The sequence below is a fragment of the Lactuca virosa genome, chromosome 6 (genome assembly GCF_052849685.1).
Source record: "Lactuca virosa cultivar CGN04683 chromosome 6, Lactuca_virosa_CGN04683_v6, whole genome shotgun sequence".
Taxonomy (NCBI): domain Eukaryota; kingdom Viridiplantae; phylum Streptophyta; class Magnoliopsida; order Asterales; family Asteraceae; genus Lactuca; species Lactuca virosa.
The window spans coordinates 20488232-20560320 of NC_136431.1; positions in this window are offsets into that span (position 1 = coordinate 20488232).

A 72089-nucleotide genomic window follows, 5' to 3' on the forward strand; every position below is an offset into this window, starting at 1 on the left:
CCTAACCCACAAGTTCAAAGGTCACTCAATCCCTATTGGCAAGCAAGGTCTATGTGTGATCGCATCTTGGAGATGAAGTCACATATTGACAAGCTGGGAGAGTTGGGTGTCAAAGTCTTAAGAAGGTTGGATGTTCAATCACTTTCTAAGTCACATAGTAAGTTCCTTATGGACTACCATGTAAAGGACTATGACATGACCCTTAATGATCTTATCTATTTGCTTTGGGGTGCTTAATCAGCAATGATTTGGAGCACTGGCAGAACAAATCTAATTAGTAGATCAACTCCCGAAACCTTCAATGGACATTGATAATGGTAACATTGGATACCCATAAAAAGCATTCTCTTCCCAATGGAAAGGGATTGGCCATAGTCAACCCGGTTGACCAGATGGTAAAGAGAAAGGCTAAGTCTGAGATAGTCCCATTACCAAAGATTCCATATGTTTACCTTGCCAAAGGAAGGGGCATTGATTGCGAAGCTGCCTATTTACCTGAAAAATCAAAAGGTTGATCAAGTCAAGAAGTTTGACTCTTCTTCAGGTAAAAGTCCACTATCTAACTATGTTAAGTTTCTGTTATGAGATTCTCATTACATGATGTGACTGGGTCACATGTTGATGCTTTAAGAATCAAAGAAGAGTGAAGAAACTTAAAGGAAGTACATGCTGATTCTGATCACGAAGATGGATTTCGATCGCATCAGAATTTTTGAGCTGTTACTTAGGAGTTATGATATATTGCTTAGGAATAGATAACAACAAGTTTTTCATATGCATTTGCACTGTAAGGATAAGTTTTTTCCGCAAAGTTTTGAAATAAAATAAAAGGTTTTAATTTTATATTTATTTTAAATATCCTTACAAGTGGCATTTGTGAAAAATGGTTGTTTATATGATTCCATTGATAGCAATATTTGAAAAAAATGGACTTGATACTTTCGTTTGTGGTAGTGTCATAATTTACCAAATAAGGAAAGATTCTCATTCCCAAGGCTTCAGTTGGATAGAAACTTGGAATCATGCAAGTTGAATAGTATGATGAATGAGAACTTTCAAGCATTGGAAAATTAAGACTTGTTCACATGGATGTGTGAATCAAGTGAAGGACTAAAGGGATCGAGTACACATTCTTGTGCACTGGTCATGTCCACCACAAAGCTCGTTAAGACTATTCGTCATGATTTACTAAAGTTTAGTAAATATGGTTATACTTATAAGTTTAAGTATAATTCTGAAGCATTGGAAAAGTCTCGATGTATGGCAGAACAAATGAGAAGAATCAAATTAGGCAGAAAGATTAAAGTTTCTCAAATCTGAAAAGATGGGAGAGTACCTTAGTATAGTGTTTTGTGATCATCTTAATGATTAAAGAACCACATCACAATTGGTCTTCTAAGGACATCTTAGTGCATTCTTATGACTAAGAAGGGGAGTCATGAATTGTTGAAATGGTTAAATCAAGAAGATGAGTCATACTTTGTTTCAAAACAAGTCTTAGAGTCATACTCCAAGACTGTAAGTTGAGTGACATATCTTAAAGAAAGGTTCAAAACACTTGTCAAATGTAAGAGTAAAAGTGTCATACTCTTGTACATTTGAAATTGGTAAGTTGTGATGTTTTGGGTTAAACAAAGACCAACTTAGGCCAAGTGTGTGAAGTGTTTGTCTTGATAAAGAATCCGCACTATCTCTTGTATATTTGGCAAGTGAGTCTTATATGTCAATAGGACAGTGGGAGCCCTAAAGCTCTTGAAAGTTTCAAGACCTAATCAAGAATAAAACCTGGAATTCTTCACTAGCACACGACTTGAGGTGTATAACCTATCGTGTTGACATTTCTGTGCCTATTCAAGTTGACTTTGCATAGGAGTTATGAAAGTTCTCAATTGGTTGCACAACTACTTGGAAGCTATGGCAGACCCTTGTGCTGCCAGGTGGCAAGAACTTAAGATTGCACAAGTTCAATCCATATGAGTTTGGATTTGTCACTAACCTTGTCTTGTGATTATGGTTTTGACAAATTCATATGGGTAGGAACTCATACACCATAAAAATCTAAGTGTTATAAGGTTTCTCTCCGATTTATGAAAATGATGGTGAGGAAACACTTTCACTAAGTAGATTTTTAAGTAGATAGTGATCTTTGCATTCTCAAAGTCGTTAGTAGAGCACACTAACATGGACTTATGAGAAATAGCAAAGGTCTAACCAATTGAGACTATGATTACGTCATCCCTTTTCATAGTTCTTAAATTGTTTAGACACTCCAGTGAGCTATTTACAATAAGGTGTATGATTTTGATAAAGTCTTATCAAAGCAATCTAGTATCAGAAATTTGAACTTTGGTAAGAAAGTCAATAAAGTATTGATTTCTAGAAGTCCACTAATTTCTGAATACATGTCAAAGCTAGTGGGAGCATAAGTATTATGTTGATAATCATCATGTTAGTGGGAGCATGATAATTATGATAAGTATTGCAAGTTAGCAATGTTAATTATAGAAAACAAAAGTTCAACTCGTGAGGTTGCAAGGGTTGAAAAAGTTGTTTTACTATAATTAAGGGAGAGGAAATTATATTTCATTTCAATTCTAAAAGGCTTAGATTGAGATTTTAATCATTTTAGTCAAGAATATATATATATATATATATATATATATATATATATATATATATATGAATTTCATGTTGGATTGGTTCAACTTAAGGAAATTCTATATATTGCGTTCTCAAAATTCGGTTATGATTACGACATCCCTCTTCATAGTCAAATTTTGAAAACATGGCAAACAAAAATTATTGTAGCAAAAGACTGGTCTAGAATCATGTCTTTATGTGAGACATCATGAATTGTGTCCCATTTGCTTTGGGTACAGGATCGATTGCATGTGCTATAATATTTTTCCTTTCTAAAATTTTCCGAATGCCTGGGGCATTAAGAAGGGAAAAGGTCTAGAATTGGATATGACTAAAAGGATTAAGCAATTGTCGAGGACAATCTAAGGTTTACCAAAGATTGGTTGCTCAAGGACAGTTGGAAGTATACTGTTAATATTGGAAGGACCATATTGACATATTCTGAAAAGAGGCATCTCTCGTTCAGAAGTGATAGTCAAAATGAGAATATGGAGTTGTCTCCATAGGTGGAAGTTATATGTGTAAGATTAGAAGACTTAATGCAAGAAGGCTATTCAAAGCAATGTGCTTTGAGACTTCGTCTCCATGGAATGGATCTCCATTGGAATAACCTGTAATGACTGATGACAAGTCTTTGTGACTTTGTACATATTCATTACAAGAGGGTCTGTGCATATAAGTTTAAAATCTAAATATATTTTGGTAAATGTTAGGAATTTGGAATTTTTACATTTTTCGATAAGGATTTGGGAGTGTGAAATTAGAATCATTGAAAGTACGTTCAATCGATCTATTCCACAAAGTAAGGATCATAGACAAACATAGAGTGCATACTTGATGTATTGCAAAACTATTGTTTACAAAAACATAGTGTACATGCTTGGAGCATGGGACACCTAGTGTTTTAATTCAAGTATAAAGTCGATAAAACCGAAACAATGAATAATGAGTAATCAGTATGGTGATAAATAAAAGTGGTCTATTTATATTCATAGGGTTTGATACCATATTTGATTCATTTATTCTTGTGTTTCACTTTGCATGTTTTGACTTCCAGAATAACTAATTCGCTCTTCCTGAATGATTAAGTTATTCAAACCATCCATAGTCGGTCATATGTTAGAAGTAGATATGAATCAAGACTGTCATGAGTTGGCTTGTAGAGGTCCAAGTTGGTGGACAAAGTGGTGCTACAACACTCATGAGTGCTCATAAGTTCTGAGTATTGGATTCAACCCGCGCTCATTTGAATCACTTCATGGATTTTATCACGAGTGATCATGAGACGATAATATCTTATATTCTTCAAACCTAGAGATATGAGTTGTTACTAGGAGTTTGTTGTACATTGATTGCATGAAAACGCATTGGTAACTCGATGTTATAAAACGTGCCTTTGTGTATGATTCAACAAGTAGCAGAACAAGCCATATGAGTCGAAGTTTATCCATTCCTTTTACCTTCGGGATAAAAGCGATATATGTGGGCCCCTCGATGATTTAGTGATGACACATGTGAGTGCTTGGCCAAGCCAGGACTGATTTGATTTGTTCAATCAGTCAATCGTCATAAATCGGAAATCGGGAAACAACAAATGGACAGAGAGAATGATTATAAGCCATGTCTCAGTCCATATGATATCTAGAATGGAGGAATATATGATCACTTATCTAATAGACAAGTCATTGACAAAGGTCAGAGATTATCGACAAGGTCAGAGTTCGACGGAGGCTTTTGAGAGCTACGATTGCCAGTTGGTTCTTGAAGTCATACACAATAATAGTTTTAGACTTATCCAAGTGGGAGACTGTTGGATTAGTGTCTAATTCATAACTATATTTGGTATGTACTTGACCCGACCAGGCATGGTCCATTTGGGTTGCATGGCATCATGCACTTGGATAGACTAAATGAGAGAAATAAGACACTTATGGTTATTAATATATTATAAGTTCTAATATATTAATAAGAAGAATAATAATATTTAATTAGTATTGATCAAGAATTAATTTAGAATTAATTATGTGATCAAAAGAAGACTAATTAAATATATGGGTTGATTGTGTAAATCATCCATAACTTATATAGTGGGCCAAAGCTCCATGGATAATCAAGTTGGGTTAAACCCATAGGATACTCCATGGATGCTCCATGGAGGTTACTTAACCCATGGGTCATGGAAATGAAAGGTCATGACAATTAGGGTTTACATGGTGTAACCCTAATTGTAACATACTATATAAGCATCATATTATTCACCAAAATCGGGCACTATGTGTGAAAAAGAAGGGCTAGCTGATTTCTTGAAGTGTGGATTTCTCTCTAAGTTATTCCAAGAGCATTTGATGTTGTGTGAGCCATTTGAGGTGTCACATTTGAGGCACTAGGCACTCAAGCCCCATGGAGTCAAGCTACACTACAAAAGGTATGTATTCTATCTATATTATTACCCAAGTATCTATGATTGTATGCTAGATAAGGTAATACCTTTGAATATTAGCATTTGCATGTATATTAGAGAAAACATAGATCCAAGGTATTTAGGGTTGCATGTACACCATAGGAGTGTTAGAATGCTCAAAACCCAACAGTGGTATCAGAGCCTAGGGCTGTTTTCAATTATACTTGATGCAACTTATTTTTCAAGGCTGAGAATCTGTCCAGACAGAAAACTCGACGAGTTCTAGCCATAAACTCGACGAGTTCATGTGTTAAGGCATGAACTCGACGAGTTTCCTATAAGAACTCGACGAGTTTGTGTCCCAGACAGCATATCTTCGACTGTTTTGGCTGGAATTGGACTAGGAACATTACCATAAGTTGGTTTTGAACTTATAAACTTGTTTTTGATGTGGTAATGTTCATGCTAATCCAATTTCAAAGATAATTGTCAATAGATTCATGTTTTGTATTAGTTTAAGTGTTATGCTAATTACATGAAAAAGTTTGATTCCAATTATCTTGTTCATATAAGTTGCTTAGATTAATAGAAAAGTTTGATTGATTATGTGTTGTTGATCCATTTTAATCTAAGAGTGGATTCTAAAATGTGTTTGTGTAACTTGTCCTCAAGTTACATGAAAAGTCACATTAAAGTTTCTTAAAACTCAAAAAAGTTGGCAAAGGTTACAAAATGAAGAGTCTTGTCTTCATTGAATGGTTTTATGACTCCATAACTTGTCCTCAAGTTATGGAGGTTCAAGAGTCACTTCATTAAGTAATAAAATATGTAACCTTAATTAATTCCATAAGTTACAAAATAAAGAAAAGTTACATTCTTTTATTAGTTTAAAGTCTTCCATAACTTGTCCTCAAGTTATGGAACTTGAAGAGTCTTTTAATTAAAACTACTTTAAACACATAAGTTATGGAATTAATTAGTTTTGAATAGTTTCAAAACTTGCCCTCAAGTTTTGGAATTTGAAAAGTTTTCACTTATGAATACTTTAATTCCAAGTTAGCCCTTAGAATTTTAAAAGTTAAAATTCAACCCTTATACTTTATAATATTATAAGTTAATAATATTTATATATATGTATAAGAGTAAAGTCAGTCTTACCATTAATAGGCCTCATTCACGAAGCCGATCTATAAGGGGGTATAAGGTTACTACCTATAAAATGGCAGTTTAATGGGTGACACTGGAAATCCAGAAAAAGCATTCTCTTCCCAATGGAAAGGGATCGGCCATAGTCAACCCGGTTGACCAAATGGTAAAGAGAAAGGCTAAGTCTGAGATAGTCCCATTACCAAAGGGTCCATATGTTTATTTTTCCAAAGGAAGGGGCGTTGATTGCAAAGCTGCCAAATTTACCTAAGGATGTTAAAGTCAATAAGTTTGACTCTACATCAGGTAGAGCCCATTATCTAACTCTGTTAAGTTCTATTCTGAGATCCTCATTACATGATATGACTGGGTCACATGTTGATGTTTTAAGAATCAAAGAATAGAGAGAAATCTTAAAGGAAGTATATGCTGATTCTGATCGCGAAGGTGGATTTCGATCGCATCAGAATTTTGAGCAGTTGCTTAAGAAGTTATGATATATTGCTAAGGAATAGATAACAACAATTTTCCATGTGGATTGTAAGGATAAGTTTTTCCGAAAAGTTTTAAAATAAAAGAAAATTGTTTAATTTTATTTATTGGAAGTATCCTTACAATGGCATTTGTGGAAAATTGTTGCTTATATGATTCCACTGACAGCAATATTGGAAAATGGATTTGATTCTTTCATTTGTGGTAATGTCTAAATTTACCAAATCAGGAAAGTTCCTCATCACCCAAGTTTCAATTGGACCGAAACTTGGAATCATGCAAGTTGAATAGTATGATGAATGAGAACTTTCAAGCATTGGAAAATCAAGACTAATTACTTGTTCACATGGATGTGTGAGTCAAGTGAAGGACTAAAGGGATCGAGTACACATTCTTGTGCACTGGTCATGTCCACCACAAAGCTTGTTAAGACTATTTGATTTACTAAAGTTTAGTAAATATGGTTATACTTACAAGTTTAAGTATAATTCTGAAACATTGGAAAAGTCTCAATGTATGGCAGAACGAATGGGAAGAATCAAATTAGGCAGAAAGATAAAAGTTTCTCAAATCTGAAAAGATGGGAGAGTACTTTAGTATCATGTTTGTGATCATCTTAATGATTTAGAAATCATATCACAATTAGTCCTCTAAAGGTCATCTTAGTGCATTCTTATGACTAAGAAGAGGAGTCATGAATTGTTCAAATGGTTAGATCAGGAAGATGAGTCATACTTCGTTCCAAAACAGTTCTTAGAGTCATACTCCAAGATTGTAACTTGAGTAACATATCTTAAAGAAAGGTTTAAAACACTTGTCAAATGTAAGAGTAAGAGTGTCCTACTCTAGTACATTTGAAATTGGTAAGTTGTGATGTTTTGGATAAAACAAAGACCAACTAAGGCCAATTGTGTGAAGTGTTTGTCTTGATAAAGAATCCGCACTATCTCTTGAATATTTGGCAAGATAGTCTTATATGTCAAGAGGATAGTGGGAGTCTTAAAGATCCTAAAAAGAATTTCAAGAACTAATCAAGAATAAAACCTGAGGTTCTTCACTAGCACAGGACTTGAGGTTTATAACCTATCGTGTTGATATATTTTGTGCCCATTCGAGTTAAAGTTGGCTTTGCATAGGAGTTCTAAAAGTTCTCAATTGGTTGCATAACAACTTGGAAGCAATGGCAGGCCCTGTACTGCCAGGTGGCAAGAAGTTAAGATTGCATAAGTTCAGTCCATATGAGTTTGGATTTGTCATTATCCTTGTCTTGTGACTATGGTTTTGACGATTCACATGGATAAGAACACATACACCATAAAATCTAAGGGTCATAAGGTTTCTCTCCGATTCATGAAAATGATGGTAAGGAAACACTTCCACCAAGTAGATTTGAAGCAGATGGCAAAAGGTCTAAACAATTGAGACTATGATTACGGCATCCCTTTTCATAGTTCTGAAATTGTTTAGACACACATGCATGCTATCTAAGGAAAGGTGTATGATTTTTATAAAGTTTTATCAAAGCATCTCGTATCAGAAATCTGAACTTTGGTAAGAAAGTCAATAAAGTATTGATGTCTAGAAGTCCAGCTGATTTCTGAGTACATGTCAAAGCTAGTGGGAGCATAAGTGTTATGCTAATAATCATCATGTTAGTGGGAGCATGATAATTATTGTTAGTGTTGCAAGTTAGCAATGTTAATTATAGAAAACAAAAGTTTCAATTCGTGAGGCTGCAGGGATTGAAAAAGTTGTTTTGCTATAATTAAGGGAGAGGATATACTTCATTTCAGTTCTAAAGGCTTAGATTGAGACCTTAATCATCTTTAGTCAAGAATATATATATGAATTTCATGTTGGATTGGTTCAACTTAAGGAAATTCTATATATTGCGTTCTCAAAATTCGATTATGATTACGGCATACCTCTTCATAGTCAAATTTTGAAAACATGGCAAATAAAAATATTGTAGCAAAAGACTGGTCTAGAATCATGTCTTTATGTGAGACATCATGAATCGTGTACCATTTGCTTTGGATACAGGATCGATTGCATGTGCTATAATATTTGTCATTTCTAAATTTTTCCAAATGCCCAGAGGCATTAAGAAGGGAAAAGTTCTAGAATTGGATATGACTAAAATGATTAAGCAATTGTCGAGGACAATCTGAGGTTTACCAAAGATTGGTTGCTCAGGGACAGTTGGAAGTATAGTGCTAATTTTGGAAGGACCATATTGACATATTCTGAAAAGAGGCATCTCTTATTCAGAAGTGATAGTCAAAATGAGAATATGGAGTTGTCTCCATAGGTGGAAGTTATTTGTGTAAGATTAGAAAACTTAATGCAAGAAGCATGTCCAAAGCAATGTACTTTGAATATGAGACTTAGTTTCCATGGAGTTGATCTCCATTGGAATACCTTATAATGACTGTTGACAAGTCTTTGTGACTTTGTACATATTCATTACAGGAGGGTCAGTGCATATAAGTTTAAAATCTAAACAGATTTCGATAAATGATAGGAATTTGAAATTCTCACATTTTTCGATAAGGATTTGGGAGTGTGAAATTAGAATCATTGAAATTATGTTCAATTGGTTTATTTCACAAAGTAAGGATCATAGACAAACATAGAGTGCATACTTGGTGTATGGCGAAGCTATTGTTTAAGAAAAACATAGTGTACATGCTTGGAGCATGGGACAACTAGTGTTTTTAATTCAAGTATAAAGTTGATAAAATCGAAACAATGAATAATGAGTAATCAGTATGGTGATAAATAAAAGTGTTTATTTATATTCATAGGGTTTGATACCATATTTGATTCATTTATTCTTGTGTTTCACTTTGCACGTTTTGACTTCCAGAATAACTAAGTCGCTCTTCCTGAATGATTAAGTTATTCAAACCATCCACAGTCGGTCATATGTTGGAAGTAGATATGAATCAAGACTGTCATGGGTTGGTTTGTAGAGGTCCAAGTTGTTGGACAAAGTGGTGCTACAACACTCATGAGTGCTCATAAGTTCTGAGTATTGGATTCAACCCGCGCTCATTTGAATCACTTCATGGATTTTATCACGAGTGATCATGAGACGATAATATCTTATATTCTTCAAACCTAGAGATATGAGTTGTTACTATGAGTTGGTTATACATTGATTGCACGAAAACGCATTTGGTAACTCGATGTTATAAAACATGCCTTTGTGTATGATTCAACAAGTAGTAGAACAAGCCATCTGACTCGAAGTTTATCTATTCCTTTTACCTTCGGGATAAAAGCGTTATATGTGGGCCCCTCGATGATTTAGCGATGACACATGTGAGTGCTTGGCCAAGCCAGGACTGATTTGATTTGTTCAATCAGTCAGTCATCATAAATCAAAAATCAGGAAACAACAAATGGACAGAGAGAATGATTATAATCCATGTCTCAGTCCATATGATATCTAGAATGGAGGAATATATGATCCCTTATCTAATGGACAAGTCATTGACAAGGTCAGAGTTCGACAGCGGCTTTAAGAGCTACGATTGCCAGTTAGGTTTTGAAGTCATACTCAATAATAGTTTTAGACTTATCCAAGTGGGAGACTATTGGATTAATGTCTAAGTCCATAACTATATTTGATATGTACTTGACCCGACCCGGCATGGTCCATTTGGGTTGCACTTCACCGGCACAATTTATATGGATAGTCTTTTGAGAATAGTATATTTATGATTTATATTAATATATTATAAGTTCTAATATATTAATATGGAATCATATTATTTAATTAGTATTGATCAAGAATTAATTTAGAATTAATTAAGTGATAAAAAAGAACTAATTAAATATGGACTTTTATATATATGGAATGGGCCAAGTTCATTTAGGTTGGGCTAAGCTTTCATGGATGGTCCATGGAGCTTTTAACCCATGGATCCTATGTAAATGAAAGGTCATGGGTATTAGGGTTTACATGGATGTAACCCTAATCCTCCATAATATATAAAGGGGTCCTTGGCTCACAAAATTGACACAAGTGTGTGAAAATAAGAGTGGGCCAATTTTAGTGTGCATACATATTCTCTCAAGTTCTTCCAAGGTGTTTTGGTGATTTGTGATTCCATTTGAGGCTTCCACACTATTGGGGCTAAGCTCTTAAAGCTTGAAGACATCAAGCTACATCAAAAGGTATGTCATCTAACTAGAACTTTGTAGTATAGGTGCTTCATAATATGCTAGTTAGGATGAAACCTTGGAATAGTTAATATTTGCATGTATAATAGAGAAAACATAGATCCAAGGTTTATAGGGTTGCATGTACACCATAGGAGTGTTAGAATGCTCAAAACCCAACAAAACATGCCTTGGGAAGCTGGATCTACAATTTGGAGCCTTAGCATGGCTTAAAAAGTGTCACACCCCCAAACCGGAACGACGGAAACGTTCGGGGGCGGAGGACGTCATGTTTAGTATCACAACACATGCATCATAGTAATCAAAGTAGCAAACAACCATAGCACTAATATGAAAGTGTTTACAAAGTATGTGATTCACAAAAGTTAGACTCCAAAAGTAAATAACAAACAAGACATTAAGCTACTATGCTCCATCTTCTGAATCCCAGTGCGCGTACCTGTCTACTAGTCTCTTGAGAATACAAGTTATTTTGAAAGAGTAGATCAACATTTAAGCTGGTGAGTTCATAAGTATTTTAGTGATGTATAGTAAGTTGAAAGTTCTTTTAGAGAAGTTCGCCTGTTCCTCCAGAAAATCCTGTATTTTCTTATATGATGAAAGATAAGTAAAAATGGCTCTACAATCCCTTCTATGAGTACTAAATGAATACAAGTTATATAAAACCCAGAGTAAACAGACAATCGATTGTGTGAATCTGCCCTAAGCCCACAACCAAACAAGGAACAGGAAATGAGGCGGAAGTCACACATCCCATTATTTGTTAGATCTTCGTTGTATAGAACCATGGCGTATTCATTTGGTACTCACGGAGTTAACTGTAATAGTTCCTTTATATTTGATGAACACATTCTTTAAGAAAAACCCTTATTTCCTTTAGTAAAAATGGTAACCACAATAGTTCCTTCTATAATCACTTAGTTTATACTAGCTATATATAATCTAATATCGAACGGATAGTTAATTGTGTGAATCTGCCCTAAGCCCACAACCAAACAAGGAATAGGAAGTAAGGCGGAAAGCACACATCCAACTACCTATCAGATATTAATTATATATAACCCTGATGTATAAACTGAGGTATTATAGAATTAACCACTAAAGGTCCTTTAAGTTATACTGGTTTAATAAAATGGATTAAACCCTTTTACTGAAAAGTTTCTAGTTTAACCTACTAAATGTTCTATCTAAAAGTAGGTTTTTGTACTAGAAAACGGTGTATTGAATTTGTATACTATGTGTTGGGTCTAATTGTGTTGCGTCATGGGCTTGTGTTTTGTATCCGGATTGGGCCTGTCCATCCGTGATTATCTAGTAGGGTTATACTATAAATAATGCATGCATGTATGCATTAGAGATTGATCTTGATTATTACATTTTATTGTTTTTGTAACCCTAAACACCTCTACAGTCGAAGTTCTTAATCGAGCTCTTCTGAGGTGTTAAAGCATTAATCATACGACACATTCAAAGCCATTCTTGTGTTCATAATTACGTTCTTAATTGTTTACCTGCATAGAATCTAACGATCCTAATTGAACTTTGTTTCAACAATTGGTATCAGAGCAGGAGACTGTATGATCAATACACATTCCTTCTGTATTCAGAATTCTTTAGGGTTTCCGCTTTTATCGTAAAAATAGAAGTCGTCTTCTTCATATCGACGGCAACTCTATTTCTGATAAAACCCTAATCTCAAGTTTACAGGTATGATTCTAGCAGCTCACCATGTATCAAGAAGATTCGCAAACAAATCCCATCAACATCTCAAACAGCATTGGATCCACTACCAGGATTCCCATTCTTTACACTCAAGACTATGAAGTATGGGCGCATCACTTTGAAGATTACGTGGTTGGATCTGAAAACAATGGCTATCTCATCTGGGAAGCTATCACGCTTGGGCCGTTTGTTCACTCAGGAACGAACACAACAGTTAAGTCCCAAAAGGAATATAACAAGCTGGTGGCGGATGTAGAGAAGATGCCACAGGATGAGAAAGACAAGTTGCTGTGTAATGTGAAGGCCATGAGAATGATCAGATTCGCCTTGCAATCTGACACTTTTCGGTTGGTTGGTTCATGCATGACGGCCAAAGAAATCTGGGATAGGTTGAAAGAACTTTATTCAATCGATGAAGATCTAGAACACTCCATTCAAACCTTGCTGCTGTCAGAATTTGGAGTTTTCGAACAGAAACCAGAAGAAAAACTCATACAAACTTTCGATCGGTTCAATCATCTCCTAAGTAAGATGATCAAGCATGGAATAGAAAGAAAGTTGATCGAGCAGAAGGTGACCTTCATGAACGGTCTGAGACCAGAATGGATGGTTGTGGTTTCAACCGTGAAAGCACATGAACAGTTTAAATCTTACTCACTAGCGAAACTTGTGGGAATACTTAAGTCCCATGAGAGTGTAGTAACCAAAGAAGTGAAGGTAGTTTCTGGTGTGGGATCGCTGGCCCTTGTCTCAAAAGGAAAAAGCATTGTAGAAGAAGAAGAAGAGTCCGATATGTCTAAGTGTGACCTTACAAGCGAGGAGTATGCTATGATGGTCACCAATCCAAAGAAGTTTGCACGAAGAAAATTTCCTGTCAACAAGAGCCGAAACTGGCAGGGAAGTTACAGTTCTGAGAAGGTGAAGGATGAAGCGAAAAATTCTTCTCAAAGGGATGAAGATAAGAAGGAGAACAAGCTTGCAGGAGACTCTGGGTTCGACTGCAATTACTGTCACGGCAAGAACCACTTTGCCAAAGATTGCATGCTGAGGAAAATGGCTGAGAAAAGAGATGGTGAAGATGATGAGACGTACTACATGCGCAAGTTGGAAGAGATCAAGAAAAAGAAGGCGACTAACAGTTCTATGAATGCCTTGATTGTGCAGGAGAATACAGATGAAGATGAGTTCGGTGACGTTGAAGTTTGGTCAACCGATTCTGAAGATGAAGAGGTGAGAAAGCCCACTCATGGAAGAGCTTATGTGGCAAAGGATGTAGGTTCGGCTGGAAGATGTTTGATGGTCAAAGTTGGTGCATCAACCGAAAGTGCAAGTGAGGAACCAAACCTGATTGAGGACAAATGTTTTGCAGCCAAGCCCGTGAGTGAGAAGATCAACGACTGCGATCGGCTGATGAAAAAGGTACAATCCATCCTTGAATCACTTAAAGTTCCAGTAATAGATTATGAAGAAGAATTAAAAGAATTAAAATTTAAATTTTCTAACTTAAGTGGTAGTCTCATGCAAACTCGCTTAGCGAATTCTAACCTAACTGGCCAACTCAGCAGGGTGTCTTCAAAAAGTGAGGAGAGAAGGATGTGGATTGAGCTGAAGGAGGCGGAATTAAATAGAGGTAGGGATGAAAGTATTTATTTGCAAAGAGACAATTTAAAGTTTTTAAAACAAAGGAATGTTTTTTGTTTGATTGTTAAGCGCTTATATACTAATATTGCTCAATTGCATTTAAGTTGTGAGATAGGGAAGAAGATTCATAAGATGATCTTGCCCTTCCTTGAATTTAAGGAGGATGAGGTCATCGCTGAGTGTGAATCAATAGTGTCCTCAGAAGAGACATCCATGTCTTACAAAATTGGACTGGACAAGATAGAGACCTTCATTGACTCTAAGGAACATAAATGTATGCTCAAAAATCTTTTGGATGAAAATGATAGGTTAAAAATTAAGTCTGAAACTATTCAATCTTTTGACTCTTCAAACGACAAATTAATTTCTGAAAATAAAATGAACTTAGATAATACGTCTGAATTTGATGAGGAAAGTGAGATGAGCGAAATCTCAGTAGAAGACGTAGTTGATTGCTCTGAGTTTATGAAGAGCGAAACCGAAAACGAGAATCCCCTCATATCTGAAAATTCGGTTGAATTCGCTCGCCTGTCAAAAGAAAAGCCACTGAAACTCAAAGAAAAAGCTATGGTCTATCAAAAAGTTCAAACAGTGCCGAATCAGGTCTATGCAGTTACTGGGGTCACTGCAAAACAAACGGCAGAGTTAAAAATCCTGGTCGACAAAGACAACGCTGAAGGGTGTGACGATTACTTATGGTCAGCCCCTATTGACAACGTGGTTGAAACCGTAGGCTTATCTGAGCAAACTTCATGGAGGGTTAAAGGACGAAACTGTAGGCTTATCCCAAGTCAAGTTTCGGTCCTAAGTCATGTTTCAGTCCCAAGTCTACTTTCGGTCCTTCCAACTCACAAAGCAAATCAAATTCAGTGAAAGATATCAAAGGAAAGGGAAAGCTTGATACTGAGTTCCATAATAAGAAAAAGTCAGCTAACCCTAGGATTCAAAAGAAAACACCAAAACCATCTAACAACACACCATCTCATACACCAAAGTTTAAACAAGATAAAACTAAAATCAAGGTGTATACCATCAAAAGAAAAGATCAAACCACTCTAGTAAAACGACCATATTTGGTTGATATTTCTACTGCAATTCCTTTTTCTGTGAAAAACTCACCAGGACCCAAGAAACTTTGGGTTCCTAAATCTGCTTGAATTTGCAGGTGATACGTGACGAGCAGTTCGATGATGAATGGTATATAGACAGTGGCTGCTCGCGTCACGTGACAGGAAGGAAGGAAGAGCTGAGGGAGTTTCGGTCCCTAAAGGATGGTGGATGTGTGAAATATGGCAATAACTTGTATGGAACAATCAAAGGATATGGGATGATAACCAACAAAGATTTCTCGATTCGAAAAGTAGCGTATGTGGAAGGATTGCAGCATAACCTCATCAGTGTATCACAATTAGTTGTGGGAACAGGCTTGAAAGTTTCATTTGATGATGAGGGCTCTGAGATAATTGAGAAGCAATCCAAAAAGGTTCTGTTGAAGTCTGAACGCAAGGGAGAGATGTATCCTTTAAATCTCAACTCAATTCGAGGAAAACCAGCTATATGTCTGCTATCAAAGGCGAACACTGATGAAAGCTGGTTGTGGCATCGACGGCTATCGTACCTGAACTTCAAAGACATTAATAAGTTGGTGCTTGGTGATCATGTTCGAGGCCTTCCTCTTCTCAAGTTTGATAAGGAACATCTGTGTGCAGCGTGTGAGATGGGCAAACAAAGCAGAAAGAGCCATCCTACACGAATCAATACAAAGATTGTTGAAGCTCTTGAACTTCTGCATATTGACTTATGTGGACCTTCGGCTATCGAAAGCTTCGGTGGTAGTAAGTTTATTCTTGTCATTGTAGATGATTTTTCACGCTTCACCTGGGTTTTCTTTCTTAAACAGAAATCAGATGCTACTCCCAAGTTGAAGACATTTATCAAGCAAGTGGAAGTGCAGCTGCGAAAGACGGTGAGGAATATCAGAAGCGACAATGGGCTGGAATTCAAGAATAAAGAATTTGAGGACTTTTTGGCTGACAAGGGAATATCTCACAACTTTTCGGCCCCTTATACACCACAACAGAATGGGATTGTTGAAAGACGAAACCGTTCTTTGTGTGAGGCTGCCAGAACCATGCTAAGCTTCGCTTCCCTTCCGTTATACTTCTGGGCTGATGCAGTTGCAACCGCGTGCTACACTCAGAACCGATCCTTGCTCAACAAAAGATTCTCAATCACTCCATATGAGATTCTGAACAATCGAAAGCCCAATGTCAAATTTTTCCACGTATTCGGTTCACGGTGCTTTATTTTCAATTCTAAAGAGAACCGAAACAAGTTTGACGTCAAAGCCGATGAGGGAATCTTTCTGGGTTATTCGCTAACATCAAAGGCATACAGAGTGTTGAACAAACGCTCCAAACGAATTGAAGAAACATATTATGTAACCTTTGACGATCAGTACATGAAGAAAGTTCAAAGAAGCGAAAGTGACTTAGGGGAAATCTTTCCTGAATCAGGACAAGTCTCGGTTCCAATATCCAACTTGTTTGAAGAGTACATTCGGTTATTCGATGAACCAGAGAAAGCAGCACACTCAGAAGCGAAAGCAGCAGACAACAAAATCGACAATCTCAAAAAGATCATATATGAAGCTGCCAAAGAAATGGAAACTGAACCTCCTAAATCAACAGGTGGTCAACCCTCCACTGACTCTCCAAACAGCGGCTCAATGCTCAAGGGGGAGAGTTCATCAGCACCAAAGACAACCGAAATGTCTTTCGAAGGGGAGAATCCAATTCCTTCCCCAACTCATAAAGGTCCAGGCGAGGGGGACCATACAACTCCAAAACCACCCAATAATAGTCCATTCGAGGGGGAGAATCCGACTCCCACAGAGGATGCAAACTCTGATCCTGACACAGGTTACACTTCGCCAGTCGAGGGGGAGAAAGAGAATGCAACTGACGAAGGTGATCAATCAGAACTTGAAGAGGAAGTAAATGCAGAGTTGGATCCAGCCTATGACCCAAATTATCCTCCATTAGTGAAATGGACCAAGGATCATCCCAAAGCACAAATAATTGGTGAATCATCTGAGAAAGTTCTCACTCGTTCTCAATTGAAAGCGAAACAAACTGCATTATTCTCTAAAGCTGAATTCTGTATGTTTAATTCGTTTATCTCCAAAGTCGAACCGAAAACAGTTAATGCTGCACTTGATCATTCTGATTGGGTTCAAGCAATGCAAGACGAGCTTCATGAGTTCGAACGCAATCGAGTTTGGAGGCTAATTCCCACACCAAAGGATGCTTCAGTGGTTGGCTTGAAATGGGTCTTCAGGAATAAATTGGACAAAGAGGGGAATGTTATTAGAAACAAGGCTCGGTTGGTAGTAAAAGGATATTGCCAAGAGGAAGGGATAGATTATGAGGAAACCTTCGCTCCTGTAGCAAGGCTGGAATTCGTTAGAATCTTTCTGGCATATGTTGCTCATAAAAACTTCGAAGTTTTCCAAATGGATGTAAAATGCGCTTTCCTGAATGGAGAACTGGAAGAAATGGTGTATGTTGAGCAACCTCCCGGGTTCGTAAACGAGAAATTCCCTGATCATTGCTATGTGTTGGATAAAGTTGTATATGGTTTAAAGCAAGCACCAAGGGCCTGGTATGAAACTTTAACTCGCTTTCTAAAAATGTCGAAATTTAAGCAAGGTTCGGTTGACCCAACCTTCTTCCGAAAGAAAGAAGGCGAACATCTAATGATAGTTCAGATTTATGTCGATGACATCATCTTCGGCTCCACGAATCCTAGCTTAACGGCTGAATTCAGGAAGTTGATGGAGACTAAATTTGAAATGAGCGCAATGGGTCCGATTAACTTTTTCCTTGGTTTGAATATTAGACAGGGACCAGAAGGTATCTTTATCAACCAGGAGGCCTACACAAAGAACTTGCTGACGAAATTCGGTATGACGGGAGATTCGAAAGTGAAGGTTCCTATGGCATTTGGAACTAAGTTAACACCTTCTCTGGAAAAACCTGCTGTTGACATAACACTATATCGACAAATGATAGGGTCTCTTATGTATCTAACAGCTAGTAGACCGGACATTATGTTTTTTGTTTGTTATTGTGCCAGGTCTCAAGCTAATCCAAGAGAACCTCACATGGTGGCGGTGAAAAATATTTTCCATTACCTGAAGCGAACCTCATCTCTAGGTCTCTGGTACCCTGCTAGATCTGGATTCTTCATTCAAGCTTTTTCTGATGCTGATCTTGGAGGATGTGGTCTAGACCGAAAGAGCACTACAGGTGGATGCCAATTCCTTGACGGTAAACTTGTTAGCTGGCAGTCCAAGAAGCAAACATGTGTGTCACTTTCAACAGCCGAAGCTGAGTATATAGCTGCAGCATCTTGTACTTCTCAAGTGATATGGATTCAAAGTCAACTAAGAGATTACGGGCTGAGTATGAAGAAGATTCCTCTCTATTGTGACCCCGAAAGTGCCATAAGAATATGTCACAATCCAGTGCAACACTCAAAGACAAAGCATATTGCACTGAGATATCATTTTATCAAGGACCATGTAGAAGATGGGAACGTGGAAGTACATTTCGTTCGGTCATCTGATCAACTGGCTGACATATTCACTAAAGCCTTACCTGAAGCGAACTTCAATAAAATATTACAAGGCCTGGGTATGATGGAAGCAGAGTCGGTACCGAATCCTCAAATCTCTCACTAAAAATTAGACAAGCGATATAGAGCGAACGCTCGGTCTATTTCGGTTCCGGATTTTTCGGGAACCGAAATGAACCGAACGCTCGGTCTATCTCGGTTCCATAATTTTCGGAAACCGAAATGGACCGAACGCTCGGTCTATTTCGGCTCTAGAATTTTAAGGAACCGAAATGAACCGAACGCTCGGCTTATTTCGCTTCATTCTTTTAAGATAAGGTTTCGGTTGTACATTTTGTTTATTCTTTTAACTCCATTTTTTTTTATTTTTTTTAAGAGTGTTTTGTGCTACTTTATTTTTATCTTTCTGTTTTTATTATTTTTCAGAAAACCTCAAAAATCCAAAAATATTTTATCTTTCTGTTTTTATTATTTTTCAGAAAACCTCAAAAATCCAAAAATATTTTATCTTTCTGTTTTTATTATTTTTCAGAAAACTTCAAAAATCCAAAAATATTTTCTCTTTCTGTTTTTATTATTTTTCAGAAAATCTCAAAACTTCAAAAATATTTTTAAATTATTTTTTTTTGGTTTGTTTGTTTGTTCTGTTTGTATGGTGTGTTTGTTTGCTTGTTCTTTTACATAGGTCCCAAGTATGTCAGTACAACAAAATTTGGAGCTAAGGCAGTTATGATTCTTTCCATTTGAACTAGTTAAGGGTCCCTAGAAGCATGCTGCTGCATGTTGACCAAAGCCTCTATGACTAAGAGCAAGGCCTTAATGATTCGATGTATACCTATCGTTTCTTCCCAATCAGGCTGTTACATTCAACTCAAGTCAAGAGCTACCTTACTCTTCTCATATGAGTTAAGAGTTTTCTGCTTTGTCATATTTATATAGCAGAGGTACTTTCAGTTCTTTAAACCATCCTCCTTTTATTCTCCGTCAACTTTCGGTTCACCACTGTAACCCTTGAGACTCTCGGTTTTTACCACTGAGGTTTATGGTTGCATAAAATCTGTGTTTGTGATCTTAGATACGTATACCACGTGCTGAGTGAAACCCAAAATCCAACACCAACAATGAATTGACGGTGAATCCTTGTATTCAAGATCTTACTGGTTACCTACTGAAATCTCATTTTTATTTTTGAGTGATCTTTTCTGAAATTGTCTACCACCAAGGCTTTTCTTCCCCAAAAGATCCAGTTTGTTTTTGTTTTTGAGATTTCTATTACTTCTTTAGTCACTATAAATTTTGTCCAACCTACTTGTTCAACAGACCACATCGGTCTCACAAGTACTTCTACCAACGATCGATCTTATGTTAAGTATTGATGTTCGGTTGAAGATAAGCTACCCTTAGCCTACAAATTAAAAGAAGCCTTTCAATGTTTCTCTATAAACAGTTGATCGTATTTTCTCGGGAAACCACACAAGCTCTTCAAGTCTCTCTTGACTTTGAAGGAAGCGATTCTTGCCCGGAATCATCTGCTTTATGTCTTCTAATAGACATCACTCACATCCCATACACATTTTTCTTTATTTCTTTATCTTTTGTCACCTATTGCACGAAAATTTTTATTTTCCAACATTCTGGTTGCTATTGGTTCGCTTTTTAGAGCAACAGGGGTTATCCTAAATCTTGGAGCGAAGCTGAATTTCAAACAACGAATTGAGGATAAGATTTTAAGTGCGTGAATTTGAACGGTTACTAAACCACGCGTGCTGACGTATACCTGGGAGAAACCAACCTGTCACATCGCGCTTTTTAAGGCGACGTTTCAGTGATCTCATCATTATGATGACGATTCTTTCTCTCTCTTGGCAACGGTATATAAAGGGGTTCCAATTACATTTGTCTCTTTCACAAACTCTCTATATCTACACGACGATTTCCAACTATTCATCTTCTTCATTCAATCAACAATGGCGACTTCTTCATCGACTTAAGATCAAACTGCTTCGTCCACATTGCTCTCAATCAAGCCAAATCAGAACATGATCATAGAACTCAATCCGTTTCTGTACGATTCGTATATGCTACAAGTGGTTGAGTGTTTGAAATATTCACCTCTGGTTCTAGCCCTAACACAGGTGGAAGTCGTTCCTATGTCACTCCTATCACAGGTTTACTCTACTGCCTCATATGACAGGAACAAGGAAAGAATCTACTTTCAAATCCATTCTCATAAGGCTTCTATTTCGAAAGGGAGATTTTGTTCCCTATTGCACCTTGATGTGGATTCGTCTGTGATTTCACCAGACTTCATCACCACTACTCAACTGTTCTCGATGCTCTATGAAATGGGATACACTGACGTGCTTACCACGGTTATGAAGGTTAAGAAGTCATGCTTACCGTCTCAATGGAATGGATTGCTTACTCTTCTCATCAAGAGTTTGGCGGAGAGAAGTGGTGGATCTGATGGCACCAGCAAGGGTTTTCTAACCCTTCTATACGGTCTTTACAATGGTATCAATCTCGACTATGGGTCGATTATCTGGTCCCAAGTGGTGCAAAGCCTCAATACTTCTACGAGGCATTCTGAAATTTCGTGTGGTCGATTCTGGACTCTCATTACACGAAGGGCGATTAATTCTTTGGAAATTTCGGTAATGAAGGATGCCCTAGTCGCGTCTATTGCTATGTTTCACACCAAGAAAATCATAATTTCTGATCCTAAGAAGTTCCCTCACATTGGCTCTATACCAGAGACAATGTACAAGTGTGTCACAACCGAGAGTAAAGTCATGGCTGATTATCGCAAGCTTCCTCCCAAGGAACCGAGAGTCTTATCTCCTGAACAGCAGGCTGCCTTGGATGCTGTGGACAAGCCTGGAAACCGAGGGAAACGGACTACTACCAAGAAAGAGCCAACAGAGGAGGATAAGTCTAAGTCTGCCAAGTCCAAGAAGCGAAAGTCTGAGAAAGGGGATTCTTCTAAACCAAAGAAGATTAAGAAGATGGCGAAAAGATCCAAGAGTCCCACTCCTCCCAGTTCCGAAAATGAGGAGGAGGATGAAGAAGAGGAAATTCATCATGAATCACCGAGAGGTAACACCCCTCCCCGGTCCCCATCTCCAACAGAATCTCTTCATGACAAACTTCCAACACCACCTCCATCACCGAAACAGATAGTTCCAATTTCGGTTGCTTTTGTTCCCCCACCTACCACATCTCAAACAACAACTTCTTTAACACCACCACCTCCAGTTACTTCTATTCCTATTTCTACTACTCCCTTACCACCTCCCATTATTTCTCAATCAACTACCACTACTATTCCTGAACCGACAGTAAGAGTCAACGTATATGATACGGGGGCGACTACTGAAACAGAACCTCCAGTTACTTCCAAACCACTTTCACCCTCACCTTCAACCGATTCCGGTGCCACTCTCGGTGGTGCTAATGATGAGTTTGATTCTACATACTACAGTCCCTATAGGCTTCCTACCGATGAGGATGATGATGCTCCAGTCACACGTCAACACTTGCAGAGCATTAATGAGAAACTGGATAAATTGCTTGATGACAACAAGTCCTACAGTGGTGTTGTGCTCAAAGCCTTTTTGGACACAGCTCTTGAGCAATACACTGACTCCATTGACAAATCCACTAAGGCTGTTAATGAGTCTACTTCCTCTTGCAAAAAGGCCACTGCTGATGTTGCTGATATTGTTCATATTACTCAGATCTTTCTCGAGTCACTCAAAGGGCATGCTGATACAAGTGCAGCCAAGGTGCAAGCCTCTGTGGATTCATTCTCCAAGTCCCTTCAAGAGGAGCAAACAAAGTTTGAGGCTGTTCGTTCTTCCATCCAAGCAGAGAACACTTCACTTATCAGTTCTGTGTCTTCTCGGCTGGAATCTCTTCACGCTGATTTAGCAAAAGAAAGTGCTCTGAAGGAAGATCTTGCCCGCCAAGCATCCACAATTGAAGTTCAGAAGGTTCAGCTTGCTCAAGCTGAAAAGGAAATTACTTTGTTGAAGACAGCGAGAGCTGTTTTTCGAAGTTGTGCATGGGATGTCAAGGATATGTTGACCAACATTCTTGGTGCTCATGATCCTATCCTTACTTTGACCATAAGGAATCATCTCACTACAAAACTTCTTCCTTCCCTTGCATTGTTACACGAGATGAAGGGTGTTTCGGAGAGATTCATACCTCCAAAACAAGGGGGAGAAGGTGCTCAACTGAAGGTTCCTGTGAAAACTAAAACCGAATCTGCTCAACCGAAAGTCAAAGTTACAACCGAACCGAAGGTTAATGAAGCTTCGGGTTCTGGTTCTCAAGCCAAGCAGAAGGAGATTGATGATGACAGTGATGACGATGTTGAAGAAACTATTGCTGAGGCTCTTAAAAGAAAGAAGAGGGACAGAGAGTTGGATGAAACTTTAAAGGTTGTGAAGGAGGCTGAGGAAAGGGAAAGGAGAAACAAGGAAGAAGAAGAAGCCTTAAACTGCAAGAAGGCCTTGTTTCCCCTATGGACAAAAGAGACACTTATCAATCAGGCTATAGAGTTTCCAAGTGTTTACTGGTTGGAACCTGTTGCTTCATTTGATTGTGACAATTCTAAGGACTCTCAGTTCGACATGCCAATAACACGAAAGGCATTCACCTTTCATTGTTTCGATTCGACTGTTGAAGTTCCTTTCCCTCATCCAAAAGTTGATCGTGAGCTTATAGACTTTTATCTGAAGTATGGTCAACCGCAGTACTTGACATGGAGCGCATAGAAGATAGTTACTGTCAAGGTACTCAAACCTTCGCCTGCTGGGAAATTCATAAACGTTAATTTCAAAATCACACGAGGATCAACAAACTCGGTGTCGATTATTTCCCTGGCAGACCTTCCGAATTTAAATCCTCATGACTGGATTCTTTTGTTTAATATTCTGCTCACTAATCCGAAAGAATATGAGCCGATACTGGATCACTTGAAGAGGATGTTGGCTTCCTACATCCATGAGGTTGCTGCTATGGATCAGGAGATAGCGAAGGTAATGAACAAGAAACCAACTGTCAAGCCAACACCGAAACCAGGAGATGTGAACAAAATGAAGATGGGCCAAATCTATTCTACACATCTTACTGTGATGTTTACAAGAGGCGAAGCTCACAGATTTCTATTCGCTCTTGTTGATAAACATCTATTTTCAACAGATTGCTTGGGGCACATCATCAACATTATTCATCGGTGCAAGCAGAACTCAGAAGCAGATAAGAAGAACTTCACGGACATGCTTCGGTGGTACATAACGTTCCGTCATCATCTATTGGCCATCATACCGAAGGTGTTCAAAACAATAAAGAAGTCTTCTGCAGCTCAACCGAAGTGAGCTTTCGGCTCCATTGACGCAAAGGGGGAGATTGTTGGGTCTAATTGTGTTGCGTCATGGGCTTGTGTTATGTATCCGGATTGGGCCTGTCCATCCGTGATTATCTAGTAGGGTTATACTATAAATAATGCATGCATGTATGCATTAGAGATTGATCTTGATTATTACGTTTTATTGTTTTTGTAACCCTAAACACCTCTACAGTCGAAGTTCTTAATCGAGCTCTTCTGAGGTGTTAAAGCATTAATAATACGACATAGTCAAAGCCATTCTTGTGTTCATAATTACGTTCTTAATTGTTTGCCTGCATAGAATCTAACGATCCTAATTGAACTTTATTTCAACACTATGACTTGACCCATACCTGGTACTCCTTATGATTACTTGGTGTATACGTAATATATATATATATATATATATATATATATATATATATATATATATATAGCTAAGATCGAATAGATATTAGGTTGGGTGAATCTGCTCTAAGCCCACAACCAAACAAGGAACAGGAAATGAAGCGGAAAGCACACATCTTACTGTCTGTCGGACCCGATTAATATATATCCCTGATGTATCTAGCCAGGAATCATAAACTTAGCATTATAGCCCCCCTTCTAACTGAATGTCCATGTTACTAGTAAGTTATGTAGCGTTGTTCTATTGTTTGGACGATTACTAGAAGTAATGAAATCCGACACTCTTAATGCCTCAGGCGATACTGTTGTGAGTTTTGTATATATTTGTGTTTTATTTATTATTGTCGGGTACTTTGTAGATGTACCCTTTATAAATAAATCTAATACTTTGTAGATGTACCCCATATATATATATATATATATATATATATATATATATATATATATATATATATATATATATAAATCCTGGCATTTTGTAGATCCACCATATATATATATATAACCTTATACCATGTTTATTATCATCTTTTGTTTAGAACAATGAGTTAATGATACGTTCCCTTCTTAGGTTACTGGGAATATATAGTATAAGTATGTAAATCATGATTTGTTCTTCTGTTATAGTATGTTCCTCCCTGTACTAGCCGTAGTATGTTCCTCCCTGTACTAGTTATAGTATGAACTGAACCCCTAAACTATAGCTATTATAGTTACTAGTATGTTTACTTGAACTGACCCTGATTTGTAGAAAAGACTCAATTATCTACTGTGTTATGATTGTACTTTAAAAACAGAGTTTTATAAACAACAAAGTAACATAACTTTAAAAGAGTTTTTTAAATGATTTGATCACTTATAGAAGTATAAGAAATCCTTTAAAATGATATTTATCACAGATAACATTTACACAGTTATCATTGTGTTCAACTTGTATCCCCCCCCCCCTAAAAGCATTTAAAACATTTAAAAGATTGATTATAGGGGTATGAACTCACCTTATGTGGGTGATTCAATTGATGATTCGTATAAGGAAGAGAAGTTCCACGAATGGAGTCCCGAGACTCAAGCGAGTCCTAAATGACATATAATGGCATATATAGGCATGTAATTAGTGTTTAAAACAACTAACATGCAACAACCTTAGGGACTAGGAAACACTTGAAATGAAGTGTTACAATCACATGTGATTGACTAAAGGGAGTTTACGGCCAAAGGAAAGTGTGTTCACGGCCACACTTGAGTTTACGACCATGGAAGATGAGTTTACGGCCAAGGGAGGTGAGTTTACGGCCAAGGGAGATTGTATGGCCGTAAACACTCCAAAATGATGTAATTTGGGTCTTGATTCATGCTTATAAGGTGTTGGTCTTATGAGGATACAATAGTTTCTAATGACTAACAAGATGATAGAAGAAATACTCACCTTTGGAAGGCTTTAGGGTGTTCACGGCCCAAGAACAAGTGGGTGTTCTTGGTGTTCTTGGTGAAAAGGTTGATGATTTGAAGATCTTGAAGCAAAAGTGATGAATTCAAGGCTAGAACAAAGGGGTTGTTAAACATGAACAAGTAAAGGATGAGATGTTTACGTTTTGGGAGTGAAATGAAAGCTTTCACTTGATGATATGCAACAACCCAAAACACGACCCAAAAATTTTTGTTTTAATATTACTAAAAATCACATCATCCAATGTCATATATAATAAGAACCATGGAATGAGTACTCAAAAGTCATAGTAACTGTGTCAAAACAAAACTGTATCAATCATACAAGATATCTGAATAAAACTCCCAGGATAAAACTGAAGCTGTGGTGGGTGCGATGCCATCAACCCGAGCTCTTCCCTTTGCTAGCGGAAGTACCTGAAACCAAAACTGAAACTGTAAGCACGAAGCTTAGTGAGCTCCCCCAAAACTACCACATACCATACAACAACATATAAACACATATTGGGCCTTGCCCACTACATCAGACCGAAGTCCGGAAACTGCATCGGACCGGAGTCCGGAACTAACTAGGGCCTTGCCCTCTGCATCGGACCGAAGTCCGGAAACTGCATCGGACTGAAGTCTGGAACTAACCAGGGCCTTGCCCTCTGCATCGGACCGAAGTCTGGAAACTGCATCGGACCGAAGTCCGGAACTAACCAGGGCCTTGCCCTCTACATCGGACCGAAGTCCGGAATCTGACTGAACATAGCATAGCATAATCATAACTACTAGCATCAACACATTTACTGCATACTGCATCGGACCCAAGCCCGGAAGACATAACACAAAGACAGGCTTGAATCACAAAGACATCAAGCACACTGAACTACTACATCGGACCGAAGTCCGGAACTACTGCTAACTAGACGGGTCGGCATTGTGGCCGTAGACCCGTTCCTACTAGAAGGAAACTCACCTCGTAACGCTGGCTGCCGAGATGCTAAATCTGAAACTGCCTGACTGCTGCTCCGGAACTCCCCGGCTACAAATCCCATAAACACTAAATCAAATACTGATAACTAATCTCAGGGTAAAATGACTATTTACCCCTGGTCAAGTCAACTTCCTGGTCAAAGTCAACTTCCAGTTGACCGGACTCGCCGAGTCCCTATCATCCATTCTAATCATCTACCCGCTTCTACTCGTCGAGTTTGGCAAAGACTCGACGAGTTCTTCTTCGATAATAACATCGAGTCTAACTTCATCCGACTCGCCGAGTTGTATGAACAACTCGTCGAGTTCTCCTTCATCATATGAACACGTCCAGTCTGTGACTCGCCGAGTCGTAAGAACAACTCGTCGAGTCTGAAGAACAACTCGCCGAGTTGAAGAACAACTCGCCGAGTCCCAAGCATGCTATTACTATACAGTCGATTCTAATCGATTTCAGTGCTTCCAAATCATAGATCTGAGCTTCTAGGACTGGTTTTACACGTAAAGTTTCCAACTTTACGTGCATGCACAAGAGTATGAGGCTAAAATACCAAAATCATCAAATACTAAGCACTTAGGGTTTGGAACAAGGCCATGCTTGCATAAAGGTGGCTATAATGAGCTCCTAGAGTTCAATAACGTCCAGATCTAAGGTTTCCATCCAAAGGAGAGTCCATATCTCAAGTTTTGAATAATAAAAGGCTCCAAATAAGACATAACAAGCATAAAAGAGGGTTTAATGGAGGAATACACAAGGTAATAACTTTATTACCTGAATGAGAAACAGATGGAAGCTAACTCTTGGATCTCCTTTCTCTTCTATGGACCTTCTTCCCTTCGTTCTCTTCCAAAGCTTCCAAACTAGCACAAACACACTCAAGCTCAACAATGGGGGCTAGGGTTTACAAGGGAAATGCTCTAAAGGTGCTGGAGGCTGGGGTAGGAGGCTATAATGACGTTTAAATAGGGTACAAACCCTGGGATTTAGGGTTTCATCCACACAGGCAGACTCGTCGAGTCCCAACATATGGACTCGCCGAGTAGCCAACTTAAATCGCGTGGTCATCCCGCTTCTACTCGACGAGTCGGGCTACAGACTCGTCGAGTACCCCTTAAGAAAAGAAGGTACTTTAATTAAATTTACATACCAGAAAGGGGGCGTTACAACTCTCCCCCACTTGTCTTAGACTTCGTCCTCGAAGTCTGCTGCCGCTGATTCCGAAAATAACTCAGGATAATGCTCCCTCATCTCCCCCTCGGTCTCCCACGTCCACTCTGAACCCTTTCGATGCTGCCACTGCACCTTCACTAACTGAACCACCTTGTTCCTCAAGGTCTTCGTCTTCCGATCTAATATCGCAACTGGTCTCTCAATATAATTCAAGCTGCTATCAACCTGAATATCCTCTAAGGGTACAACCGCTGACTCGTCCACCAAACACTTCCTCAACTGAGAAACATGGAAAGTGTTGTGGATCTGGCTAAGCTCTGCTGGAAGGTCCAATCGATAAGCAACCCGACCCACCCGGGCCAAAACCCTAAAAGGACTAATAAACCTGGGGACCAGCTTGCCCCTCTTTCGGAACCTGATAACACCCTTCTAGGGTGATACCTTCAGGAGGACCATATCGCCCACCTGAAACTCCAAGTCCGAACGCCTCCTGTCGGCATAACTCTTCTGCCGACTCTGTGCAGTCTGCAATCTGCCACGGACCTGCTGGATCAACTCTGTGGTCTTTAGCACCACCTCGGTACTCCCGATGACTCGCTGACCGACCTCGCCCCAACAAATCGGGGTCCTACACTTTCTCCTGTAGAGCATCTCGAAAGGAAGGCGGTCAATACTAGCGTGGTAACTGTTGTTATACGAAAATTCCGCTAATGGAAGATACGTATCCCAACTGCCACCAAAATCTAGAACACATGCCCGTAGCATGTCCTCGAGAGTCTGAATCGTCCTCTCGCACTGCCCGTCCATCTGGGGGTGGAAAGCGGTGCTAAAATGAAGACGAGTCCCCATCTCGTCATGAAACCGCTTCCAAAACCTGGAAGTAAAACGGACGTCTCGGTCTGATACTACTTATACAGGCACCCCATGCCGTGCCACTACCTCGCGCACATAGATATCGGCTAGCTTCTCGGCCGATATGCTCTCCTGAATCGGTATGAAATGCGCGCTCTTGGTCAGCCAATCCACTATGACCCAAATCGAGTCATCTCCACGTGCGGTCCTGGGAAGCTTAGTGATGAAATCCATAGTGATATCCTCCCATTTCCACACAGGGATGTCTAACGGCTGCATCTTGCCGTGGGGTCTCTGGTGTTCTGCCTTGACCTTCCTGCAGGTCAGGCATCTCTCTACGTACCAGGCTACGTCCCGCTTCATGCAAGGCCACCAATAATCGGGTCGAAGATCTCTATACATCTTCGTCGCCCCTGGATGGATGGAGAACCGGGACTTGTGGGCCTTATCCATCAACACCTGCCGTACTCCTCCCCAATACGGCACCCAGACTCTCCCATGAAGGGTCAACAATCCTCGACTGTCATAATCGAAAGAAGCTACTCGTCCCATAATCCTCTCACACTTCTGCCTCTCCTCCTTCAGGCCCTCGACCTGTGCCTCTCTAATCTGCTCCAATAATGGAGTAATCACTGTCATCCTCAGACATATATCTCTAATCGGTGCCGCCATCGCCTTGCGGCTCAGGGCGTCGGCCACAACGTTGGCCTTGCCCGGATGATAAAGGATCTCACAATCGTAGTCCTTCACCACATCTAACCATCGACGCTGCCTCATGTTCAAATTCGGCTGGTCCATGAGGTACATCAGACTCTTGTGATCCGTGTAAATGGTACAGCGGACCCCATAGAGGTAATGTCTCCAAATCTTGAGGGCAAACACCACTGCCCCCAGATCTAAATCGTGCGTCAGATAGTTAGCCTCGTGAGGCTTCAACTGTCTAGAGGCATATGCTATTACATGCCCTAGCTGCATCAGCACTGCTCCCATCCCTGTAATCGAAGCATCACAATAGACCACAAAGTCATCCACTCGTTCTGGCAGGGTAAGAATCGGTGCCTCGAACAATCGCTGTCTAAGGGTCTCAAATGTTGTCTGCTGCTCAGGCCCCCAGCAAAACACCACCGACTTCCTAGTCGGTCGGGTAAGTGGAACTGCTATCTTGGAGAAGTCCTGGATGAATCTCCTGTAGTACCCTGCCAACCCTAGGAAGCTCCGAATCTCAGATGGAGACCTCGGGACCTCCCACTGCATCACGACCTCTATCTTTGCCGGATCCACCAATATCCCCTTCTGGTTGACGAGGTGTCCAAGGAACTGCATCTCGCGTAACCAGAACTCGCACTTGGAGAACTTCGCGAAAAGTCTCTCCCTCCTCAAAGTCTCTAGCACCTCCCTCAGGTGCTCCTCATGCTGCTCCTGAGTCTTGGAATAAACCAAGATATCTTCAATGAACACTATCATAGACCGATCCAGCATCGGCCTGCATATGCGGTTCATGAGATCCATGAACGCGGCTGGAGCGTTGGTGAGCCCAAACGGCATCACCACAAACTCATAACGACCATAACGGATCCTAAAAGCTGTCTTCTGAACATCCTCACCTCTGACCCGCATCTGATGATAACCGGAGAGCAGATAAATCTTGGAAAACCAAGATGCTCCCTGAAGCTGATCGAACAAGTCATCTATCCTCAGGAGTGGGTAACGGTTCTTCACCGTTACCTTGTTCAACTCCCGATAATCTATACACATACGGTGCGACCCATCTTTCTTCTTCACAAACAGGATCGGGGCTCCCCATGATGAACTGCTCGGTCTGATGAAACCCTTGTCTAGCAGCTTCTGCAGCTGCGTAGATAACTCCTGCATCTCTGGAGGAGCCAACCGATACGGCGCCTTGGCTATCGGAGCCGCACCCGGAACTAGGTTAATCCGAAACTCAACCTGCCTCTCCAGAGGTATCCCAGGCAGATCCTCTGGAAATACATCCGGGTACTCACGTACCACCGGTACATCGTCAACAGTCGCCTTGCCCTTCTCCCGGGCATCCAAAACATAGGCGACGCACCCCACGCAACCCTGCTGGAAATAGCGTCGAGCTCTCGCTGCCGAGCAAAGAATCGGTCCACGTTGTGGCCTCTCGCCCTGAATCACTAACTCTCCCCCACCAGGGGTGTGGACCCTCACTAACTATAGCTCACAATCAATCACTGCCCCATTGGGGCTCAGCCAATCCATACCCACTATGACCTTATTCCCTCGCAGAGGAATAGGAACCAAGTCCACTGAAAACTGCTCATCAAATAACTGCAGCGAACAAGCCCTATGTACTCTCGCAACCCTGACGGTCCTGTCATCAGCTATCTCAACCTCAAGTGGACAGTCCAGCTCCCTCGGAGCTCTGTTGAACCTCTTGCTAAGCGCAAGTGAAACAAATGATCGGGTAGCCCCCGAATCAAACAATATTGTAGCTGATATGTCGTTCACTAAGAACGACCCTATATAAAAACATATAACCATAAGAAACAATCAAAATTAATAAAGAGATGAAGGGAAGATACATACCCGTCACCACATCAGGAGTCGCTCGCGCCTCCTCTCCTGTCATCTGAAAAGCTCTACTCTTCGCCGCTGGCGCCTCACTTCGGCCCTGTCGGCCGTCTGTAATCCTCAATGTTGCAGGGGCAGGTGCTGCCACCTTCCCTGCTGCTGCTGCTGTCAAACTCGGACACTGGGACTTTTTATGTCCCCTCTTATTGCAATAGAAGCAAATCAGATCAGATACCACGGTAACGGTGGGAGTAGCTGTACAATCTCTGCTCATATGCCCGGTCCGGCCGCACTTGTAGCAACCGGGACTCCCTGCCTTGCACGCCCCATCGTGCAATCTCCCACACTTGCCACACCGACCATGGCTCTGCTGACCTTTAGATCTGTGATCTGATACCTTGGGCTTTTTGCCCAAACTCCCAGTGCCAGATACCGCCTCTGGCTTCCTCTTCTTCTCCATCTCTAGATCAATCTCTCTCTCACGAGCCCTACAATCATGTCATCCAGTGTTTTACAGCTGGACCGGCTCACAAACTGGCGGATATCACTCCGCAACATCTCATGATAACGGGCCTTCTTCATTTCCTCATCAGCTGCGTACTGAGGAACGAGAAGAGCCCTCTCCCTGAACTTGGCGGTAATCTCCGCCACTGTCTCTGTAGTCTGGGTGAGATCCTGAAACTCCCTGGCTAACTGCTGCACCTCGATAATCGGTGCAAACTCGGCTCTGAACCTGGTAGAAAAATCAGCCCAAGTCATCGCATCAAGTGCTGTGTCATCCCCGATGACATGCCCGATCTCCTCCCACCAATCTCGTGCCCTGTCCTTCAGAAGACAAGATGCTAGTCTGACCTTGTCCCCCTCGGGACATCTACTGGTGCGGAAAGCATTGGCGACATCCGCCAACCACCTGGTACTCGCTATGGGGTCCCGCGCCCCATGATAGTCAGGAGCTCCACAGGCTCTGAACTCCCTGAAAGTGAGCGTGCGCGACCCCATCATGGTCGCCACCTCAGCACGAAAGGTGCTCAACCTCTCATCCATCAGCTCCAAAATACCCTCCTTGATCGAACCAAAGATCACAGGAGTCTACTCGAGTATGATGCGAGTAATCTCTGAAGAGAGAAACTCACTAGTCTGATCATCCAAATGCTCGGCTCCCGAGCCTGGTCATGATCCCTCACCGGCACCTGAACTGCCGACTGCTGGTCTAGGGCGTAAAACCACCATTCTGAAACACATAGCGACAACGTCAGAAATACTGATATATCTCGAGGGATCACTATTACTACAAGTTTCCTGGTTTCGCCTTGGCCTTCCTTGATTCAAGTACAGATCCCCTGCTTTCAGTAGTATGGGCCCCTACTACCTTCCATATCTATCTGTACCTTCCCAAGAACTGCCTCGACTCCACCAAGTCCCTTCTACTACTACTGCTGATCTCATGCTAATCTCATCCTAGGCTAGCCCTAGGGTGATCACCAACCCACTCTCCTCCATCAGCTGCATAAGAAGTCCCCACTTTCTTCCCCTAACTAGCTCGCGAGTACTATTACATATCACTCAGACTAGATAATTCTTCGAATGAGGGATCCTACCCTATAACGGTTGGACTCAAACGAGAGCTGCGAAATAGAGCTAGACCTAACCTTCTGAAATTATATAGTCCTTGCAATATGTAACTTAACATATTCGTTTACTAGTTAGTGAAAGACAACTAGAACTCCTAAAAGCACAAAGCAAGCAGCATTCGGGCATTGAGTACATAATCAAGCATATACCACTCTGGCTATTATTCTGACTAATCTGCACTAGCATACAATGCTAAGCTCATACTATCAGGCATAACCTAACCAAGCTATCCTACTGCTGTCTACTCAATACTAGCATGCAATTCTCATAAAGCCGAAACACATATAGCAGGCACATAAGCAATCCTCCTAGATCCTTAGTCCTATTCTAGCATGCTGTTCTACTGAAACTGATAATCATAACATAAGCTTGTATGGGTAATTTGGGAGTACTTACTTGAGCTCGGCTGATCGCATGCACCACACCCCTTTTTAAGAAGACTCTTTTTCTTTCTAAGTTCTTTTCAAAATTTCTTTTCGAAAACGTTTCTCTTTTAAAAATCTTTCACCATTTCCTTAGTTTGAGTTCAGACACACTCAAAAGTATGCCTGAATCCCTCAAACCAAGGCTCTGATACCAACTTGTAACAACCCAAAACACGACCCACAAATTTTTGTTTTAATATTACTAAAAATCACATCATCCAATGTCATATATAATAAGAACCATGGAATGAGTACTCAAAAGTCATAGTAACTGTGTCAAAACAAAACTGTATCAATCATACAAGATATCTGAATAAAACTCCCAGGATAAAACTGAAGTTGTGGTGGGTGCGTTGCCATCAACCCGAGCTCTTCCCTTTGCTAGCGGAAGTACCTGAAACAAAAACTGAAACTATAAGCACGAAGCTTAGTGAGCTCCCCCAAACTACCACATACCACACAACAACATATAAACACATATTGGGCCTTGCCCACTGCATCGGACCGAAGTCCGGAAACTGCATCGGACCGGAGTCCGGAACTAACTAGGGCCTTGCCCTCTGCATCGGACCGAAGTCCGGAAACTGCATCGGACCGAAGTCCGGAACTAACCAGGGCCTTGCCCTCTGCATCGGACCGAAGTCCGGAACTAACCAGGGCCTTGCCCTCTACATCGGACCGAAGTCCGGAATTTGACTGAACATAGCATAGCATAATCATAACTACTAGTGATGATATATGGTCCATTGGCATGGCCTAGACTGCCCTAGCGCGCCAGCCTGGCCTGGTGCGCTCCTGCCAGCCCTGCCTGGCGTTCCCTTGCGAGCCTTGCTGGGGACTCTCTTGCCAGCCCTGCTGGGGACTCTCCTGCCGGATCGGCCAGGCGCTCCCTCGCCTGGCACTCCCTTGCCATCCTCTCCTGGTGCGCGCCCGCCAGCCCTGCCCGGCGCCTCCGGGCGGCCTTGCCCAGCTCCTTGCTAGTTGGGCCTGAATTGGGCTGGCCCAAGGCCTGACCTAATTCCCCTTGACCTAATTGTCCCCTATATAATGAATAGTATCTCCTCCATGGAGAGGAACCTTTCCCTTGGACTCTCTCCCAAGTGGTTCAACCACCACTGGATCTTCCCTTTGGCTCAGCCGCCGCCCTATACTTCGGTCGGGTGGCTCAGCCGCCACCCGCCGCCGTCAGCCACCATACACCACCACTAGCACCAAGATGGTTCCCTCCAGCTATGGAGTACCATCTCAGATCTTCTAGCTGATCTAACTTGACCGTCAGAGTCCGCTCCCGGGGCACAGTCCCTGGGGCGGCTCTAACGACTTTGCACTGTGATATCCAGATCTCCGCCGCAGCAGAAGACCAGAAGACTCGTCGGAGGTCGATGTCGCATCATTTGGCGCCATCCCGGATTCGAGCAAGTAGCAAAAGCCTCAGTTAAAGCTCGTTTTTCTCTCAGATCTGTTCAGATTTGTTGTGCTTCACATCAGGTTTACCTAGATCTGTTCGTTTCTCTCCTCATTTGTTCAGATCTTCTTGTTTCTTGATAAGATCTGTCCAAATGAGCCTCACAATCTTTCAGATCTATAGATCCATCACTTTTTTTTAGTTCAAATCTATGGATCTATATGATTTCCTTCACTCAAATATTCCCTAAGTTTGCAAAAACCTCTTAGATCCGTTTTTGTTTATGGTTTGGGGGTTTGATTGAGCAAGTTCAGAAGAAAAGAAGATTTTTATGAGTTTTATCTCACCTTTTGTTCATATATTATCATAAAATTCTTCCCAAGTTGTGCATTTTCGTGCATATTTACCTGCTGTTCCAGCCATTTGTACACATAGTTGTATGGCTTGTACATTTTACAAAACCTTCAAAAAACAAAAAAAAAAAAAAGAAGAGAGGAGAAGTTTTGATGGGTCTTAACCCAATTTCAGTCCATGTATTTTTCAGAAAAGCATATTTTAGTTGGGTTTTTCTGTATACAATCTTATTCCATATCTTCAGCCCTACGTTCATTTGCATTCTGGGATTTATTCAGAAAGTTAAGAAGGAAAAAGGTTTCTACAGCCGCTTGTAAGCATAGCTAGGTTTTTGTACACACAGCTGTGTACATTGTACATTCCAAAGTCTTTTCAAAAAAAAAAAAGACGAATTTATATACCCTCATAGCAAAGTGCACCAGTTCAAATCCCAAACTTCAAAAGTTGTTTTCCATCTCAGTTTACAGCTTACCATTTCATCAAATGGTTGAAAAAAAACAAGTTACAGTTACAATGTTTCTCTTCAATCGAAAAAAAAGAAGGCAGCTAGCTATACGCACTGTACAAGAAACAGCAGTGCTAAGAGGGTCCCTCGTGGTTTGAAACCATTCACATGGCAGAAAAGACAAAAGAGGCGGGTCCCACCTTGGTCCATTTTAGGAGCTGGCCTCCATGTGATGCCATTCTTTCAAATATTAAGCGGCGTGTGGGCCCCATGCGGTCAAGAAAGATGGCAGAAAAGTCAAAAGGTGGGCCACATGGTCACCTCCTTTTGAAACAACAGAGCCTGATTAGTGATCACCACCATCGACCACCTGTCGACCGTCGGAAACAGCAGCAGCACTCCAAAAACAGTTCACCGGTCAATTTCAGTACCATCAAACGTCATCATCACAAGAGGGAGAAGAATCGACCGGTTACCTCCATATCCAACCCAAATGAGGCATTACCAAAAGCATCTCCGGCCGACGAACGCAGCAAACCAGTGTTGCCGGCAGAGCTTGCCGTTTCCATCTCTGTCACAGTTGATAGATCCTGACGAGGAACCAAAAAATGTACTGCCTCCAACCACCGAAGAAGCAGCGCCGACGGTCGAAACCCAAATCATCACTAGTTCATCATCTTCGACATCTCCATTAGCCGGTCGGGCACCACTCCCACACCATGGCGACTCCGACAAAGCAACATCTATTGGACCCTATTTTCCCAGCATCTGTCACTTCGTTCGGCGGATGCTGCTCCGTCATCACCATCAACGGACTGCCAGTTGACCCCACCAACAGGAGACCTAACCCTGGCGGACTATCTCTTACCAGCGACATCCTCGTTCAGATGGTGTTCTCCGACGAGCAATAAAGCAAAACCATCAGACCTTCAGTCGCTGACATTTTTCTTGTTGAGAAACAATATTGGGTCGCATGTGTAAAAGACTTTTCTGTTTCCATTCAAATACGTTAAAACAAAAGAAGGAAAGAGGGATTGGGCCTACAATTCGATTTTAATGACAAAAAAAAAGGTGGGCTGCCATTATTTTATTTTGGGCTCCCATGACAAACGGGTTGCTAGCTTGGGCTCCTTTCAAACTTTCTTTTCTATTTTTATGGACTACTTGAATAACTTATATGGGCCACCTTTACAAGATAGCTATTTAACGATCGGGTGTTGCATGCTTAGCTAAAAAAAATGTTTTCATAAATGTGTTGCGGTCTGCACACTCGGTCTTTCCAAAAAAAAATCAAACCTCATGCGCTCCAATCCAGTCAAGCTAAATTTGATTCTATAAGATGTGGTCCGACCATCTCAATGTTTTCAAGAAAAAAAGGGGGAGGGAGCAGAGTAGTGTACTACTGCTACTCGTGAAGCATTCGTGACGAGCAATATGAATCGATTTATTATTTCATGAAAAAAATACTAACTATTTGATCGAGTTGTCTTTTGAGATAGTCGCTCCAGCGCCACGACACTCAGAGTGCGCCAACAACAAACTCGCGGAGTAAAGCTCGGTCTGTAAAGCATTTACAGGGGACTTGCGAAGTGTGAACCGCTGACCAGAGTTCCCATTCAGCGGGAATAGAAATATAACTCCCCACCCGGTGTTGGCTGCGGGTCTCGTCCCCCTCACCGAGGTGCGCGTGCAACGCTCAGAGCGTCTATTTCTACTAACAACTTTCAGCTGTGACTGGAACGCGGGAATAATGGACCAAGTTCGTTGTATCTATTTACAGACTTTGGAGCTCGACAACGGTCTTAGAGACTGTATGGCGAGGTTACGCTTCTTAGCTACCCCATCGACATTTTATCGACATCAGTATCGCATAACACTTTTTAGCAGCCTCGGTCTGCATGATCGCAACAACAGTTATGTTGCGTTGCACCGATCAGCTCACACTCCTCTCAAGGAAGGAGGATCAAGTCAGCTCAAGCTGCATAAGAAGTGTTCGGCTCATCGCACAGCCCCACGGCTCTCGTGGGCGAAGTTCGGTCGTTTCTCTTTATTATTTAATGCTTTAGTGCTTTATCTAGTCCGATCCGATTGTCAGCAACCCAATCGCATCAGACTAGGGGGATTTGACGACGCACAATTTATATGACTAGTTCCAGTCCGATGTCATTGGCCGCATACCAATAACACCAGACTGGGGGGACTTGATGATATATGGTCCACTACCATGGCCCAGACTGCTCTAGCGTGCCAGCCTAGCCTGGCGCGCTCCTGCCAGTCTTGCCTGGCGTTCTCCTGCCAACCTCGCTAGGGACTCCCTTGCCAGCTTCACTGGGGACTCTCTTGTTGGTTTATATGACTAGTTCCAGTCCGATGTCATTGGTCGCGTACCAATAACACCAGACTGGGGGGACTTGATGATATATGGTCCATTGGCATGGCCTAGACTTCTCTAGCGCGCCAGCCTGGCCTGGTGCGCTCCTGCCAGCCCTGCCTGGCGCTCCCTTGAGAGCCTTGCTGGGGACTCTCTTGCCAGCCCTGCTGGGGACTCTCCTGCCGGATCGGCCAGGCGCTCCCTCGCCTGGCACTCCCTTGCCATCCTCTCCTGGTGCGCGCCCGCCAGCCTTGCCTGGGGCGCGCCCGCCAGCCCCGCCCGGCGCCTCCGGGCGGCCTTGCCCAGCTCCTTGCTAGTTGGGCCTGAATTGGGCTGGCCCAAGGCCTGACCTAATTCCCCTTGACCTAATTGTCCCCTATATAATGAATAGTATCTCCTCCATGGAGAGGAACCTTTCCCTTGGACTCTCTCCCAAGTGGTTCAGCCACCACTGGATCTTCCCTTTGGCTCAGCCGCCGCCCTATACTCCGGCCGGGTGGCTCAGCCACCACCCGCCGCCGTCAGCCACCATACACCACCACTAGCACCAAGATGGTTCCCTCCAGCTATGGAGTACCATCTCAGATCTTCTAGCTGATCTAACTTGACCGTCGGAGTCCGCTCCCGGGGCACAGTCCCTGGGGCGGCTCTAACGACTTTGCACTGTGATATCCAGATCTCTGCCGCAGCAGAAGACCAGAAGACTCGTCGGAGGTCGATGTCGCATCAACTAGCATAAACACATATACTGCATACTGCATCGGACCCAAGCCCATAACACATAACACAAAGACAGGCTTGAATCACAAAGACATCAAGCACACTGAACTACTGCATCGGACCGAAGTCCAGAACTACTGCTAACTAGACGGGTCGACATTGTGGCCGTAGACCCGTTCCTACTAGAAGGAAACTCACCTCGTAACGCTGGCTGCCGAGATGCTAAATCTGAAACTGCCTGACTGCTGCTCCGGAACTCCCCGGCTATAAATCCCATAAACACTAAATCAAATACTGATAACTAATCTCAGGGTAAAATGACTATTTACCCCTCGTCAAGTCAACTTCCTGGTCAAAGTCAACTTCCAGTTGTCCGGACTCGCCGAGTTGGGCCGCCAACTCGTCGAGTCCCTATCATCCATTCTAATCCTCTACCCGCTTCTACTCGTCGAGTTTGGCAAAGACTCGATGAGTTCTTCTTCGATACTAACATCGAGTCTAACTTCATCCGACTCGCCGAGTTGTATGAACAACTCGTCGAGTTCTCCTTCATCATATGAACACGTCCAGTCTGTGACTCGCCGAGTCGTAAGAACAACTCGTCGAGTCTGAAGAACAACTCGCCGAGTTGAAGAACAACTCGCCGAGTCCCAAGCATGCTATTACTATACAGTCGATTCTAATCGATTTCAGTGCTTCCAAATCATAGATATGAGCTTCTATGACTGGTTTTACATGTAAAGTTTCCAACTTTACGTGCATGCACAAGAGTATGAGGCTAAAATACCAAAATCATCAAATACTAAGCACTTAGGGTTTGGAACAAGGCCATGCTTGCATAAAGGTGGCTATAATGAGCTCCTGGAGTTCAATAACGTCCAGATCTAAGGTTTCCATCCAAAGGAGAGTCCATATCTCAAGTTTTGAATCATAAAAGGCTCCAAATAAGACATAACAAGCATAAAAGAGGGTTTAATGGAGGAATACACAAGGTAATAACGTTATTACCTGAATGAGAAACAGATGGAAGCTAACTCTTGGATCTCCTTTCTCTTCTATGGACCTTCTTCCCTTCGTTCTCTTCCAAAGCTTCCAAACTAGCACAAACACACTCAAGCTCAACAATGGGGGCTAGGGTTTACAGGGGAAATGCTCTAAAGGTGCTGGAGGCTGGGGTGGGAGGCTATAATGATGTTTAAATAGGGTACAAACCCTGGGATTTAGGGTTTCATCCAGACAGGCAGACTCGCCGACTCCCAACATATGGACTCGCCGAGTAGCCAACTTAAACCGCGTGGTCATCTCGCTTCCACTCGACGAGTCGGGCTACTGACTCGTCGACTACCCCTTAAGAAAAGAAGGTACTTTAAGTAAATTTACATACCAGAAAGGGGGCGTTACATGATACTTGAGAGAGAAATGGTAGTTTGTGGCTAGGACTTGACGAAATGAAGAAAAATGAAGCAAAATCTCATATAAGGAGGATAGTTCACGGCCACCAAGATTTTACGGCCTTAAACTCCTAGTTTGCAGCCGTAAACTCCTTGTGATGGAGTTTCCGGGTCGATTTCAACCCAATGAACTTAAGCTGACACAACCCCATACCCAATCCTTAAGTGTACTAGGCTTAGAACCCTCAAACAGACCCCTAACAATGCTAAAAGATAGCAGAAACAAGTATGACATTTGATTGGATTGATTGACTTTACTGGATAGAAATTTTCGGGTTGTCACAAAAAGCCTCTGTATGGATGAAGGACTGAAGGGACTCGGCGAGTCGCATGGTCAACTCGGCGAGTTTGATGAAGATTGTCGTGGGCTCGGCGAGTCAGATGAGAGACTCGGCGAGTCGGCTAGGGTTTTCCCAACCTTTAGACACGTATGAATGCGGCGAGTGTAAAGGGAAAACTCGGCGAGTTGGCCAAGGAGTTTCGGCCACTGACACTAGGAACTCGACGAGTCACTCAAGTGACTCGGCGAGTTGGCGAGTCATGCCAGGAACTCGGCGAGTAGCTGAGGGTACTCAACGAGTTGAGGTCAACATGGACTGTTGACCTTGATAGTTGACTTTGACTTTGACCAAAGGTTGATTATTAGACTTATGGGGTATTTTGGGAAAATATGAGCATGGTGGGGACATTTAGTCAATAAGGTCATGATGGGTATTAACTTATTATTTATGGTGTGATAGTGTGGGATTCCGGGGAGACACCAGTCAGAGATTTGCAGTACTTCAGCACTACTCGCGAGGTGAGTTACCCTCACTATATCAATAGGGTCTAAGGCACCGGGGCTGGCCCTTTATGGATTGTATTCGGTTATGGCATGATATGTTTATTGATTACATCCTGGTAGTTAGGGTGGTGATATGCTTATGTGTAGCGACCTGGTTAGGTCAATGTCCTGATTATAGGATGATGCTATGTTAGTGACCGATTAGGTCTGCATCCCGGTTATCGGGATGTTGCCATGATTAGTGATCTGTCAGATTGGTTTGACTGTTATATGATATGAGCTAGCGTATGATAGTATGTGCATGTTTGTTTGATTGGGGTTGGGTTGAGGCAGTCCTGCTTTGTGCTAAAGGCCAACATACCCAATGAGCGGTCCGGATAGGCTGTAGGCCCTGCGAGGCGGTCCAGTCATGTCGAAGGCTCGAAAGCGGTCCAGATAGGCTGTAGGCCCTGCGAGGCGGTCCAGTCAGGCTGAAGGCTCATTATGCATGTTGATTTGTATTTGTGGATGTAATATGATTATGGTTGTATGAGATTGGTATTTTGGGGGAACTCACTAAGCTTTCGGGCTTACAGTTTCAGTTTATTGTTTCAGGTACATCAGGGGATCGCGGCAAGGCGAAGGCATGATCGTACAACTCCTCATGATTTGTTTATGTTTCTGGGAAAAACTCTGATATTATACATTGTGAAAACAATGTTGTAATGATTTTTTATGGTTTAAAATGTTTTAAAAGTTTAAATTTGTCTTGAAATTTTTGGGTGTTACAGTTTTGTTAAATAATACGCAATCCTATGTATTTCTTACTACCATTTCGTCTAGTCCAATAGATCAAACCGGTGATTCTCCCTTGATTTCCCATCGAAGAAGAGGCCATATTCGAGGTAATTTTACATAGCCCTAGATTGCTCGGTTTTTCTTCAAAACTGCTTCTCTCCTCCCTTAATTCTTCATTTTCCTAAGCTGCTGTTGTTATTGCACAAACAAAAACCCTCCTTCAAACCAGCTCGACAACCAGTTTTTTGTTTTTTAACGACAATTTTTTGTTTGATGGATAGAACACGCTAATCTGTATTCTATTCTCTAAAAAATCTTTAATATGATGGAAATAGTTTAGCGATTTTTTTATTTAAGAGTTAGTGTTTGTTTGAAATGCACACCAGGTGTTCAGTGAAATACTGTGAATTTCGTGGGAATACAAGGTATCGGTAAATCAACCTCAAAACGATATGGTATTGGGTTCCACACCTAAGCTTAAGCTTGTATGGGGCTGTTATATATATATATATATATATATATATATATATATATATATATATATATATATATATACTAGTCGTTTACCCGCGCCAAGCGACGGGGCACGAATAATTTCTTATAGAAATTAGTTTCTAGAGACGATTATTTCTTTTGCGGCGATAATAAAAAATGTAGAGTTAGGACTGTCTTAAAATATTATTAATCGTGAAAAAGTTCTTAATAAAACTTTTACCTTCTTAGATGATATTATTACTTAGCATTATTCCAAATTACCCAAATCCATAAATCTGGAAAATATGATATGTAATTATCTGAAATTCTGATATGTACAATGGTTCGGTTCGGTTTTAAGTAAAACCGAAACCAAATTCTTTTTTTTTTCTTTTTCTCTATTTTTGGAAGAATTAAATTGTCATTTTTTAGGTTTTAATTATTTGGTTTTAGGTTTTTCAGATTTATTTTATTTTATTTTAACAATATTTATGGCCTTATGCGTTAACATTTTTGTTTTATGTTTTTACCTTTCCATATTAAAAATAGTAAATCTTAGGAAACATAAACTTATTAGTAAATGTTGGTTATATACAAATTTCAAATATGAATATGATTTTGAAACTTACACATAACAAAACTAACTTTTCTATCTTGAATTTAATTGCAGGAAAGATGTGTTATAATCTTAGTTTATAGTGATAACATGTTTGATAGTTGACTATTAATCATCTAACTTTTTTAGAAAGGAAGAGACCTAAACATAAATAGAAATTAATACCTATTCTTCCAATTTTAATATACAATTACATTCCAAAAATATAACAATTACACTGTACAAACTTTTGCTTGACATACTTCTTGAGTTGCGTCTTGTAAGGGACCATTATCCTACAGTAACAAAAAGCTCACATCAGCTATCATAAAATGGTCTACCACTTAGAAACATAAATGTAAGGAAATTATAAAGGGTTACCATTTGAAAATTCCTCAATGTTGTAGGTCCAATGGTCCAACAAAAATCCACCTCATCATTTCAAGTAGCAAATTCTAAACAATTTAGTTAATGCAATTAACATATAAATTTCAAAGTTTCTACGACAAAAAATAGACAAAAAAAATTGTTAGAGCTAGAAAATTAATCCATTAAGATGAAAATAAACATTTAAATTAATTTATTAAAAAAAACAAAAACTAAGATAAATGTAAGTACATTTCATTTCCTTGCATTTAACCCTTTTAGATTAAAAATAATTTGGTTGACGTACCTATAAATTTTTGACCAAATGAAACAATATTTTGGACCTTGGCTACTTACAAAAAAGTTTCACTGCATGCTTTGCTACCACGAAGTTTCCAAAATCTAATATGATTTTGGTTTTTTCTTAGACAAAAAAAAAAGTGCAATTCACACATATACTTACACAACCAACCAAACACACACACACACCCATAGTTTTTCTACTTTCACATTATTAGTTGTTATAATTAAACTTGCAATCAATGTTTCTTCCAATAATAAACAATTAAATGAAAGTAGAATGCTTTAATTGATATTTAAATGAAAGTAGGATGTTGTAATAACAATTAGATGAGAGTAGTATGCTATGATAATCAATTAAATAAAAGTAAGTTTCTTTTTATTAAATATGATTGTCATTCAACCTCCAAAATTGGGGATAGTGGCTACTACAACCAAATAGTTGCTTTACCTGCAACCAAAATCATAAACTTATAAATTTCATGTAAAAGTTTGTGAAATATAACACACAGTCAGTGCTAAATATGTGACCATAATCCATTGCTTATTCTCATGACATAGTTGTTTAGTAAACATTTGTATTTGTGATATCCAAAATATTACCTCTTAATCATCCGGGTATGTATCTTGCCACCACTGTAAGGCAATATGCAAGCCTCTGGCTGTCTTTCTTTGTTTTTCTTATAATAATAACTAATTACACGTTGTTTTTCATGCTCTATACTAACCACGAGAGTTACTGGAAACATAAAAAAAGATTTAAACTTTAGCATAATAAACATACACCCAATCTAGTTTGATTAAATAAAAACATAAAAATGCAGAGTGTAGACTTTGATCTTGTAACAAAAAATCAAGGGTTTACCTTCTTGTATGTTGAAATTGTATGAGTGTTTAAATCATCCAAAAATGACCATGGGTTAAAACATAGTCAACTCTAAACACAAAACATTTCACGTGCACACAAACACAAATTAGGCAACATATCATAAACAGATGCCGATTGGATACATTTATTATAAAACATTAAAAATAAAGGAAACAACCAAAATTTTATTTAGGCCTAGATAGTAGGACACACATATGAAAATAATGGTTTGATTTGAAATATCAAAATGAACAAAAAACACAAATCAAAATGATTGACAAACATTAGAGATCTAAACCCTTCATCAGTTGAACATCATTGACAAAATGTAAATCAAATCTCAAAGGTAATCATACTTGATGTTCGTTTCAATCCTTTTTCTTCTACAATAATTAGATCCAATAAAAATATAAGTTAACAGCATTGTGTGATTATGATCGTAACATAGAGGAAAGAAAAGAAATAGAAATATTAAAAAACAAAAGAGAAAGAAAAGGATAGAGTACCTAGATAGTGATCGAAGGAGACAATACTATTTAGAGCGTAATTTGAAAATTCAAATCTGGGCATTTGAGAGATTCATCATCCACCAAAGGCTTGTTCTTTCAAGATTCTATCCTGAAACAAAAAAACAATGTAAAGATTTAAAACACACATAAAGTGATTCATCAATCGATAGGGATTTTCTAGATCACCAAGATAAGGCGAGAGAATCATTTGGGTATGAGTGTGATTTGACGGTGGTCGAGATGTCACTGAGTAGACGTGAAGGTTTCCGGTTAGGGAAGAAAGAATGAGGTTGGTGGTGGTGGTTTCCTTAACCGATGATGGAGATGAATTCGATCGTTAGGACGATGGCTGATAAAGGTGTTGAAGTTAGTCATAACAGCATTCGATTTAGGGTTTCAGGAGAGAAAATGAGAGAAATATGTTAAGAGATGCTGAGCGTGGCTGAAGAGAGATGGTGAAATTGCAATTCTTGAAATAAGCAGAAGAGAGATATAGGAGAAGCATGACCAGAATAGAGAGATCTTTTTGCCTAAATATGAGGATTCAACGTAGACTCCAAATTAACGGGCTGAAAGTGAGGAATACATTTTCAATTGTTGACCGAATATATGATATATTATTCTGCAATGTATAAATTCCTTGTACATAATGCATTATATCTTGTACCTCTTAAAATTCAGCAAAACATGGTAAATGTTTTTTAAGGTATATATATATATATATATATATATATATATATATATATATATATATATATATATATATATATATATATATAGATTTCAAAAGTTATGTTGACTCATTCTAGTCAAGAAGTATGATTTTTTTAAAATTTAAATCCTCTATATTGGGTAAGATAAGGATGTAGGTTTGAATGTTTCAATATTAATTTTACATTTGTACTTAATGCATTGTATTTTGTAATGTGTTGATAAATGTTTGTACATTCAGCTTAAAGGTTTGGACGTCTTAAATCTATTTTTAGAAATAGTAAGGTTTGTATAATAAGATAGTATATATATATATATATATATATATATATATATATATATATATATATATATATATATATATATATATATATGGGTATTAGAATACTTCTTAGTAGAAGTTGACTACTATTTCATGTTTATGGACTACTATATCGTACCTAGCATATATATTACAAGAAAGTGGTTTTTTTAGATTAAAAATTAGTGTTTTCTTTTTTCCTAATATTGTTTTCTCTCAAAAATCATAGTATGAGTTCAAGTGAGTATTTGTATTGCTTATCACTGACAGGAGATAGGAGTTTGTTAGTTCTCAACTATTATATGTATGGCCACCGAGATACATGCCGGAAATGTTTTATTACAGTGTTGAATTTTACGAGACCACCACTTTGTGACATCCCAAAATTTAGGTCTAAAACTATAGACAACCAATTCACTGTGAACCTCTTTGTAACCTGACCTATTGAGCTTTAATACATATTTTGAAAAATAAATAGTTTCATTACAATGATAATAAGATATGAAATGGTATCTTACTTCCAATTATGGAAAATCTCAAACGAATCACAAAGCACAAACTACAACCCTAGTTAATACGTCTGAAAAAACTGAAAATTTGTATTAAACACTTGTGAACGAAGAAAATACTATAGTCTCGTAGTGCATGTTCACCTGAGTCTGAAAATATAAAGAACGTCCAAAACGAAGTTCGTATGCAAAAGATACGACCATTATAAGAAAACAAACAAGTAAACTTTAATATCCCAAAATTTAAGACCAAAAATTTCATTTTTAATTTAATAATTCATAAAACCAACTGTATAAAAACATCCATAAAAACATCTCATGTCAAAACCAAAGTGTCAATAATCAAGACATGTTATCACAAAACAATATCAGAGTGTAATCCCAAAGATCTCATGTGCGGAAAACATAGTGTGATATGCTGCGATCGTCGGCTCATTTCCTTTGAAAACGAAGTATCTGAAACCAAAACTGAAAACCGTAAGCACGAAGCTTAGTGAGTTCCCCCCATCATACCACATACCATACAATAAACATACTACCAGACATATCTGGGTGCCCGACCTACACTGCTGAGCATATCTGGGTGCTCAACCTACCATTTTCAGGCATACTGGGGTGCCCGACCTACCCCTGTCAAGCATATATGGGTGCTCGACCTATCCTGCCAGGCATATCTGGGTGCTCGACCTACCCTCCGGTTTATTTCAACCGGTTACGGGCACTATTTCACCCCTACCCCTACCATATAATAACATAGCATAACATACTGTCAGGCATATCTGGGTGCCCGACCTACCCTTCCGGTTTATCTTAACTGGATCCGGGGACTAGTCCCCTACCTACCACTATCACATAATCACATAGCATATTAGCACATAAAGCATAACAGATAGTGGCATACCATACAATTATCACAAAGACAATCATCTCAACTATAATCACCTACTAGTGGGCCGACATTGGTTCCTTCGACCCACTTCTACCGGAAGGTAACTCACCTCACACTTCTAAAGTCCCGCAGATAAAACTCAAGCTGCTGGATGACAGATTCTCGAACTGTCACTCTGGCTATTATTCTGACTAATCTGCACTAGCATACAATGCTAAGCTCATACTATCAGGCATAACCTAACCAGGCTATCCTACTGCTGTCTACTCAATACTAGCATGCAATTCTCATAAAGCCGAAACACATATAGCAGGCACATAAGCAATCCTCCTAGATCCTTAGTCCTATTCTAGCATGCTGTTCTACTGAAACTGATAATCATAACATAAGCTTGTATGGGTAATTTGGGAGTACTTACTTGAGCTCGGCTGATCGCATGCACCACACCCCTTTTTAAGAAGACTCTTTTTCTTTCTAAGTTCTTTTCAAAATTTCTTTTCGAAAACGTTTCTCTTTTAAAAATCTTTCAACATTTCCTTAGTTTGAGTTCAGACACACTCAAAAGTATGCCTGAATCCCTCAAACCAAGGCTCTGATACCAACTTGTAACAACCCAAAACACGACCCACAAATTTTTGTTTTAATATTACTAAAAATCACATCATCCAATGTCATATATAATAAGAACCATGGAATGAGTACTCAAAAGTCATAGTAACTGTGTCAAAACAAAACTGTATCAATCATACAAGATATCTGAATAAAACTCCCAGGATAAAACTGAAGTTGTGGTGGGTGCGTTGCCATCAACCCGAGCTCTTCCCTTTGCTAGCGGAAGTACCTGAAACCAAAACTGAAACTATAAGCACGAAGCTTAGTGAGCTCCCCCAAACTACCACATACCATACAACAACATATAAACACATATTGGGCCTTGCCCACTGCATCGGACCGGAGTCCGGAACTAACTAGGGCCTTGCCCTCTGCATCGGACCGAAGTCCGGAAACTGCATCGGACCGAAGTCCGGAACTAACCAGGGCCTTGCCCTCTGCATCGGACCGAAGTCCGGAACTAACCAGGGCCTTGCCCTCTACATCGGACCGAAGTCCGGAATCTGACTGAACATAGCATAGCATAATCATAACTACTAGTGATGATATATGGTCCATTGGCATGGCCTAGACTGCCCTAGCGCGCCAGCCTGGCCTGGTGCGCTCCTGCCAGCCCTGCCTGGCGTTCCCTTGCGAGCCTTGCTGGGGACTCTCTTGCCAGCCCTGCTGGGGACTCTCCTGCCGGATCGGCCAGGCGCTCCCTCGCCTGGCACTCCCTTGCCATCCTCTCCTGGTGCGCGCCCGCCAGCCCTGCCCGGCGCCTCCGGGCGGCCTTGCCCAGCTCCTTGCTAGTTGGGCCTGAATTGGGCTGGCCCAAGGCCTGACCTAATTCCCCTTGACCTAATTGTCCCCTATATAATGAATAGTATCTCCTCCATGGAGAGGAACCTTTCCCTTGGACTCTCTCCCAAGTGGTTCAACCACCACTGGATCTTCCCTTTGGCTCAGCCGCCGCCCTATACTTCGGTCGGGTGGCTCAGCCGCCACCCGCCGCCGTCAGCCACCATACACCACCACTAGCACCAAGATGGTTCCCTCCAGCTATGGAGTACCATCTCAGATCTTCTAGCTGATCTAACTTGACCGTCGGAGTCCGCTCCCGGGGCACAGTCCCTGGGGCGGCTCTAACGACTTTGCACTGTGATATCCAGATCTCCGCCGCAGCAGAAGACTAGAAGACTCGCCGGAGGTCGATGTCGCATCATTTGGCGCCATCCCGGATTCGAGCAAGTAGCAAAAGCCTCAGTTAAAGCTCGTTTTTCTCTCAGATTTGTTCAGATTTGTTGTGCTTCACATCAGGTTTACCTAGATCTGTTCGTTTCTCTCCTCATTTGTTCAGATCTTCTTGTTTCTTGATAAGATCTGTCCAAATGAGCCTCACAATCTTTCAGATCTATAGATCCATCACTTTTTTTTAGTTCAAATCTATGGATCTATATGATTTCTTTCACTCAAATATTCCCTAAGTTTGCAAAAACCTCTTAGATCCGTTTTTGTTTATGGTTTGGGGGTTTGATTGAGCAAGTTCAGAAGAAAAGAAGATTTTTATGAGTTTTATCTCACCTTTTGTTCATATATTATCATAAAATTCTTCCCAAGTTGTGCATTTTCGTGCATATTTACCTGCTGTTCCAGCCATTTGTACACATAGTTGTATGGCTTGTACATTTTACAAAACCTTCAAAAAACAAAAAAAAAAAAGAAGAGAGGAGAAGTTTTGATGGGTCTTAACCCAATTTCAGTCCATGTATTTTTCAGAAAAGCATATTTTAGTTGGGTTTTTCTGTATACAATCTTATTCCATATCTTCAGCCCTACGTTCATTTGCATTCTGGGATTTATTCAGAAAGTTAAGAAGGAAAAAGGTTTCTACAGCCGCTTGTAAGCATAGCTAGGTTTTTGTACACACAGCTGTGTACATTGTACATTCCAAAGTCTTTTCAAAAAAAAAAAAGACGAATTTATATACCCTCATAGCAAAGTGCACCAGTTCAAATCCCAAACTTCAAAAGTTGTTTTCCATCTCAGTTTACAGCTTACCATTTCATCAAATGGTTGAAAAAAAACAAGTTACAGTTACAATGTTTCTCTTCAATCGAAAAAAAAGAAGGCAGCTAGCTATACGCACTATACAAGAAACAGCAGTGCTAAGAGGGTCCCTCGTGGTTTGAAACCATTCACATGGCAGAAAAGACAAAAGAGGCGGGTCCCACCTTGGTCCATTTTAGGAGCTGGCCTCCATGTGATGCCATTCTTTCAAATATTAAGCGGCGTGTGGGCCCCATGCGGTCAAGAAAGATGGCAGAAAAGTCAAAAGGTGGGCCACATGGTCACCTCCTTTTGAAACAACAGAGCCTGATTAGTGATCACCACCATCGACCACCTGTCGACCGTCGGAAACAGCAGCAGCACTCCAAAAACAGTTCACCGGTCAATTTCAGTACCATCAAACGTCATCATCACAAGAGGGAGAAGAATCGACCGGTTACCTCCATATCCAACCCAAATGAGGCATTACCAAAAGCATCTCCGGCCGACGAACGCAGCAAACCAGTGTTGCCGGCAGAGCTTGCCGTTTCCATCTCTGTCACAGTTGATAGATCCTGACGAGGAACCAAAAAATGTACTGCCTCCAACCACCGAAGAAGCAGCGCCGACGGTCGAAACCCAAATCATCACTAGTTCATCATCTTCGACATCTCCATTAGCCGGTCGGGCACCACTCCCACACCATGGCGACTCCGACAAAGCAACATCTATTGGACCCTATTTTCCCAGCATCTGTCACTTCGTTCGGCGGATGCTGCTCCGTCATCACCATCAACGGACTGCCAGTTGACCCCACCAACAGGAGACCTAACCCTGGCGGACTATCTCTTACCAGCGACATCCTCGTTCAGATGGTGTTCTCCGACGAGCAATAAAGCAAAACCATCAGACCTTCAGTCGCTGACATTTTTCTTGTTGAGAAACAATATTGGGCCGCATGTGTAAAAGACTTTTCTGTTTCCATTCAAATACGTTAAAACAAAAGAAGGAAAGAGGGATTGGGCCTACAATTCGATTTTAATGACAAAAAAAAAGGTGGGCTGCCATTATTTTATTTTGGGCTCCCATGACAAACGGGTTGCTAGCTTGGGCTCCTTTCAAACTTTCTTTTCTATTTTTGTGGACTACTTGAATAACTTATATGGGCCACCTTTACAAGATCAGCTATTTAACGATCGGGTGTTGCATGCTTAGCTAAAAAAATGTTTTCATAAATGTGTTGCGGTCTGCACACTCGGTCTTTCCAAAAAAAAATCAAACCTCATGCGCTCCAATCCAGTCAAGCTAAATTTGATTCTATAAGATGTGGTCCGACCATCTCAATGTTTTCAAGAAAAAAAGGGGGAGGGAGCAGAGTAGTGTACTACTGCTACTCGTGAAGCATTCGTGACGAGCAATATGAATCGATTTATTATTTCATGAAAAAATACTAACTATTTGATCGAGTTGTCTTTTGAGATAGTCGCTCCAGCGCCACGACACTCAGAGTGCGCCAACAACAAACTCGCGGAGTAAAGCTCGGTCTGTAAAGCATTTACAGGGGACTTACGAAGTGTGAACCGCTTACCAGAGTTCCCATTCAGCGGGAATAGAAATATAACTCCCCACCCGGTGTTGGCTGCGGGTCTCGTCCCCCTCACCGAGGTGCGCGTGCAACGCTCAGAGCGTCTATTTCTACTAACAACTTTCAGCTGTGACTGGAACGCGGGAATCATGGACCAAGTACGTTGTATCTATTTACAGACTTTGGAGCTCGACAACGGTCTTAGAGACTGTATGGCGAGGTTACGCTTCTTAGCTACCCCGTCGACATTTTATCGACATCAGTGTCGCATAACACTTTTTAGCAGCCTCGGTCTGCATGATCGTAACAACAGTTATGTTGCGTTGCACCGATCAGCTCACACTCCTCTCAAGGAAGGAGGATCAAGTCAGCTCAAGTTGCATAAGAAGTGTTCGGCTCATCGCACAACCCCACGGCTCTCGTGGGCGAAGTTCGGTCGTTTCTCTTTATTATTTAATGCTTTAGTGCTTTATCTAGTCCGATCCGATTGTCAGCAACCCAATCGCATCAGACTAGGGGGATTTGACGACGCACAATTTATATGACTAGTTCCAGTCCGATGTCATTGGCCACATACCAATAACACCAGACTGGGGGGACTTGATGATATATGGTCCACTCCCATGGCCCAGACTGCTCTAGCGTGCCAGCCTAGCCTGGCGCGCTCCTGCCAGTCTTGCCTGGCGTTCTCCTGCCAACCTCGCTGGGGACTCCCTTGCCAGCTTCACTGGGGACTCTCTTGTTGGTTTATATGACTAGTTCCAGTCCGATGTCATTGGCCGCGTACCAATAACACCAGACTGGGGGGACTTGATGATATATGGTCCATTGGCATGGCCTAGACTTCTCTAGCACGCCAGCCTGGCCTGGTGCGCTCCTGCCAGCCCTGCCTGGCGCTCCCTTGCGAGCCTTGCTGGGGACTCTCTTGCCAGCCCTGCTGGGGACTCTCCTGCCGGATCGGCCAGGCGCTCCCTCGCCTGGCACTCCCTTGCCATCCTCTCCTGGTGCGCGCCCGCCAGCCTTGCCTGGGGCGCGCCCGCCAGCCCCGCCCGGCGCCTCCGGGCGGCCTTGCCCAGCTCCTTGCTAGTTGGGCCTGAATTGGGCTGGCCCAAGGCCTGACCTAATTCCCCTTGACCTAATTGTCCCCTATATAATGAATAGTATCTCCTCCATAGATAGGAACCTTTCCCTTGGACTCTCTCCCAAGTGGTTCAGCCACCACTGGATCTTCCCTTTGGCTCAGCCGCCGCCCTATACTCCGGCCGGGTGGCTCAGCCACCACCCGCCGCCGTCAGCCACCATACACCACCACTAGCACCAAGATGGTTCCCTCCAGCTATGGAGTACCATCTCAGATCTTCTAGCTGATCTAACTTGACCGTCGGAGTCCGCTCCCGGGGCACAGTCCCTGGGGCGGCTCTAACGACTTTGCACTGTGATATCCAGATCTCCGCCGCAGCAGAAGACCAGAAGGCTCGTTGGAGGTCGATGTCGCATCAACTAGCATAAACACATATACTGCATACTGCATCGGACCCAAGCCCAGAACACATAACACAAAGACAGGCTTGAATCACAAAGACATCAAGCACACTGAACTACTGCATCGGACCGAAGTCCAGAACTACTGCTAACTAGACGGGTCGACATTGTGGCCGTAGACCCGTTCCTACTAGAAGGAAACTCACCTCGTAACGCTGGCTGCCGAGATGCTAAATCTGAAACTGCCTGACTGCTGCTCCGGAACTCCCCGGCTACAAATCCCATAAACACTAAATCAAATACTGATAACTAATCTCAGGGTAAAATGACTATTTACCCCTCGTCAAGTCAACTTCCTGGTCAAAGTCAACTTCCAGTTGTCCGGACTCGCCGAGTTGGGCCGCCAACTCGTCGAGTCCCTATCATCCATTCTAATCCTCTACCCGCTTCTACTCGTCGAGTTTGGCAAAGACTCGATGAGTTCTTCTTCGATACTAACATCGAGTCTAACTTCATCCGAATCGCCGAGTTGTATGAACAACTCGTCGAGTTCTCCTTCATCATATGAACACGTCCAGTCTGTGACTCGCCGAGTCGTAAGAACAACTCATCGAGTCTGAAGAACAACTCGCCGAGTCCCAAGCATGCTATTACTATACAGTCGATTCTAATCGATTTCAGTGCTTCCAAATCATAGATATGAGCTTCTATGACTGGTTTTACATGTAAAGTTTCCAACTTTACGTGCATGCACAAGAGTATGAGGCTAAAATACCAAAATCATCAAATACTAAGCACTTAGGGTTTGGAACAAGGCCATGCTTGCATAAAGGTGGCTATAATGAGCTCCTGGAGTTCAATAACGTCCAGATCTAAGGTTTCCATCCAAAGGAGAGTCCATATCTCAAGTTTTGAATCATAAAAGGCTCCAAATAAGACATAACAAGCATAAAAGAGGGTTTAATGGAGGAATACACAAGGTAATAACTTTATTACCTGAATGAGAAACAGATGGAAGCTAACTCTTGGATCTCCTTTCTCTTCTATGGACCTTCTTCCCTTCGTTCTCTTCCAAAGCTTCCAAACTAGCACAAACACACTCAAGCTCAACAATGGGGGCTAGGGTTTACAGGGGAAATGCTCTAAAGGTGCTGGAGGCTGGGGTGGGAGGCTATAATGATGTTTAAATAGGGTACAAACCCTGGGATTTAGGGTTTCATCCAGACAGGCAGACTCGCCGACTCCCAACATATGGACTCGCCGAGTAGCCAACTTAAACCGCGTGGTCATCTCGCTTCCACTCGACGAGTCGGGCTACTGACTCGTCGACTACCCCTTAAGAAAAGAAGGTACTTTAATTAAATTTACATACCAGAAAGGGGGCGTTACATGATACTTGAGAGAGAAATGGTAGTTTGCGGCTAGGACTTGACGAAATGAAGAAAAATGAAGCAAAATCTCATATAAGGAAGATAGTTCACGGCCACCAAGATTTTAAGGCCTTAAACTCCTAGTTTGCAGCCGTAAACTCCTTGTGATGGAGTTTCCGGGTCGATTTCAGCCCAATGAACTTAAGCTGACACAACCCCATACCCAATCCTTAAGTGTACTAGGCTTAGAACCCTCAAACAGACCCCTAACAATGCTAAAAGATAGCAGAAACAAGTATGACATTTGATTGGATTGATTGACTTTACTGGATAGAAATTTTCGGGTTGTCACAAAAAGCCTCTGTATGGATGAAGGACTGAAGGGACTCGGCGAGTCGCATGGTCAACTCGGCGAGTTTGATGAAGATTGTCGTGGGCTCGGCGAGTCAGATGAGAGACTCGGCGAGTCGGCTAGGGTTTTCCCAACCTTTAGACACGTATGAATGCGGCGAGTGTAAAGGGAAAACTCGGCGAGTTGGCCAAGGAGTTTCGGCCACTGACACTAGGAACTCGACGAGTCACTCAAGTGACTCGGCGAGTTGGCGAGTCATGCCAGGAACTCGGCGAGTAGCTGAGGGTACTCAACGAGTTGAGGTCAACATGGACTGTTGACCTTGATAGTTGACTTTGACTTTGACCAAAGGTTGATTATTAGACTTATGGGGTATTTTGGGAAAATATGAGCATGGTGGGGACATTTAGTCAATAAGGTCATGATGGGTATTAACTTATTATTTATGGTGTGATAGTGTGGGATTCCGGGGAGACACCAGTCAGAGATTTGCAGTACTTCAGCACTACTCGCGAGGTGAGTTACCCTCACTATATCAATAGGGTCTAAGGCACCGGGGCTGGCCCTTTATGGATTGTATTCGGTTATGGCATGATATGTTTATTGATTACATCCTGGTAGTTAGGGTGGTGATATGCTTATGTGTAGCGACCTGGTTAGGTCAATGTCCTGATTATAGGATGATGCTATGTTAGTGACCGATTAGGTCTGCATCCCGGTTATCGGGATGTTGCCATGATTAGTGATCTGTCAGATTGGTTTGACTGTTATATGATATGAGCTAGCGTATGATAGTATGTGCATGTTTGTTTGATTGGGGTTGGGTTGAGGCGGTCCTGCTTTGTGCTGAAGGCCAACATACCCAATGAGCGGTCCGGATAGGCTGTAGGCCCTGCGAGGCGGTCCAGTCATGTCGAAGGCTCGAAAGCGGTCCAGATAGGCTGTAGGCCCTGCGAGGCGGTCCAGTCAGGCTGAAGGCTCATTATGCATGTTGATTTGTATTTGTGGATGTAATATGATTATGGTTGTATGAGATTGGTATTTTGGGGGAACTCACTAAGCTTTCGGGCTTAGAGTTTCAGTTTATTGTTTCAGGTACATCAGGGGATCGCGGCAAGGCGAAGGCATGATCGTACAACTCCTCATGATTTGTTTATGTTTCTGGGAAAAACTCTGATATTATACATTGTGAAAACAATGTTGTAATGATTTTTTATGGTTTAAAATGTTTTAAAAGTTTAAATTTGTCTTGAAATTTTTGGGTGTTACAGTTTTGTTAAATAATACGCAATCCTATGTATTTCTTACTACCATTTCGTCTAGTCCAATAGATCAAACCGGTGATTCTCCCTTGATTTCCCATCGAAGAAGAGGCCATATTCGAGGTAATTTTACATAGCCCTAGATTGCTCGGTTTTTCTTCAAAACTGCTTCTCTCCTCCCTTAATTCTTCATTTTCCTAAGCTGCTGTTGTTATTGCACAAACAAAAACCCTCCTTCAAACCAGCTCGACAACCAGTTTTTTGTTTTTTAACGACAATTTTTTGTTTGATGGATAGAACACGCTAATCTGTATTCTATTCTCTAAAAAATCTTTAATATGATGGAAATAGTTTAGCGATTTTTTTATTTAAGAGTTAGTGTTTGTTTGAAATGCACACCAGGTGTTCAGTGAAATACTGTGAATTTCGTGGGAATACAAGGTATCGGTAAATCAACCTCAAAACGATATGGTATTGGGTTCCACACCTAAGCTTAAGCTTGTATGGGGCTGTTATATATATATATATATATATATATATATATATATATATATATATATATATATATATATATATATACTAGTCGTTTACCCGCGCCAAGCGACGGGGCACGAATAATTTCTTATAGAAATTAGTTTCTAGAGACGATTATTTCTTTTGCGGCGATAATAAAAAATGTAGAGTTAGGACTGTCTTAAAATATTATTAATCGTGAAAAAGTTCTTAATAAAACTTTTACCTTCTTAGATGATATTATTACTTAGCATTATTCCAAATTACCCAAATCCATAAATCTGGAAAATATGATATGTAATTATCTGAAATTCTGATATGTACAATGGTTCGGTTCGGTTTTAACTAAAACCGAAACCAAATTCTTTTTTTTTCTTTTTCTCTATTTTTGGAAGAATTAAATTGTCATTTTTTAGGTTTTAATTATTTGGTTTTAGGTTTTTCAGATTTATTTTATTTTATTTTAACAATATTTATGGCCTTATGCGTTAACATTTTTGTTTTATGTTTTTACCTTTCCATATTAAAAATAGTAAATCTTAGGAAACATAAACTTATTAGTAAATGTTGGTTATATACAAATTTCAAATATGAATATGATTTTGAAACTTACACATAACAAAACTAACTTTTCTATCTTGAATTTAATTGCAGGAAAGATGTGTTATAATCTTAGTTTATAGTGATAACATGTTTGATAGTTGACTATTAATCATCTAACTTTTTTAGAAAGGAAGAGACCTAAACATAAATAGAAATTAATACCTATTCTTCCAATTTTAATATACAATTACATTCCAAAAATATAACAATTACACTGTACAAACTTTTGCTTGACATACTTCTTGAGTTGCGTCTTGTAAGGGACCATTATCCTACAGTAACAAAAAGCTCACATCAGCTATCATAAAATGGTCTACCACTTAGAAACATAAATGTAAGGAAATTATAAAGGGTTACCATTTGAAAATTCCTCAATGTTGTAGGTCCAATGGTCCAACAAAAATTCACCTCATCATTTCAAGTAGCAAATTCTAAACAATTTAGTTAATGCAATTAACATATAAATTTCAAAGTTTCTACGACAAAAAATAGACAAAAAAATTGTTAGAGCTAGAAAATTAATCCATTAAGATGAAAATAAACATTTAAATTAATTTATTAAAAAAAACAAAAACTAAGATAAATGTAAGTACATTTCATTTCCTTGCATTTAGCCCTTTTAGATTAAAAATAATTTGGTTGACGTACCTATAAATTTTTGACCAAATGAAACAATATTTTGGACCTTGGCTACTTACAAAAAAGTTTCACTGCATGCTTTGCTACCACGAAGTTTCCAAAATCTAATATGATTTTGGTTTTTTCTTAGAAAAAAAAAAGTGCAATTCACACATATACTTACACAACCAACCAAACACACACACACACACCCATAGTTTTTCTACTTTCACATTATTAGTTGTTATAATTAAACTTGCAATCAATGTTTCTTCCAATAATAAACAATTAAATGAAAGTAGAATGCTTTAATTGATATTTAAATGAAAGTAGGATGTTGTAATAACAATTAGATGAGAGTAGTATGCTATGATAATCAATTAAATAAAAGTAAGTTTCTTTTTATTAAATATGATTGTCATTCAACCTCCAAAATTGGGGATAGTGGCTACTACAACCAAATAGTTGCTTTACCTGCAACCAAAATCATAAACTTATAAATTTCATGTAAAAGTTTGTGAAATATAACACACAGTCAGTGCTAAATATGTGACCATAATCCATTGCTTATTCTCATGACATAGTTGTTTAGTAAACATTTGTATTTGTGATATCCAAAATATTACCTCTTAATCATCCGGGTATGTATCTTGCCACCACTGTAAGGCAATATGCAAGCCTCTGGCTGTCTTTCTTTGTTTTTCTTATAATAATAACTAATTACACGTTGTTTTTCATGCTCTATACTAACCACGAGAGTTACTGGAAACATAAAAAAAGATTTAAACTTTAGCATAATAAACATACACCCAATCTAGTTTGATTAAATAAAAACATAAAAATGCAGAGTGTAGACTTTGATCTTGTAACAAAAAATCAAGGGTTTACCTTCTTGTATGTTGAAATTGTATGAGTGTTTAAATCATCCAAAAATGACCATGGGTTAAAACATAGTCAACTCTAAACACAAAACATTTCACGTGCACACAAACACAAATTAGGCAACATATCATAAACAGATGCCGATTGGATACATTTATTATAAAACATTAAAAATAAAGGAAACAACCAAAATTTTATTTAGGCCTAGATAGTAGGACACACATATGAAAATAATGGTTTGATTTGAAATATCAAAATGGAACAAAAAACACAAATCAAAATGATTGACAAACATTAGAGATCTAAACCCTTCATCAGTTGAACATCATTGACAAAATGTAAATCAAATCTCAAAGGTAATCATACTTGATGTTCGTTTCAATCCTTTTTCTTCTACAATAATTAGATCCAATAAAAATATAAGTTAACAGCATTGTGTGATTATGATCGTAACATAGAGGAAAGAAAAGAAATAGAAATATTAAAAAACAAAAGAGAAAGAAAAGGATAGAGTACCTAGATAGTGATCGAAGGAGACAATACTATTTAGAGCGTAATTTGAAAATTCAAATCTGGGCATTTGAGAGATTCATCATCCACCAAAGGCTTGTTCTTTCAAGATTCTATCCTGAAACAAAAAAACAATGTAAAGATTTAAAACACACATAAAGTGATTCATCAATCGATAGGGATTTTCTAGATCACCAAGATAAGGCGAGAGAATCATTTGGGTATGAGTGTGATTTGACGGTGGTCGAGATGTCACTGAGTAGACGTGAAGGTTTCCGGTTAGGGAAGAAAGAATGAGGTTGGTGGTGGTGGTTTCCTTAACCGATGATGGAGATGAATTCGATCGTTAGGACGATGGCTGATAAAGGTGTTGAAGTTAGTCATAACAACATTCGATTTAGGGTTTCAGGAGAGAAAATGAGAGAAATATGTTAAGAGATGCTGAGCGTGGCTGAAGAGAGATGGTGAAATTGCAATTCTTGAAATAAGCAGAAGAGAGATATAGGAGAAGCATGACCAGAATAGAGAGATCTTTTTGCCTAAATATGAGGATTCAACGTAGACTCCAAATTAACGGGCTGAAAGTGAGGAATACATTTTCAATTGTTGACCGAATATATGATATATTATTCTGCAATGTATAAATTCCTTGTACATAATGCATTATATCTTGTACCTCTTAAAATTCAGCAAAACATGGTAAATGTTTTTTAAGGTATATATATATATATATATATATATATATATATATATATATATATATATATATATATATATATATATATAGATTTCAAAAGTTATGTTGACTCATTCTAGTCAAGAAGTATGATTTTTTTAAAATTTAAATCCTCTATATTGGGTAAGATAAGGATGTAGGTTTGAATGTTTCAATATTAATTTTACATTTGTACTTAATGCATTGTATTTTGTAATGTGTTGATAAATGTTTGTACATTCAGCTTAAAGGTTTGGACGTCTTAAATCTATTTTTAGAAATAGTAAGGTTTGTATAATAAGATAGTATATATATATATATATATATATATATATATATATATATATATATGGGTATTAGACTACTATTTAGTAGAAGTTGACTACTATTTCATGTTTATGGACTACTATATCGTACCTAGCATATATATTACAAGAAAGTGGTTTTTTTAGATTAAAAATTAGTGTTTTCTTTTTTCCTAATATTGTTTTCTCTCAAAAATCATAGTATGAGTTCAAGTGAGTATTTGTATTGCTTATCACTGACAGGAGATAGGAGTTTGTTAGTTCTCAACTATTATATGTATGGCCACCGAGATACATGCCGGAAATGTTTTATTACAGTGTTGAATTTTACGAGACCACCACTTTGTGACATCCCAAAATTTAGGTCTAAAACTATAGACAACCAATTCACTGTGAACCTCTTTGTAACCTGACCTATTGAGCTTAAATACATATTTTGAAAAATAAATAGTTTCATTACAATGATAATAAGATATGAAATGGTATCTTACTTCCAATTATGGAAAATCTCAAACGAATCACAAAGCACAAACTACAACCCTAGTTAATACGTCTGAAAAAACTGAAAATTTGTATTAAACACTTGTGAACGAAGAAAATACTATAGTCTCGTAGTGCATGTTCACCTGAGTCTGAAAATATAAAGAACGTCCAAAACGAAGTTCGTATGCAAAAGATACGACCATTATAAGAAAACAAACAAGTAAACTTTAATATCCCAAAATTTAAGACCAAAAATTTCATTTTTAATTTAATAATTCATAAAACCAACTGTATAAAAACATCCATAAAAACATCTCATGTCAAAACCAAAGTGTCAATAATCAAGACATGTTATCACAAAACAATATCAGAGTGTAATCCCAAAGATCTCATGTGCGGAAAACATAGTGTGATATGCTGCGATCGTCGGCTCATTTCCTTTGAAAACGAAGTACCTGAAACCAAAACTGAAAACCGTAAGCACGAAGCTTAGTGAGTTCCCCCCATCATACCACATACCATACAATAAACATACTACCAGACATATCTGGGTGCCCGACCTACACTGCTGAGCATATCTGGGTGCTCAACCTACCATTTTCAGGCATACTGGGGTGCCCGACCTACCCCTGTCAAGCATATATGGGTGCTCGACCTATCCTGCCAGGCATATCTGGGTGCTCGACCTACCCTCCGGTTTATTTCAACCGGTTACGGGCACTATTTCACCCCTACCACTACCATATAATAACATAGCATAACATACTGTCAGGCATATCTGGGTGCCCGACCTACCCTTCCGGTTTATCTTAACTGGATCCGGGGACTAGTCCCCTACCTACCACTATCACATAATCACATAGCATATTAGCACATAAAGCATAACAGATAGTGGCATACCATACAATTATCACAAAGACAATCATCTCAACTATAATCACCTACTAGTGGGCCGACATTGGTTCCTTCGACCCACTTCTACCGGAAGGTAACTCACCTCACACTGCTGAAGTCCCGCAGATAAAACTCAAGCTGCTGGATGACAGATTCTCGAACTGTCAACATCAAATCAACACCCATTTAATAATTGGGTTCCAACACATAACCATAAGTCCATGCTTGGGGTAAAAGACTACTTTACCCCCATCTTAGCTTGATTCAAGCTCAAGGCCCAATCCAAGGCCTAAAAGTCAAACTATGAACCAAAGCCCAACATATGACCCAATTTTCCAAATTGGGCCAAACCTTTACATGGTCTTACCCTAAGGCCCAACCATTTATTCTAGTCCAAACATTTGACATTCCAATAGGCCAACATCTCATAATCATCAAGGCCCAGTTATGGCCCATCTATGGCCTAATTTTCCAAATTGGGCCCAAACCCCTCACATGGGCCTTACCCTAAAGCTCATCCAAATATTCATAGTTCATATGATTGTTCTTGGATGGCCCATAAATAGCCCAATCACCAAAGCCCAATAGAAAGGCCCAACTTAAGGCCCAAGCAAGATTAGGGTTTTCACATAAAATGACGATTAGGGTTAAGTGTTTCTTACTTAACCCATTAAGGACTTAATACATTAAGTCCATCAATCTACTAGGTTAATCATACAGTGTGGTCGGGATTAATACATAAACCATATATCCAAAATTAGGGTTTTCTAAACCCTAATTAGGGTTTCCAACCCAATCACAACCCAATTAGGCCCAAAAGCCTAATGAAACCCAATTAGGGTTTCATTAGGTCAACTAGGGTTAAATAAGTCGGGCACCATCCACTACCACCTCGGGTAGTGGTGGTCAACGGCGGCTCACGGTGGCGGCCACCACCTCACGGTGGTGGTTATGGTTCTAGTCCAATTATGTCCAAGCATCACAAAAGCAACTAAATACAAGCAAAAGAACACCGCCACCCAACACGACGACTGGTGGCGGCAGAAGGCGACAGCCACCACCTCACGGTGGTGGTTATGAGTTTTCTTTTGATTATATTAGTCACTATATACAATTATACAATGTAATATCTCGAAATAAACCCACACACAATAAGATGAACACACCCACACAGCCACCCTTGTGGTGGCCGACGATGGTAGAGGGTGGCAGCCACCACCTCACGGTGGTGGTGGTGACTTTTCTCGCAAATTTTCGGCCAAACCCCACACACAACGCACACTCAAACATAAATACACACCCACACACGCTTATGTTCGCAAAGCACCTAGCAACCCCTCCTGGTGGCGTACGGCGGCGACGATTGCACGAAATGGCGGGCAGCAACGGCACTAGCGGCAATAGCAGCGTCATCAAAAAAAGGCTCTACCGCTGGTGCAGCAGTGACGACGCGATAGCTAAAGAAGGTGGAGAAAACAAATGGGTCGGAAAAGCAACCCTAGCAGTCGTGACGACCGGCGACAGCTTCGTCTTCAACGGAAGCGGGCAGCTTCGTCTCCAACCGCGATGGCAGTAGCCTGAGATGGCGGCAACCGCGACGACAGCTTCTCCGATCTCTAACCGGTGCAGCTTCATTCGACCGGTCTCGGTGGTTTTTCCCTGGCCACACACGACGTTTCGACGACGATAGTGACGGTGATGTTTCGTTGGCGAACTGCAGGTGGCATGGTGGCGGCGGCCGGTGGTTAGGGGTTATAAGGTGGCAGCTGAAGGGGTCTCTTAGGGTTAGGGTTTCGGGAGGATGGTGACGGGTTATATACCCGGTCTCAAGAAACTTTACCCCATAATGACAGAAATGGTCCCTCCCCCATAAGAATCTTTCCAAATAAAGTCCATAATTTTCCATTTAAACCATGCCTTCTGAAATCCCTTACAAATCAAGTCCGAAATTTTACCAAGCAGCCCCTCCCTCTACAAATTATTTTCAACTGAAGTCCTTGTGTTGCCAAATGGCCCCTCCTCTACAAAAACTTTTCAACTTAGGTCCAGAATTTACTCTTTAGCCCCTGCTTCCATACATCCTTTCATATTAAGTCCAAATGATACCAAACACCCCCTGTCTTCTAAAAATCTTTACAAAATAAATCTCGAATTTACACTTTAACCCCCGAATAATCCAAATTATAACATTTGGCTCCCCAAACCCAACACCCCACTAAATATTATGGATTTTAGGGTTACTATTCATATTAATTTTATGTATTTGTTTATTTAATAAACGGGGTGTTACAATAACACTGATTTTCTTTAAGCTGCATAAAGTATTTCGATCGGTTGAAGCACTTGCAAACCTCATATGGAAATGTCAAGAGCGTTTTTGGACTCAGGTTATGGTTTATTATTTAATTTCATACTCGAAATATTTTTAGCAAAAATATTTGTAAAATTCAGAAAATCGGACGTTTCGGGTTAATTAAACGCGAATCTTTAAACGCAATTTCTCGTACTTCTACAACTCAAAAAATTAATCCGTTCTGGTTTTTGGAATCCTTGAAATCGGCTTAATCATTCGCCACTTTCGAAAAAAATATTAGACTTAGGGACCTTAGTATGCAAACCTAGAAATGTTTTAGGGCATTTAAAGGAAGTATGGCATCATCTAACTTTCCACCTTGCATGTATGATGAAAAATCAGCCAAAGGCTTTCCTCATTGGCCCATACTCACGTCCAAACCTTCCTCCCCCCTTACCTTGTTGACTGCACACTTCATTTCAAGTACAAAGCATGGTTGGTTGTGTGTTTGACTAGCCATCAAAGCATGGACCTTGGCTACCCTTATAGGCTTGTTTGGACTATAAAAGGAAGTCATTGTCTCCCCGTTCCCTCTCACTTGCTCTCTTTTTGGTCGAAAAAACCACCTCCGGTGGTAACTTGGATCACCGGCTTTTGAGCCACCGGAAACCGCTGAGAGCCAACAACCATTTGATCTACCATCGTTTCTCCTCTCGTTTCTGTTGAGCAAAGAAAAGAAAACACCCCCACAGGAGGTGGGTTTTTCCTATGAAAGCCAAGATATAACATTCCGTTAAAATAAAATAATTAAATAAAATAAAATAAGTAAATAAATAATAAGCCCTAAAACCCCGAGATGTATTTTTATATTTTTATGTTGGCCCTAAATCCGTAATAAAATATTAGAGTATTAGCGCAAGGAGTTAAATGTTATAAATTCTGGAAATCAGAGGTTAAAGTGTAACTTTCAAACTAGTTATGAATAGATTTTTGGATGTTGGGGGCTGTTTGGTAATTTTTGGACTTGTGTTGAAAGGATTTTTGGAATCAGGGGGCTATAAAGTAAATTGAGGACTTAGTTTGAAAAAGAATGGGGATGGAGGGACTAAAAGTGTAAAAAATGAAATTAAGTTTGATTGGTGGAGGTGGGGTTAAAACCCAACACCCCCTCCCTTGCCTCCCATTTTTCTTACTCAAACCCTAACCCTAAATCCTTTCTTCAGCCTCCACCCTTATACCTCCAGCCGTCGCCACCTCCACTGTCGCAATCGTGAACCACCAAGTTGCACACCGTTATCGCTGCTTCCGCTATTGTTGAAGACGAAGGGCGTCTTTTAGATGTCGTGAAAGTAGGCGATCAGAACAAGCAAAACATGTGGTTGTCGTTGTTGTTGTTGTTTCCGGTTAGAGGTCGTGCACCTTTCTCTTCTCCGTCTCTTTCTGTTACTAGGACATTGTCGTCGCTGTGGCTCCGAGCGGTTGCCGCGTGTTGCTACCATTTCTCTCACTATCACATGTCACCACGGGGGTGGCTGAGTTTGGGTGTGTGTTTAGTGTTGGAACTCGTGTTCATGTGTGTGTGTTGCAGTTGCAAGTTGTGAAGTGAGTGTGGGTGCGTCTTGGCTGGCCGGAAAACGAAAAGAACCACCATGGCAGCCAACCATGGTGGCTGCCTCCCTTGCTGCCTTTTTCTGCCACCACCAGCCACCGTGTGAGGTGGTTGTGTGTGTGTAATGTGGTGTGTGTGTGTTTTTCGTGTGGTTTTTGTGGTGGGAATTGTTGGTTGGATTTTAACTCAAAATCGCCACCACCGTCGTGTGTGGGTGGTTGCCGCCACGGACCGCCGCCGGCCACCACCGCTCGAGGTGGCATTGGGTGGTGCCCGACTTATTAAACAGTAAATTACCTAAACATCTAACTTTAGTCCGAGTGGCACGTGTTTGGGGTTGGAAACCCTAATAAGGGTTTTGAAAACCCTAATTAGGGTTTTGAAAACCCTAATGTCAAGAAAAACCCTAGTTTTGGAGTTTTGTCGGGACCCGCGTTAAAACTATTAACTAAACTTTAAATAATACTTAATAATGCATTGCAATTAACTTAATGCAATATTGGACTTAATGAATTAAGTCCTTAAGGGTTTAAGTGTGGAACACTAACCCTAGTTATGATTTTATGTGGAAAACCCTAGAATCAGGGAGCTTTATTTTGGACAATGATTGAGCGCGTATTTGAGCTATTGCTTGGATAATTCTTATACCCGAGAATAACTAAGTTAAACCATAATCAGTCCTACCCTTGGGTGATTAAGTCATTAATGGATTAAGTGTTCTTACTTAACCCTGATCGTCATTTTATGTGGAACCCTAATCGGCATTTCATGTGAATTAGTTACAGTTGCAAGTAACCATGACCTGTGATCGGGGATTGACTAAAGTATCTTCATGTAGGTGGTTGGAAGTGAGTTGAAGGTGGTAGAGTTCTTCATTGCTACGGTGGTTACCTACACACATATCGAGGTGAGTTTCGCCTCACTGTACCCGTGGGTCGAAGGCACAAATGCCGACCTACTACTTTTGGTTATCTGTTAGTAGAGGGATGCCTTAGGGACTATATATAATCATGTAGGATAGACTGAGGACTCTTGATCTAAGCTCTCTTACCTATTCCTTGTTTGGTTGTGGTTCTAGAGTAGGATCACCTGTCCGGGTGACTATCTTACCTCTGAGTATATACGACCATGCATTCCTAAGATTGTTGATATCTAGTAGGTTGCTATGTTGTAGTGATCTATTAGATCTGTCTCCTGGTATGGAGTATGTTGCTTTGTTGTAATAATTTGTAGAACTGTATGTTATTTGTGCTTGCTGGTCATGATCTATGGAGTGCCCTTAGGGACTGTCTGTGGTCATTTAGGATAGCCCAGGAACTCTTGGTCTAGGCTCTCTTGCTTGTTCCTTGTTTGGTTGTGGCTCTAGAGTAGGATCATCTGTCCGGGTGGCTATCTCACCTCTGGTTACTTATGGTTACGCATTCTATGGAGGTTAGTTGGTAGGAGGAATGTATGCTGTGAGAGGACTAGTATGCGGTAGTGAGCTGTATGATTTTTGTTTGCTTGTATTATGTGCCTACTTGATCCTGATTGTTTATATGTCGACATGTGTGTTTGGTCCTTCATATATCAAGTTATTGCTTTTTGGCATTGTTTTGCAAGTTTGTGGGTGATGAGGGACCATTCTTGCCAAGATTGGATTTTTGGAGGCAGAGCTCGAACACATGGCGTTCCTTTGGGGAATGCAGGAAGTTTATGCGTGGAGCTCAAACCCTAATTTTTAGGGTTTAAGACCTATTTAAACACCTTAAGTCCTAGGTGTTGGCCTCATTTCCAACCTCCATAGCCCCTAACCCTAATCTCGAACCCCTAGAGCATCCTTGAGTGTTGTGAGCTCATTGTGTGTGTGTTTTGGTGTGTTTGAAGCTCATTGAAGGAAAAGAAGCTTGGTGCAAGGTGGTGGTTCAAGTAGGACCTTTTAGATCTTGGTTCTCTGCTCCAGTTCCAGCACATTTAAGCTCGGAAGTCGTCAGGGCAGCAGCTAGAGATTTCCTTCTGTGAGATTCAACGTTTCGAAGTGAGTTTCCTCACTAGGTTTAGCGGGTCGAAGGCACCAATGTCAGTTCATGTTTATGTTATGTTAGTATGCTAGTTGTCTTCGTGACTCTTGCATGTGTATGTGTTTATATGCTTTCCGAGCTAAGGCCCGATGTCGGGCGGGGCCCGATGACTATTTGTATGCTATGTATCAATATGATTATTGCATGTGTATGTGTCTATTTGATATATGTTATATGTATGCTGGGTGGGGCCCGATCTATTACCGAGCGAGGCTCGATGCCGGGCGGGGACCGATGCTGAACGGGGTCGATGTCCGGCGGGGCCCACTATATGTTTATTTTATGTATGGTACGTGGTATTTTGGGGGAACTCACTAAGATTTGTGCTTACAGTTTTCAGTTTACGTTTCGGGTACTTCCAGTTCCAAGAGGAAGAGCTCGAGTTGACTGCATCGCACACACCAGTAGAGTTCCGCATTTGACATTCACTCTGATTTTGATAACACTTGATACATTGCTTTTGTTATGTTGAATGATTGATATTTGAAAAATACTATTTTATCTATTATAAGAAAATCAAATTTTGGGACCACATTTTTGGGATGTTATAAGTTGGTATCAGAGCCTTGGATTGAGGGATTCGGGCACAATCTCGGGTGTATCTGAACTCAAACTAAGGACTTGGTAGAAAATTTACAAAAGAACGACATTTTTATAAAAAAGAATTTCTAAAAGAGAAAAAGGGTGTGGTGCATGCAATCAGCCGAGCTCAAGTAAGTTATCCCAAATTACCCATACATGTTTATGTTATATTTTGAATTGTGAATATGTGAGTCACATGCTAGATTAGGGCTAAGGATCTAGGAGAGATGCATTTGTATGCTTGCTTTATGAGATTATAGATTGGCAATGCTAGTACTGATCAATCAGTAAGAGGATGGCCTGATTAGATTATGCTTTGTTCTGAGTACTTGATGCTCGAATGCTTCTTGCTTTGTGTTTTTAATAGTTTTATCTAACTTCAGCTAATTGGTAAGAGAATATGCTAAGTTACATATTATGGAAACTAAATAATCTTAGAGGTTTAGGTTTAGACCTATTGCGCAACTCTTGTTTGAGTCCAACCGTTGTAGTGTTAAACCTCTCATTCGAAGAATTATATAGTTTTTGTAATATGTAATTGTATTCGTGAGCTAGTTAGAGGAAGTTAGTGTGGGTTCCTTCTACAGTTGATGGCGGAGAGTGGTGTGGAGTTTGCCCTAGGAAAACCTAGGATGATATCTAGTGATGAGAGCCTTAGATACGAGGGAGGATAGATGTTTTTTCAGTAACATGATTGAGTCAAAGCAATTCTTGAGGAAAGTACGGATAAATGTGGAAAGTAGTATGGGCCCGTACTACTGGAAGAAGAGGATCCGTACCCGATTCAAGGAAGGATGCGATAAGATCAGGAGGCTTGCAGGGTTGTGATTTCTCAGTATATTTCAGTGCGTATTCTGATGGTTTTATGGTCTATTTTTAGTATGGTGGTATTGCGAGGCAGACCTGTTGGCAGTTCCGGTGCCGTCGAGGGTTCAGGCTCAGGATCGGGAGTCGGGCAGCTTGATGAACAGACGAGGAGTTCATCTCGTCTGAGATTACGCGTAGTATCCTTAAGCAGACTCCTGTGATTTTTGGCACGGTTAAGGAGGGTATTCTGGAGATTCTTGATGAGAGATTGAGCGCCTTTCACGCTAAGATTGTGGCTTTAGTTGGGATGCGTTCTCTGACTTTCAAGGAGTTTCGGGCATGTGGAGCGCTAGATTATCATGGGCGAGGGACCTCATTGCGAACAACAAGTGGTTGGCAGATGTTCCTAACGCCTTCCATACTAGTCGTTGTCCCAAGGGGGAAAAGGTCAGCTTCCTGTCTTCTGAAGGATAGGGCACGTGCTTGGTGGGAGGAGGTAGAGCGTGCTATCAGGGATGATGCTGCTATTGATTCGATGACCTGGAGTGATTTCTCGACCAAGTTTCGAGCCGAGTTTGCACCAGTGATTGAGGTGCAACAGCTGACGCGAGAGTTCGAGGATCTCCGTCAGACTACTGAGATGGTGGCTGAGATCATTGCGATGTTCAGGAAGAGGGCACTTCTGGTTCCGCAGTATGTGGTGGACGGGGAGATGAAGAAGGCCCGGTACCACGAGATGTTGAGGAGTGATATTCGGAAATTTGTTAGTCGATCCAGCTGTAAGACGCTGGAAGACATGATAGTAAGGGATAGGGAGAGGGAGATTGACTTGGAGATGAAGAAGACGAGGAAGCCAGATTTTGTGTGGAGTGTTGAGGGTTCGGGCAACAGGCCCAAGGTATCTGATTCTAGACCGAGAGACAGTCATGGTCGTAGCCGATGTGGCAAGTGCGGCAAGATGCACGGGGGGACGTATAAAGTGGGTGGTTCTGGCTGCTTCAAGTGCGGCCGGACTGGTCATATCAGCAGGGATTGTATTGTTGCCACCCCCACCACTCTTGTATCTGATCTGATTTGCTTTTAGTGCAATCAAAGGGGCCACAAGAAGGCCCAATGTCCGAGTTTGGCTGCAGCAGGACCGGTGTCAGCACTCGCCCCTGCGACTTTTAGGATTACTGACGGCCGTCAGGGCCGTGCAGATGCGTCAGTGGCAAAGAGTAGGGCTTTCCATCTGACGATGGAGGAGGCGCGTGCAGCTCCCGATGTTGTGACGGGTATGTATCTTCTCCTTATCTCTTTATTTATATTTAATTGTTGCTTATGCTTATGTGTTTCATTTTTGGATCGTTCCTAGTGAACGACATCTCTACTTTGGTATTATTTGATTCGGGGGCTACCCGGTCTTTTGTATTTCTTGCGCTTAGCAAGAGATTTGTTGGAGCTCCAAGGGAGCTGGATCGTCCTCTCGATGTGGAGATTACGGATGATAGGACGGTCAGGGTTACGAGAGTTCATCGGGATTTTACCATCCAGTTGTTCAGTGAGCGGGATCTGGTTGATCTGGTTCTCATCCCTCTGCGTGGGAACAAGGTCATCGTGGGCATGGATTGGATGAGCCCTAATGGGGCAGTGATCGACTGTGAGCTGCAGTTAGTTCGGATTCGAACCCCAAGTGGGGGAGAGCTGCTGATTCAGGGTGAGAGACCGTAGTGTGGGTCGGTTATGTGTTCTGCAGCGAGGGCCAGACGATATCTTCCTCAGGGATGCTCGGGTTTCGTCCCCTATGTTATGGATACCCAGGGTAAGGGTAAGGCGACCGTGGACGATGTGCCGATTGTGCGGGAGTACCCGAATGTGTTCCCGGAGGATTTGCCTGGGGTGCCTCCGGAGAGACAGGTGGAGTTCAGGATTGATTTGGTTCCGATTGCGGCTCCAATGGGCAAATCACCATATTGGTTGGCTCCTCCCGAGATGCAGGAGTTGTCTACACAGCTGCAGTAGCTGTTGGACAAGGGATTTACTAGACCGAGCAGTTTGCCTTGCGGTGCCCCGATTTTGTTTGTGAGGAAGAAGGACGGGTCTCATCGTATGTGTATTGATTATCGAGAGCTGAATAAGGTAACGGTGAAGAACCGTTATACCCTTCCAAGTACTGATGATCTTTTCGACCAGCTTCAGGGTTTATCTTGGTTCTCCGAGATTGATTTGCGATCGGGTTACCATCATATGCGAGTCAGGGACGAGGATGTGCAGAAGACAGCTTTTCAGACTCGATATGGTCATTATAAGTTCGTGGTGATGCCTTTTGGGCTCACCAATGATCCAGACGCGTTCATGGATCTCATGAACCGCGTGTACAAGACGATGTTGGATCGGTTGTGATAGTATTTACTGATGATATCTTGGTCTATTCCAAGACATAGGAGCAACACGAGGAGCACTTAAGGGAGGTGCTTGAGACCTTAAGGAGGGAGAGACTTTTTGCAAAGTTCTCAAAGTGCGAGTTCTGGTTGCGCGAGGTGTAGTTTATGGGTCACCTTGTCAATCAGAAGGGTATTCTGGTTGATCCGGCCAAGGTTGAGGCTGTGATGCAGTGGGTGGTTCCGAGGTCTCCATCTGAGATTCAGAGCTTCCTTGGTTTGGCGGGTTACTATCGGAGATTCATCCAGTATTTCTCCAAGATTACTATTCCATTGACCCGATTGACCAAGAAGTCGGTGACATTTCGTTGGGGGCCTAAGCAGCAGGCAACTTCCAAGACTCTTAGACAACGATTGTGTGAGGCGCCGATTCTGACCTTGTCGGAGGGTGTCGATGATTTTATGGTTTATTGTTATGCCTCGATCACAGGTTTGGGTGCAATTTTGATGCAGCGAGGTCACGTGATCACTTACGATTCGAGGCAGTTGAAGCCTCATGAGGCGAATTATCTGACGCATGATTTGGAGCTGAGGGCGGTGGTTT